The following is a 72089-nucleotide window of genomic DNA, read 5'->3' on the forward strand; positions in this document are numbered from 1 at the left end:
TTTTAAAAATAGTAAATTACTCTTTTAATCCGTTATTTTTTTTAATTAAAATTATTTAACTAAAAGATAGGGGTATTTTAGAAAGTTTAAGGATTTATGTGAAAATATTTTAGTACGTAGAATGTTGAAAACCAAACAGAGAATCCTCTTATTAATAGTATAGATATATATGAGAGAGAGAGAGAGAACACCGGTTTGTATGTTAAGTAATGCCATCAAGCTGCCTTCCTTAAGGACAAGAATCCTTGCCATGTTGGATTTTCAAATTTGCATCTATATTCTAACCGTAGAAGGATTCATTGGAAGACTTAACAATGCTCCAATATTCTAGCACTTAGTTCTTGCTCCTTTGCATTAAGAGGCAATAAGCTCATCAACAAACATGCTAGGGCGGACCTCTAACTACTAAACTTCCTTTAAACTAAAGCACTCAATACAGTACTAGAATTCGTTTCGGTATGGTCAAGGGAACAAAATATTTTATCATAACACAATACGATTCCAAATAATTACATTTCAGTGAAAGTCAACATAATACCAAACGCAATTTCTTTAAAACAAAAAATAAAAATGCATTCTATCATAACACATTATTAGAACGGGAATGCATTCTGTGAGCAGAGTTATCAAAAGCCGCCTAAAAATCAAGGTCCAAACTTTATTTTGTCACGCCTAAAGATGATATCACACATCATAAAAAGATGAACAATGGTCCAAACAAAAACTTCAAACTGCTCTTATAGCACTGGTCTACATGCCAAACAACTGATCCTTTTTACCAAATGAGATATGTTAGAGATCTTGGTGACTACCATATAGCTTCAGGAATCTCGCTCGTGTACATTTTAGTGTAGACTTCGCATAATTCCATGCAAGTAACCACCGGTCATAATAAGTGAAACTAAAGATACAACACCTGCTGGAAATATCTTCCCTGATTTCTTAAAACGAGCACCCATCACTCCCAGAAGAGCAGCAGAAATGCCTGCAAATTTGGAGAAAACCATAGAGATTAGCTTAAGCAAAAAGCAGATTGAAAATGAAACAAAGTTCCCTTTTAGAAAAGCACTTCTGGTTAGGCCTCACATCAAGAAATAAAAAAGGTACAATTATATCATGGTGCAACCACAAATTTACTTCCTCTGCAATTTATCACTCTGTAGTTAACAAATTGCAATTCACCTACTATAAGTGCTCCATTGCCATTCAATTTCTAAAAAGGATTACTAATCCTAAATTTTTTGATAAATATATTTGATACTAAAAAATAAAAATCAACTCATGAATGTGACGTAGGAAAATTTGGGGAATTCATCTACGTGTGTTTGTGGTAGGGCTTAGTGGTTAGGAGAATTTGTAGATTTAGGCTTTAAAAATTTAGAAAAAAGGGTTAGGATTAAAAGAATGAATAGAATTTTGGTCAAGAAAAGACAAGGTAAAGATTTGATTTATGGTTATAAAAGATGTGAGAAGAGACAGATTGAATTTGTTCACAGGTTATGAACTGTAGTGTGAACAATGCATCTGAACAGTGATGTAAACAATACAGTGAATAATGACAGAATGCTGAAGAAGAACAGGGGTTTTCTTTTTGGGGGGGGGGGGGTTTGGTTAGAAAGGGAGAAAAGAACACAGTAAAGACAATATACCTCAATACTCAAAATGCTAAGATTTTCTATTAATCAACTCTTCGAATTTTTTGAGTGTGTTGAATATAAATATAAATACAGAACAACTCTTTAAGATTTATAATATGACAAGTAAATTAAGCCTATGTTTGGCAACTCTACAAAAAAATGTACATTCTGTTTTTGAGGCGTGAGAATGCATAATGCATTTTTCCCCTTGTTTGTTAATTACACTTTGTACTAAATTCATCAAATAAGTTCGCTATAACCTCTACAAATAAGCCAGGATTAGATAATTTTCAAATCTTTCATTCTCAATTAAAAAAAAAAAGCTTCTCATCCATGTTAATTATTTTGTTTCAACCTCTAGACCCACAAATAAATTCCATGAGGTAAACCAATGACTCTTCTCCTCTTTCTTCTTTCCTTTTTCTTTCCCAAAGTTCCTCCCCCATCTTCCTCTCACGAATTTACCTATCTCAACCGTTATATCTCACCAAATGCAAGTCAATCAACACAATTGTATTTTAGTAGGAGTTGTGACATAATACCAAATGCTACTTCTCAAACTACCTCATTACACCAAAATAATCTCTCTGGTTAGTAAAGTTAATAATTGCTAACTAAAGCCAAAGAGCCTTGTAGCTCAACTGATTGGCACCTTTTGGTGTTTATAACAGAGACATTGAGGACTCAAATCTCCCATCTCCCGTTGTACTTGTAACTATTGAATTATCAAAAAAAAAAAAAAAAAAAAAAAGCTTCCTCAAAGCCTAATACTGGAATAAAAAAAAAAAAAAAAAAAACTTGGAGTCTTGGACACATAGGAAGTCTTCTAGAAAATTATAGACTAACTTAGTTCCCAAAATCCCATTAGACCTTGTTTGTTTTGATGTAAAAATTTCAAGCACATGGGCATCGAAGAGACCCCTCCCCCACCCAAACAAAGATCTATCACTTTTTTGTCTATGGAAGAACAGGGTACAAATTACATAGATTACACGTGCAAGGTGGGTGGTATTCTTACAATAGATAACCTTATTAAGAAGAACTTGCCTCTTGTTAATTGCTGTTGCTTATGTTGGTGTGATGAGGAAACTATGGATCATCTTTTTCTCCATTGTAAGATTGCCTCTTGTTAATTTTATTTATTTATTTTTTGTTTGGGGTTCAGTGGGTGATGCCGAGAATAGTCTCTCTTCTTTTCGCTTGGAGGAATTGGTTGGGGAATTATTTTCAAATGTTTCGATTATGGTACCGGTATGTCTAATGTAGTTAGAATGGAAGGAACGCAATGCCCGAACTTTTGAGGACATTGAGAGACCTATTGAATTGTTGAAGACTTTGCTAGCTAGGACTTTATTTGAGTGGTCTCGTATTTGGAGTCTCACACATTGTATTTCCTTGTCTGATTACATTATTTCTGTTAGATTTTCCTTTTGATCTGAATGTATTTTTTTCATTGCTGTGAGTTTACAATTGTAAACACATTGCAGTTTTGCTACCAATTAAACTTTTATTTCCTATTAAAAAAAAAAGGAGGATGAGAAATTGATTTATTATTTGTTCCTACATTGCCTAATAGCTAATTTGTAATGGAGTATGGTCTTCTGTTTGGTTGGAATAAATTGGGTGATGCCACAAATGGTGATTGAATTGCTGGCATTTAGGAAAGGATGTTGGGAATGCATCAAGATTTGTAAAGTCCAAAAGTTATTCATAAATGTTTAAAGTTGCATATTTTGAAAGAGAGAAATGGGTGTACCTTTGAGGAAAAGGAGACAACAATAGAGAATTTGAAGCATCTATTCCTAAGACTGTCTTTGAGTGGATGCAGGCCGTTACAGACTGACCTCAGACTCTTCATCGAGTTTTAATGAATTTATAAATTTGTTAAATTTTTGGAAGTTTACATTGAATTTGAATTTTCAGTTTTATTTTAGCATAAATCCCATGTACTAGGGTAAAACCCTATGCTTTCTTGTTTTAACGGATTTGTTAATAAGTATATAAAAAAATGGGGTACAATGCAATACAACACTCTGTAAATTGGTATTGCTTTTGCTAATGAGCATTGGTGATGGGTTTTACACAGCCCTTGCATTAGCACTGCATATCTTGATAACTTGATGCTTATTCCGTGTATGATGATGTGATGAAATTACACTCTGTTTGACTTTGGAGTCCTTCCTAAATGGGTTCTATAGCTATGTTGCTCAAGCTTGGATCATTAAATGAATGACCTATTGTTTGATGCATAAGGGGATTATAGGAATATGTGTGTACTGTGTAGTGGATTTATTAATTTTTTTTACATGTAACAAAATGTGTCTCTAGAAGATCATACCTTATTTGTTACATGGTAGTTTGCCCAAAAGTTCCATGCTTCACTTGGCATATTAAATATTTCAATTCAGAATGTGCCAATGGTCTTTGAATCAAATGGCATCTCTTCATTGTATTTGCCTATATATTCACTAACTTCTTGTCTTTTTAATATTTAAATTTTAGGTCCTTTTCTTTAATTTCTATTTTTTAAGAGATCAGTTATTAAGTATGCAGTTTCTTCAGGTCTAAATAAGAGGAATTAATGAATAATGATACTTTTTTTGCAAGAGAAAAGCGTTTTTTACTTATACTTAATAAGATGTTATAACAGATATTTATAGGGACTAACAGAACCATTAAAAAGTAAAATAACCAATAATAGCCATTACACCTCTCTCTCTCTCTCTTTTTTTTTTTTTTTTTTTGAAAGTGAATGCGTTGATATTTGCTCTCAAGAGTCTTACATCAAAATTCTAATCAAAGTGAAGTCACTAATTGTGCATTCTTTTTCCCCACAAGTAATAGTTAATTTATAGAACAAAGGAGGTAAAGCTCTGGTACACTGGGGACTAATTGTGCATTATTTATAAGAAGATTAAAAGGAAAATGCTGGTGAAAAACACCAATAAGCCAGTCTTATCCATTAATTCATAGCATCATCTGTTGAACTATCGAATATAGAAAATTTAAGATAACTAAGAAGGGTATAATTGTGTCTTACCAAGCCCCACGGATGATGCAAGAACGGGTCTCACAGGAAGCTGAGAATAAACATAATATAGCAGTGAGGCAGATATTCCGCCTGCCAACAGTGACTTCTGGCTGCCACTCTTCAAATAGCCCATAACACCACCCACTGTCGAAATGTAAACCAAAATTCAATTACATGCACATTTTTTTTTATAACTAATAAGAGTTTTGTTGAAAATGAAAAATACTTTATTGTTGCAACGGTGAACACAAAATATCTTAATAAATTACACGGATATCAAATAGAAGATCTTAAAGGGTTTTAGAACTCAAGAATGGAAGAACAATGTGTAAAACCCCAAGCCTGAGACCAATCAAACAAAGTAGGCATCAACAAGGACTTCAAGTGATCAAGAAATCTCTCAACATTCTTAAACATACGACTATTTTGCTCTCTCCACGCTATCCACCTCATGCATGCCAGCACCAAATTCCATACATCCAAAGAATGTTTCCCAAACCAATTTCTCCAACCAAATAATAGATTTGCAAAAGTCATCTGCATCAACCACTAAATCCGAAACATCCGAAACATTTCACTTCACAAAGCATTTGCCACATCACATTGAAGTAAAAGATGGTTCAACGTTTCCCCACTACACCAGCACATACAACACAAACTTACTAATGAGAAACGCTCTCCACAAGAAGAACAAGACTCTTTTGGGGCTTAACACACGAAATACTCTTACAGGGAAAAGAATGATTGCGGATGCCACAAATGATCTTGTAGCAAGACAGAACAGCAAAATTGCCACTCCCATTCAATATCCATGTCATTCTACCATCTCCTTCTTCCCTAGGCACCAGGGGAATTAATGTGATCAAGAAAGGAATACGCTGTCCTGATCATGAAAGTCACTATGGAACTGCAAATTCCAACTCCTGACCTCCTTGTTCAACAGAGAATCCAACATATCAGCAACTAAAGCTTCCTTGTCGACTGCACACTCAAACAGATAAGGGTATAAATCCTTTGGAAAAAGGTGTCCACTCCAAAGATCATACCAAAATATTATTTGATTTCCCTCGCCTGCCTTAAAAGCCATATGCCAGAAAAAAAACTATCCCACCATGCTCTGATACTCCACCATAAACTAAACCCATGCTCCCTCGACCAACTTTTGTACACCATCCACCCCTATCTTCCCCCATTCAATTACATGCACACACAATCTTTATTTTTACCTCAATAGCTTAACATATAATCAAGGCAAACAGACTATAACGAAAGAGATATACGACTACATAAATTATTCCATAAGTGAGATATGCCTCAAAAATAATCTACAAAGGCATGATGATCAAGATCAATCCTGCATGGTGAGTTCCCCTTAGCTTGAATAAGTGTCTCGGGTTCAAATCCCGCCCACACCAAAAACCAATTGATGTCTTGCCCGGATAATAAAAGGCAATCATCGTAGAGTAGACACCATAAGTTCAAATCCTATAGTACCTATCTAAAAGATTAATGATCAACCCAAGACCAAATTTGGCGGTCCGAAATGGTACAAAGCAGTAAACCTTTATGCAATCGAGTAATCTAACAACTTTAGGAAACTAATTCCATTTCCAACTCAATCCTAATATAAACAGATATCTCATGTATCAACTGCTAGGGAAATTTTGAAATACAAATGCATAAAATTTTATATGTACCTCCAACAAGTGCAGCATATCCAAGAGTTAATTTCTGAGACATGGACATGGACCCCATTTTCTTGCTGTTTTGTTCTTCGCCTTCGTCGTCGCCCTTGCTGTTGTTGTCACCGTCGCCTCCACCACCGCCACCGCCACCGCCTTTGTCACCAAAACCGCCTCCGTCTCCTCCACCACCGAAGTCAGGTTGTATGGAGTCGACAGTAAAGACAGTGGACGCTTGAAGAGGGTCAGAAGAGACAGCCCCAGAAGCCAAAACGCAGTGTCGTTGAAGATCCAATCTGACACCACCAAATCCACAGGAAGATGGCGATTTCGAGAGCTGGGTTGGGGTTGAACAACGAAGGGTACTTCTGCTAACACTGTTGTTGTGGGTTTTACGCAGTGATCGAAATCCAACCTTGGGTCGGACCACTATTAGAGAGGACTGACTCTGACAAACACCCACTCCCAATAACACTTCCCCCATTTTCGTTTATGTGTTTACGTGTGTGTGTCTCCTTCTGGTTTCTTCGATTCTGAGACACGAATCAGTTGTCTTGTTGGACATGGGCCTCGGCCCGATCTGCCATCTATTGTCCTGTCCCAGTTGAAACTTTACTGCAGCAGCCCACACAAATTCCCAGTAGCACAGCAAAACCCACGATTTCAGCACGTGATAAGTTGTAAAAGCATCAACTTGGTGGAACCAATTTTTTAGCTATTTGTATCATAAAAAACTATTTTATCTACTTACTTTATAAAATATTATTTTATCTATTTTATCTATTTATTTTACAAAAACATCTAGCATAAGTGGATTTATTTTAGGTTTTAATACAATAAAATAATATAAATATCACAATAAAATAATATATCTATTTCTTTATAGCAATGTGAACACACAAATAAAAAATATATATAAGAAAAGAAAAAAATATAAGAAAAAATAACAATAGTGTGAACGTACAAACAGTATATAACAGTGTGAACGCTATATAAAAAAATAAAAAAAAATAAAAAAAAAAAGAGTGAAAGAAGTGTGATTGCACAACCGATGTAATGTGAACGCTAAAAAAAGAGAAATAAGAATAAATGAAAAAATAAAATGAGTAAAATAGTCAAAAGTAGTGTGAACACAAATATAATTCTTTTTAATCTTTCAGTTACAACACACAGCTACTTTTAGCAATCAATGTGGATGCCAAAAAATATGGTTTTGGTTCCATCATTGTAGGGCACATTTTGGTATTTGGTGGTACTAAAAATAGCAATATAGTTATTTAGTACCACCAATATGAATGCTCTAAGTGATGAAGTAAAAATGGTGGATTTATAACTTCAACACTCATGACTCGTTATACGGACGAGTTTTGGGTTTTGTTATGATTCTAGCATTATTGGGCTAGATCATGCTTTGTCTCTTTATTCTGGGTTAAAAATACACGTTAGGCCCTATAGCTTTGATCAAATATCATTTTATTAGTCCATTGTGTTTAAAAATTATCATTTTAGTTTATTAACTTTGATAAATTGTCATTTTAGTCCTTTAACTTTTAACAACTATCATTTTAGTTTGCTAAGTTTAAAAAATTGTCATTTTAGTCCACAGAATAACCTAATAAAATAATCTTTGAAATGATTTTTTTATTGTTAACAATGTGAAACAACGTTGTTTTAAGGGTGTTAACTGAAAATCATTAGAGGTAGTAGATCAAAAAAATAAAGTGATTGTGTTATAAAAGTTTTATTTTTTTTTTGAGAGTGTGTGTTATCAAAGTTAATGGACTAAAATAACAATTTTTAAAATTGTAGATTAAAATGGCTTGATTAAAATAGGGTGTAAAATGCATTTTATCAGATACTTTTAATATTAATCTACAATATGAATCTACACAAGTGGACCCAGGAGAGGTAGCCTATAAACTCAACCAATTAATTTAGTGAAAACTTTATATATATATATATATATATATAGTATTTCCCCCCTCTTTCTTCCATGATACAATATGATATAAAACCCTTTTTTTTAATTAAAAAAAACAATATGATTAAAAAAATTACGAACTTAGCAAAAAGCAAAAGAAAATAAGGATTACCAATCTTAGTTATTAGCCTATCTGATGGTTGACTAAAAGTTAATAGAAAAAAAAAAAACCATAAGATAGACCTTCATTCTATAATAATTACTCTTTATCTTTAGAACAAGACACTAATACTTTTCCCCCCTAAACACGAAAGGGTGAAATCCAAAAACCTTGCACTAAATACAAAACCCTCAAATTCTACCTCAAATATTAAATACAAAAATTAAGCCACAATACCCAAAATTCTAAACACAAAAATGCAAAATTAAAAAATCCCTAACACAAAGACATTGAATCCAAAACTCAAAATCAAACCTTAACATGAAAACATAAAACCCTAAAACCCAAGTCTGAACCCAAAAATGCAAAACCCAAAACTTGTTGAACCATAAATGAAAATATAAGCACAAAACCCACAACCACCCTAAAAAAAAAAAAAAAAAAAAAAAAAAAAAAAACGTAAATCCCATACGTAAAATCAAAACCACAAACTTAAAAGCAAACAGGTAAAACCCAAATCCTAAACCTTAAAATGGTTAAACACAAGATCTTAAGCCTCAAACTCTAAACTCTAAACAGGAAACCCCAAACTCAAAAACCACAATTTTAATTAATTAGTCACATGGAAGTAGGATGCTGTTAATTAGGTGATAAAACTTTATTTAAATTATATTATTGTTAAATCTTATCCTTTAGTCAAGAGCTTTGTAGCATAATAAGACGCAACTTGAGGGGAAAAAAAATAGTGGGTTGTGTGAGATTTATTGTTTAGAAATTTTTTATAATAGACTTCTATTTCGAATAGAATTTTAATTTTTTTTAATTATTATTAAATCATGCAACTTGAGGGGAAAAAAACCAAAAACAAAAACATGGGTTGTGTAGGATTTAAGTTTAAAAAATTTTGATAATAGACTTTTAGTTTGAATAGAATTTAAATTTGTTTGAAATTATTGTTAAAGATTATTCCTTAGTCAAAATGTGGGTTATATATATATATATATATATATATTATAAAATTAATTTACTAATTAGTGAGAGTAGCCATTTGGCCTTTTAAACCCAACTTTTATTATACTTGAGGAAAAAACATAAACAAAAACAAAAACATGAGTTGTGTGGGATTTAAGTTTAGAAATTTTTAATAATAGACTTTTAGTTTAAATAGAATTTAAATTTGTTTTAAATTATTGTTAAATCTTATACCTTAGTTAAAAGGTGAGCTGTTTTTTTATTTATAAAATTAATTTACTAATTAATGAGAGTAGTCATTTGATGCAACCATAACTTTTAAATTCAATTTTTATTATATATTAAATACTGTATATGATATGATGTGAGGTATAGGAGAGAAAATAATAATAATTGAAACAAGAAACAATTGGTAAAGTCTCTAATGGTTGAATAAGAGATTTGGGGTTCAATCCCCACTTATATCAAAAATTGATTGATGTCTTGGCTTAATGATAAAGAGGTAGAGCAGATGTCATAGGTTGAAATTAGGAAAAAAAAAGAAAAAAAAAAAGCAACTCGTATGCCTGTCCACCGCTTAAAGAAATATCAAAGGTTTTTCTCAAAAAAAGAAAAGAAAGATCAAAGGTCCAACAAACGCTGGATGATCTCTGGCGATTACGAAACACGTAGTTGACATCTTAAGTTAAAGTGCTCCCTAATCCATTCTAATACTTTCCCATCCCAAAGACTATAAATATGAAGTAGTAATTTTCTTCGGGACTTGTGGTACTCTATAAAAAAAAGGAGGGCAACCGCACCGCCACACAAACCATTGAAAGACCAAGAAGAAGAAGAGAAGCAGAGAAAGAAACGGAAAGGCAGGCGCTAAGAGACTTTGAGAAAATAGCAAAGACTTGGTTGCTCGCAGCCGCAGGGAGAAAAGAACTCTAATAACTCACAGAAACCCAGAAAAAGAAACCCTTCCCATTAGGCACAAGAGACCCTTCTCTTGTTTTTAAGTAGTAGAAACTGTGAAACTTTTTTTTTTTTTTTTCCTCTTTGGGCTTCTTTCTTTTTAGTATCTACTCGTTTTGTTCACAAATATCCATATATACATGTACTTATTTTTTGTGTTATATTACAAATATATACACACAAGAAGAGGGAGAGTTGGAAGTCTTGGTTTTGGTGTGTGTAATTGAGAAGGGTTCAAGATGATGACGAGGGTGCTGACTATCAAGAGGGTTCCAACGGTGGTTTCGAATTACCAGGAGGACAGTAATAATGAAGATAATAATTCTGAGAGAGCCTTAGGGTGCAAAAGGAATTGCCTGGGAAAGTGCTGCTTACCTGGTATGTATGTATAAAATAATGCATGATTGCATGTGCTTTTCAATTTTATTGTATAAGTTATTTCTCTTTGATTGTTTTGGAGCAAAGTCACTTCTGGATTAAGTTATTTGTTTGCTGCCCTCAAAATAAGTTATTTGATTAATTGTTAGTAATTTTTTTTTTTAGTTTTTTAAATATGAGTCTTGCTCTTAAAGAAAAAAGTCTAAGAGGAAGAGAAAACTTAGGTGGAGAAAGATTTATCATTTAATTGGATTTTAAGGAAGCTTTTAATTTTATTGTTAATTTTATTTTTTTATTATTGCAAAATTTTTATTATTGTAAAATTTTTATTATTACTATTATAATATAAAGTCCATTTGAAGGTTTTTATTTTTTGGAAAAATTATTATTGATTTGTTGAAAATGTTAAAGTATATATAGTTATAGACTTATGGCTGATTAAGGAAAAAAATAACATTAACAAATAAACTAAAAATTTAAATGAAAATAAAGCTATTACTGATTAAGCATTTACTTATTTTTCAAATTTGACTAGTCAGCATGCCAAAGAGACTTTTAGCTTAACTTATGTTTAAACTTCTTTCAGGAAAACCATATATTTGTACATAAACTAAGCTAAGAGTCTGGTTGTTTGGTATCCGAGGAAAAAATTAGAAAAATAAAATTGAATTTAGTGATGTTATCCATTTAATTAAATTGGAAATATGGAAGGGTTATTTCCAATAAATTTTTATTTATGAATAATAAGTTAAATATGATAAGCAAGCAAAAGAACACACTGAAAATTATTGCAAAAGACATTTTTAAAATTACGTTTTTGGCGAAACAAGCATATACCATGTTCATTGTTATGTTAATTTTTTCTTAGCAAATTGTTTGTTTATTGGGTCTTAATTATTTCTGGTTTTCAGTCTCAAAGCTTCCTCTATATACGTTCAAGATAGACAGAGAGCATCCTATTGAAGATGGAAATGTGAATGTGAATGTGAATTCGTCTGAAGAACTACCTCAGGTATTTTTCCTTCACAATTTGTTGCTTGGACAGTGGGAGGATCGAATGAGACGTGGCCTTTTTCGCTACGACGTAACCAATTGTGAGACAAAGGTTATCCCTGGGAAATACGGATTTATTGCCCAGCTAAACGAAGGTCGCCACCTGAAGAAAAGGCTCACTGAATTTCGGGTCGATCAGGTTCTTCAGCCCTTTGATGACAGTAAATTCAACTTCACCAAAGTTGGCCAAGAAGAAGTGCTGTTCAGGTTTGAACCAAGCAATGACAACAAGAGCCACTTCTTCCCTAGCGCAGATATGGCTTCAGATTTGAACTCTCCTAGCGTTATTGCCATCAATGTAAGCACAATGATCTATAACAAAAGTAGCTACTTTGTTCTTTTGTTAGATTATATATGACCTTATTTATATGCTTTTTAATGTTCTACTTGGATCTTTACTTTGTGTTTGAACGAATTCTTTTAGTACTTGTCTTGACTAACTGGGGTATGAACTTAATTTGTTTTTCAGGTGAGCCCTATTGAGTATGGACATGTTCTAATGATACCTCGGCTTCTCGACTACTTGCCACAGAGGATCGACCATAAGAGCTTCTTTTCTGCAGTTCATATGGCTAGAGAAGCAGCAGATCCCTTGTTTAGAGTGGGTTACAACAGCTTGGGCGCTTTTGCCACTATTAACCACCTGCACTACCAAGTATATATCTATCTTTTCCTATCCAATTGGCCTATTTATTAATTTCTGATATAAGATTATATAGATTCAAATTTTGTTATTGTTCTACTTGATTACAGGCATATTACTTGGCAGTGCCCTTACCAGTTGAGAAAGCTACAAACCGAAGAGTAGGTGAGGAGAAGGGGCTGAGCGATAAAGGAGTGGTTGTTTCAGAGCTGTGGAATTATCCAACACGCGGTCTTGTTTTCGAGGGTGGAAATACGATAAGGGATTTGTCTGATGTAGTAGCTAGTTCTTGCATTTGCCTTCAGAACAAAAATATCCCTTTCAATGTGCTCATCTCAGATTGTGGGAAAAGGATCTTTTTGTTTCCTCAGGTATTGTTATTTCTTATAACCACATTTGCTGACTTCGTATGTTCTTAGTGGCTTTGTGGGTTTTAAATTAGACTTCAGTTCAGGCTTCTCCTTTTATTGAAACACTCATTTGTGACTCATTAAAATTAGACTAATGTTAAGGATATAACATTTTTTCACAAATTTTGAGATAATCTTTTGTGATTGGAACAACATTCCTTTTACTTGGTTTAATCACTGATACTGTTTTTATTATGCATCAACCACAATATTTCATTTTAATTATTTTCAAAAACGTTGTGTACCTAAATTTATTGTTAAAATTACTGGGTTTTTGTATGTTTTGTGCCACGACATGCCCAAAGGTGATACTTTGTTGAGTGTCTCTCAATAATATTTGTGCTTTTTTCAAGACTCTTATAACAACTGAATTACATAATACAGAGTAATATTTATACTTGTGTTTTTCTTTTGGCGAAAGAACTGATATAGTTGCTTCACGTGTATGTTCAGTGTTTTGCTGAGAAACAAGCACTTGGAGAAGTAAGCCAGGAGATATTGGACACTCAAGTAAACCCTGCAGTATGGGAGATCAGCGGACACATAGTGTTGAAAAGAAGGAAGGATTTTGATGATGCATCAGAGGCGTATGCATGGAGACTTCTTGCTGAGGTTTCTTTATCAGAAGTAAGGTTTCAAGAGGTGAAGGATTATGTATTTGAAGCAGCAGGGTTGCAGAAGGCAAATGTGGAAGAGAACAACATAAACGAAAAAGAATCTCTTCACAAGACACCTGCTCGTCCAGCTGCCCCACATTTACCTCGAGACTGTTCAGTTCATCAATGACAGGTTCTTCATTGGCTGGCTCGCTAAAGTAAAATGCTGCCTATTTTGCAAAGAAACTACAATAATTTGTTGTTGCTCGCAATTAGATGTCTAGTAGTTTTTTCATAGTTAGACACTGTTGCTATTGTACATATATATACTGGACACCATATATTCAGCTAGAAATAGTGTTGAAAACGTTGGGTTAATGGGGTTTCTGACAATTATTCAGAACTTTGTGTTGCCTTGTGATCTTATTAGCGGTATAATATATTTTCTTCAAATGAATTTCGATGCACATTGGACCTGTCAGTACACATTTATATATTTTCACGTTTTTGTGTATTGCCTTTTAATCCACTTGATTGCGGCTTGAATCAAGACATATCAACCATTCTTGATTCAAACCTTACTAAGGATTCCATCGGTCAATTCTTTAGTATATAAAAATAATCCTACACCATACAAACAATACATTGAAAATGCATAGGTTTTATTCAGTACACATTTTATATATTTTTACGTTTTTTGTAGCTTTTAGTAGTCTTTCTTCAGTTGTTGTTCCAAATTCCTACACTCAGAGAATGCTTTAGTGTTTTTCTCTGCTCTACTATAGCAACACACCAAACCTAGCTACTCAAGTCTCAAGGACCATTCCTGTACATTTTTCAATGAGATCGAACCTTTCCAGCACCTTACTCATCATAATTGATCAACTTCTATCCAAATGGTAGATTGATCAATCAGCTCAAACCAGAGTCAATTTTGAGGATCTACCATTCTCACAACCCTCAAGAAGATTTTGCTTGTAGTCCCGTGCCCCAACTTTAGTCACACACCACTCGTTAAGACACAACATTGCTCACTTGGGATCACTGGCTCAGCCACGTCAGCCATAATTGACACAAAAGTATCTACCAAATCAACTGCTACATCATTGCCATGCCAGCATCTGCACCTTCAATACTATCACATCAACACAAGCACGTTGTTGACATATAATTGCCATGCGCATGATCGGGCACCTCTGATTTTGAGCTTATATATGATCTACGTTTCTTTCCTCCCTCATCTAATTATTGCCCACAAAAATAGTGAAAAAAAATTTACCTTCACATGGCCCAATCCAATGATGTCACCTATTTCATAACTATAATGGTCAAGGTTCTTATTATTGATATATGGTCAAGGTTCTTAAAATTGATTCAGCCAAGTTATTTATTTATTGTTGAAAAGCTCATTTTTATTTATTTATTTTAGTTGGCATGTTTGACAAACAATTTTGAAAGCAAGACTTGGACTCAACTCATCAGTTCGATAAAAATAATGAATTGAGTTTTAAATTAGCCAAACCCAAGCAACTTGATTTTTTTATAGCTAAATAATATGAAAAAAAGGCATCTATGAGTTAAGAGTCATAATATTTCAATAGTATTTTCAGCTTCTCCCCATGAATGAGTAGGGCCACATGTACATGTCAATGTCATCGTATCAAGGTCCATATTTTCCTTATTTCTAAAAGGAAAATTCTAAATTTATTAATTTTACTTAGAATAGAAAAATAATTAAAAATTTATAATATAGAGAGATTATAAGACAATAAAAATAAAGTTACTTACAAGTCAAATCAGGGGCAAAGGTATATACAAGCCTGGGGGCTATGACTCCCCCAAACTTTTCAAGAAATGTTAGGCAAAATTTGCCAAACAATGCAAATTCTGAAAAATTTTAGCCGGACAGCACACGTTCAAACTTATTTAGTTAGTTAGACTGTTTTTGAAAGTCGATTATCTCAAACTCGACTTCCAGCCAATACCACCAGACCCTCCCGCAAATATTTAAGCTGACGTGGAATTAAAAAATGAAAAAAAAAAAGGCATAGGAAGTCGAGTTTACTGTACTCAACTTCCCTGTTGCAGTAAAAACATTATATGAAAGTCGAGTACCATAAACTCGTCTTCCAGGTTAGGTTTAAAATTATAATGAGGGGGTAAAAAGGGGAATCCAACTTTGATATAATCGACTTCACTCGCCTACGCCGTTCCACTCTTCGATAAACTTCTCTCTCTCTCTCTCTGGTGTCTCTCTCCGGTGTCCCTCTCCGTCCATCGTTTTCCAACTCAACCAGTAGGTTTGTTCTCTCTCTGCCTCTCTAAATGCGATTTCTTTCTCTTTATATTGGCTGAAATGAAATGGGTTTTGATTTGCTTTTTAGGTTTAGTGATTTGGAGATTTGGGTTTCATTTGTTTGTTTTTCTTTCTCTTCATTTGTTTGTTTTTCTTTCTCTTCATTTGTTCGTTCTCCATCATTTTTTTTTTTTTTTTTTTTTTTTTTTTGTTTCGGGCATTGCTCCTGTTGCTGAAGCTAGCAGGTAATTCCTCAATAATTTTATGACCTTCAGAGCTAACCTTTACAGAAAGGTGCATATGAAATTTGTCTAACTTTTGTTCATGATTTAGAAAATAATATTATTAATATACATATAGTTCTTGATCACAGCCAAATTATATAAAGTTAAATCACGGTATGCTTTTTTTTTTAATGTGCATTTTAAAGTTGCTTATGAACTTTTGGATGTTTGTTTGGTAGTGGGATTAGATTTGAAATATGTTTCCATTTTCTTCTGAATGTAAATAATATTTACTCAGTTTGGTATTGCTTATTTTTCAATGTCATACCCTCTGAGAATGTTAGCACTTTGCTTAGTTTATTAGTTGAATACTAGTGGAAATGGTCTTTAAACTTTGGCATTTGCTTGGTCTCAATGTAAACCAATGAATTTTTGAACTGTTTTTTGTTTCATTCACACTTGGGTACCATCTATAAAAGGCAAAAGAGTAGGGTGAGTGGAGAGAAACTTTTAAACAAATTCTAGTGTATATTATTGTCTGTTAGCATGGTTTCTTAGATTTGTCGTTAGTTACTTAGTTTTGGATGATGGCAATTCCTTTTTGAGATATTTGCCTGCCCTAACTATCAGTCATGTTTAGTATATGATATCATTTTGGCTTTTTCCTATTTTTTTCTTAACTTTTTCGTGCTTAGGCCAGAGCAGATTTGCTTGCGTTTTTGTATCTTGAAGTGGCCTTTGATTAGATTCCAGCCTTTGCATAATTATATTTGGGACCCTAAAACCCTTGAGCCATATGCCTTTACCAGTGTGATCTCATGCTTTTAGTTGTCTATTAGTTATCATTTGATAATATGCAAGTTTCTGTTACCACTCTCTCAATACTCCATAATGAAAAATAATTTCTTGAGAGTTTTATAGGGTTGTCTCTTTTTTGGTTTCTGCTTAAATTGTTTCCTTATGTCAAGGACTACATGAAAATGAAATTGAAAAATGAAGTTTGGCGACCATGTTACATTTGCAGCATGACGATAGATCCTAGACCCATTGATCACAGTGTATTGACGGAACAAGTTAAACATCGATTTGAGTTACTGTGGAACCCTAGGGGACAGGTAATTGCATGAGTTTTATTGTACTATGCATTCATGTCACAACTCTAATTAGCCATAAATACTAAATATTTGCATAAGATTTTTATCTATTGTTATAATATTTGCAGGATCCTCCTGGCATACTGGATTGTCGAAGTCGCCATGAAGAATTGGCACTTTGAGCTCCTATGGGAGATGATCGTGTCCTTGCCATTGTGAGGTTGCTTGGTCTAGAGGGTCTGCACTTGGTCCCATCCATACAGCTTGACCATGCATTGATCATTGCATTTGTAGAGCGATAACACCCAGAGACCCATACATTCCACCTACCACATGGTGAAATGACGATCACATTGCAAGATGTGGAAGTTATCATGGGGTTGCCCATCGAGGGTGAGGCAATGGTTGGGCTCAGTAAAAGAACTTGGACAGATGTGTGTACTGAAATGCTTGGAATTCAAATTCCAAATGGCCCTCAAACTGTGCTAAAAGGTCAAAGGATTTTGATACCCGCACTTGTCGAAAGAATCAGACAACCACTGCCTCCGGATGCCAATGAGATTCAAGTTCATCAGTACGCTCACTGCTATATCCTAGCCCTACTAGGGGATATGGTATTTATTGACAAGTCCGGAGATAGGGTCCATCTCATGTGGTTAGAGTTTATGCAGAACCTTCGTAATCCACGCAAGTATAGTTGGGGTAGTGCAACCTTATCCTGGTTGTATAAACAGTTGTGCAATGCAACCGACAAAATGACAAAGCAGATTGGAGGACCATTGATTTTGGTCCAATTATGGACATATATCAGGTTCTCACATATGTCCCCACAGATGGTGCCCCAACCTGAGGGTGTTTATGGTCCACCACTACCACCAATTCCTCTCGCTATAAAGTAAGTATATATTGCATAATTAGTGTGCTATCATGTATTATGCCACATTTTTATACATAAACGACTAATGACCATGCGATGTTACCTGCTTGTAGGTGGGCAGGGGCGATGACTACAAAGAATGCTCCCACGTATGTGCTTTTCGCATATCGCAATCAAATTGCTACGACACGACCCAACCAGGTATAATACTTGTATTTATACAAGTCCATAACATCTTATGTCCTTCAAAAAGTTTTTCATTGCCCACTATTGTGCTATTTTTATGCAAATTATGGGAAAATTTTTGAATGTGGTTGCTTTACTTGGTGGCTTTTGTAGGTTAAGTGGGAGCCATATGGACATGACTTAAGCCATCTTCCTCCTAGTTTTTGCATTGAGGGAAGTAGCGTATAGAGGTCGACCGTTCCACTTATATGTTTTTGGCTTGTAGAGTTCCACCTACCCGATCGTGTCCTACGACAGTTTGGGCTACAACAGGAACAACCCAGAGATGCTAATACCAATCGCGATTTGCACAAAATAGATGAGAGGGGCAAGGTAGAGAAAAATTGGTCGATGATACATGCAGTCCATATTCAGAAGTGGAATGATCGTGACGAGTACATTTGTATTGCACTCAGGATGGAAGGGGTGATGTCACGTTATCATCCATATATGGTGTGATATCGTAGGATCACTCGACTGTATATCGACCGCGCTAGCGCTAAGATGAAAATTTTGGTAATATGCATAAACTTATGTTGTTTAATAATTTTGGAAATTTTGATGTTATGTATGTGTCATACTTAATAATGCCGGTGATTTAATGACAGCTTGCAACCCAACTGGCTGTCCTCAACTGGTTCAGTGAAGAATCTTACGAATACAAGTTCATTAAGAAGGCCCTTGAGAAGGTGAATGAGGTTGATCGTATTGATGTGCCAGCCAATGACGAAGTAATAAACCAGACTGAAATACCAGATATAGGGCCCAGTACGAGCTCAGTTGCTCCAGTTACACGTCATCAACCTGGCACCACCCCTCCTTTGGCCACTGAGACCCCTGTTCCACCCGTGTCCACCCCTCAGGGCACAACCGGGCCTCCCATGCCACCCATCCCTCCCATTGACATTGGATCTCCCTTGCGTTTTACCCATGCTGAATTCGAGTCCTTCCCACATACCACCACCGTTGACCATAACTCACCCATAGCCCCGTCCTATAGCTCCCCCCAGACAGTTATACCCACCCCTAGTCTTCAAACACCCCATGTTGAGCTCATGTCTACCAGCCCAAGTCATACACAATCACCTCCTACTTCCTCTACCTTGATATATGTTCCACAAGCCACGCATCCACATGACAGTGACATTGAGCAGGGGCAATGTGACCAAGCTGAGCAGCCACAGGATGCAAATGCTCATGCTGCACCCAAACGAAAATCGACTCGCACCATCCAACCAAGGAGATGCGGCACAGGTTCTCACCTGGTATTCCAAGTGCTTTACTTTGATTTTAGTTTCATAAATTTTTTGGGTTTCTTTGTGCAAGAATTGTTTGTAAAAGCTTAAAAATATAACATTATGAGCAGGTAACTGAGCATGTTCCGGCCAAACAGTACACTAGACGCAACCAAAAAAAAAGTAAACGGGAGGAGGGTGCAACCTAATATGTTGAAATCCTATAAGGGCTGCTGCAGTCTTATTGTAAGTATGAACTAATTTCCTTTGAAGGGTTTGTACTTTAATTATTGTTGGTCACTTGATTGGTCTGTTTGGTCACTTGATTTGTTAACAGTTTTAATTCTTCTTGAGAGAGATAAGGAATTCAAATTGCTCTCTAGGAATTATTTAAACATATTTAACTATTGCAGAGTATAAGAAGATACTCTTGGAAATTCTGGCTTTACCTGATTGATTTTTTCATTCAACTTGTGCATTAGACTTTGGGGTACTGATCTGTTAAGTTTATGTGAACAGTAAGTTTATAAGCAATATAATGCATTGGGATTATGTGACAGTTAGAATGCCTAGAAGCCAATAATGTTTTCTTGTGGATTATGTGACAGTTAGAATGACAAATTCATAAATTTGTGGATTAAGTGACAGTCATCTTATACTCTTTTGGTTAAACTTTTTACAGGTTAATGCTAATGGACAATTTTGTGGGGTAGCTGAAATGCAAATTACTGGCAGCAAGATAGATGGGGTGGGCAGCAAGAATATGCATCTGGGCATTATAGGAGTTATTTGATTTGTATGGAAAATTTTCTTAGATTTTGTATTGGAGGATATATGGTGTTGGAATGCTCTATTAGATTTTGAGGCTTGTCTATCCAGTTGTTAGAGATTTCTTCAATCTCATACCCAAATGTCTAGAAGACTAGAGTAAAGAGCTTCTATACTTTGAAGAGCAAACTCATATCCTATTCACTGTGTTTGACATTTCACCACGTTGTTGGTTGATGTTAACTGTACATGAATATTTCTGTAATGGAATGTTAATATGAGAAGTCTTCTGTGGGATGGTAAAATATTATAGCTGTATTAAATGGAAGAATACATTATAAGCCTTGGCAAAAGCTTAAACCCTCCATAGAGATATTGTGCAGCAGAATTCTTTTAATGCAGCAGAATTTTTTTAACGCAGCAGAATTTTGATGCAGCAGAATTTTTTTAATGCGGCAGAATTTTGGTGCAGCAGAATTTTTTTAATGCAGCAGAATTTTGGTGCAGCAGAATATATATTGTTTTATGCAGCAAAATGTGACAAGTGATAGTCTTTCTCCTTATGCAGAATATATATTGTTTTATGCAGCAAAATGTGACAATTGTTTTATGCAGAATATATATTGTATTTACCATTTGAAAAAACCTGACAACATTGGCTATATATGAGTTTGAGTAATTAACCAAAAACATTGGTACTTATTGGAAAAATTTCCAGAGGTAGAATGAAGAATTCCTTGGCCAGCTTCTCTATGCTCTCAAGCAAACTAAGCTCAATGTCATGGTTGATTACCTTAACAAAATACCAAAGTATTAGCTTACACTGTAAAATGACCATTTTTAGCACTAACATTAAGATATGCAATTTGTGTACCCGAAAGAATCCCCACTCCTCACAAGCTATTCCAAGCTTCAAAATTTCACTATGGACTTCATCTTTGTCTCCTTTTATAAGCTTGGAGAAAGGGGTACGGGGGCCATAGGAATAGAACTTAGAGGTAAGTGAATGCAAAGACGTTTTACTTGGTAACTCTGAGAGTTTAAGTGGAAAATGAGAGTTGAGTGTATAAGTAATCTGAGATGGGGGTGGTTGTAAAATTTATTGGAACTCGAGTTTGCTAGACTCGAGTTCCATTTAAATAAATTTTTACCGTGCTCACATAATTGAGCTAGGTGGGTTGGTGGGGGGGATTTACTGGAAGTCGAGTTCAGTATGCTCGACTTTCAATGGAAGCCAAAGTTCCCTAAACTCGACTTTCAATACCCTACAATGGAGTGGTAACTTTCTTTAGTGCACCTAGAAGTCGAGTTTATTGTACTCGACTTCCATGGAAGTCGAGTACATTATACTCAATTTCCTGGTGCCATTTTTTTTTTTTTTTGGGCATACACTAGGAGTGGTAATTGTTCTTAGTGCACCTGGAAGTTGAGTACAGTAAACTCGACTTCCTAGTGCTTTTTTTTTGGCCTATAGTACTAAGAATCCTGGAGTGGTAATATTTTTTTACTGCACCTAGAAGTCGAGTTCACTATACTCGACTTCCTGGCGCCTTTTTTTCATTATTTAATTCCACGCCAGCTTAAATATTTGTGGGGGGAGGTGGTGATATTGCCTGGAAGTTGAGTTTGAGAAAATCGACTTTCAAAAAGAGTCTATCTAACTAAATAAGTTTGAACGCGTGCTGTCCAGCTAAAATTTTTCAGAATTTGCACTCTTTGGCAAATTTTTCCGAAATGTTCATAAGAAAACATTATATTTCTCTTTGTGGGTGCACAAAAAACTTTGCATGAGTAATTAAGAGATACAATACTCATGAGAATCTTTACCATGCATCATCGTCCTTCTAGAGTATTCGTTAATACATTATTTGATTCTGGTTGATCAGAAGAAGTCGCCTTGGATTGGTCTCTCCCTATGAAAAAGGCGGGTCGTTTGGGAGTTGGAAGGTTCACAGTTTCAATATCAAACATCTTGATAACATTCATCATAGTAGGGCGATCACCTGGATTCTCTTGTACACATAATAGGCCAATATTTACACACTTCACAAATTGATTTGCAATACAAGTATCTTGTAAGGTCTCGTCCATTATATCCAAAACCTTTTTGTCTGTCCACAGTCTCCATGCCTGTGACAATAAAATTGGTATGAATAAAAAAATGACCAAAGCGTAGAATGATCCTATAATTAAGAAAATTATGCACACTTACATAACCTAGAAGGCTCATTGCTTGTTCTGACTGATAAAAACTTGTGTTCTTTTTTCCACTTATAATCTCAAGTAGAACAACTCCAAAACTGAAAACATCAGATTTGATTGAAAAAATTCCTTCTACTGCATACTCAGGGGAGATATAACCACTGTATTGCAATGGTCATAATAAATTATAATATTAGCAAGGAAATTATGGGCATATTCTCTAAATAATGTTTTAGGATTTAAGATTTTCAAAATGTTTTTTTTTGATAGATAAGATATGCCATAATATGTAATAACATAAACAACTGACCACAATAATCATGTTGTTTGAAAGAAACATACTGTGTTCCAACTATTTTAGTTGTGTTTGCCTCAGTTTGTGTGCCACCAACAATCCTCGCCAATCCAAAATCAGATATTTTGGGGTTCATTTTTTGATCTAGAAGAATGTTACTGGTTTTCAAATCTCTATGAATGACCCTTAATCTAGAGTCGTGGTGAAGATAAAGAAGTCCTCGAGCGATTCCCCAAATGATGTTGAAACGCATCTCCCAATCCAAAAGTACGCTTTGCTTTTGATCTTGCAAGTTTTCATTTCCATTTCAAAGAACGGTTTTAGTAACTATAATAAGCAATCAATTACTAAAATAAGAAACAATGTGAACATAACATGGATAGTAAAATATTAGGGAGTAGGTTTAAAAACTAACCAAATATAAAGAAGTCTAAACTTTTATTCGGCATGTACTCATAAAGTAAAATTTTTTCAGTCCCTTTTATGCAATATCCATAGAGTTTGACAAGGTTTCGATGTTGAAGTCTTGCAATCAATACCACTTCGTTCTTAAATTCTTGTAAACCTTGACTCGAGACCCTTGAAAGCCTCTTTACTGCAATTTCTTGACCATTTGGAAGTTTACCCTGAAACCAAAATTCCAATAAACAATATTACCATTAACCAAAAACTATTTGCATGGTATGAACATTAATGACCAATAAATGTTGCTGAAATTACCTTGTAAACAGGCCCATAGCCTCCTTCTCCAAGCTTGTTTTCATTTGAGAAGTTATTTGTAGCAATTAATATGCTTTCCAAATCAAAAAAAGGAACATCTATGCCTTTTTCATCTTCTTCTTTGAACTCACTTAAGTCTATCAAAGCTTGGACATGAATTTCACCGTTTAACATCCTTTGTGCTCGATTTCTTTGATCAATTTTTCTATTTTCTAAATTCAAAAGATACTTCTATGTCTTAGTTCACATCTTAATCACATGGAAGAACTTATAAATATTTGTATTCATATTCAAATTGACAAAAACTATAAATCGTGCATAGCTTGCGTTTTGAAAGGTAGTTACCTTGTCTCTTGGCTATGTTTCTATGCCATATGTAAACAGAACTAATGGCACAGAGAATACTCACACTAGTTATTCCAATAATCAGAAGCAATGTCACCCACTTTTCTGATGGCAATGAATAGACAGGAAAGAAAAAATACTTGTCATACTTTAATAAAATGAATGTGAACAAAAGCATCTTAAATCATATTTTGTTATCATGAACATGCGCAAATGATTGGTTTAAACGATGATAATTAGCAGGATTCAATTGATGTTGTTTTCATCAATTGTGTAATTATAATGTTATTGTTGTGCAAAATACAAACTTTGCAGTGACGTAGTTAGAACTCTTTTTTAGGGGGTGACCTTTAGGACAAAAATGAAATTGTATATATGAAACTCAAATCAGACATAAATGTGTGCGCAAGCAAGTGTGCACACATGCACACAATATATACTATCTTTCATATAAAATTGAATGAGTCATATATTATTGAGTAATGGCAAAATCTGTGAGTTTTATTTTAAAAAATTGATTTTAAATTGAACATTTATATGATATTCGTAATGTTAAGATCAATGAGTTTAATTTAATAATGTGTTAAGAGAGATTTTTGCTTTATTGAAACTTTTAATTTTTTGAACATTTAAATTGTTATTTTTGAAAAATAACGAACATTTATCATTCATAATACTAACAAACTTATGGAATACACTAGTTGCCTTGCATATATAAAAGTATTTGACCCACAAATAAAAAAGAATACATCAATTAAAAATCATTTTAGAAAATACTATTATTCCAATCTATTTCTCGAAAAATTTAATTTTCTTTTAAATTGACATGTCATGTAAAATTGCACTCTAACTCTTTACTATCCCAAATCTCAACAAACTATATACTAGAAAATAAGAAGAAAAAATAACAATAAATAAATTGAACAAAAAAATTATTTCATTCAAGAAAATTATGATAACTAAGTACGTTAAACACACAAACCAAAAAGTGCATTGTTGGAATTTGGTTACAAAACCTAAAACTCAGACAATATTTTTATCACTCAAATCAAATAGGAACTTTATTTTAGAATTGGCATTGAAATTTCTTTAGCTAGTGCCTTAAGGAAAATTATATTAAAACCACTGAAGATTTGTTATGCATATTTTCATTAAAAAAAAAAAAAAATAAATTTAAGGACTTTTATAAAAATTTTATAATTTACTTGTAATCTTATTATTTTGTATGTGATATTACAATTTCTTAACTTTTTTCAATTTCCTTAAAAGACTTTTTTGTTTTTATTACGTGGGGTTCATATCTTTTTAGAGGCCAAACTCTGATAAATAGCACACTGTAAATTATTAAAAATAATTTATAAATAACATGATATATAATATATATATATATATATATATATTATTGGGACTATGGGGTCATTGCCCCCCTTAGTAACAATATAGCTCCATCCCTTACAAAACTATTATATATAACATATAACATTTATTGCTTGGTATAAGCAATTTTTTTGTGATTAGTATGGTTAGGTTTTGTTGGAATGATGTAGATTAAATGACTTTTGTATTGGGTCTCAAAGATTCCATGGTCAATTGAGTTCACAATATAATACTGTAGGATATAAAATAGGGACTTAGACCACATATTTTATAGAATTTAATATCTAAGTTAAATAGGCAAAGTCCTAACATTGTGGTAAAGAAGCAAAGCATCCATTAACACAATTTAGAAAGAAGAAATGCAAAGTAAAAAAATCACTGCTTCAGCAACAAGGCAAACGACATATTCTAACCTTTTCTACATTTTAACATTGCGCCATCCCATCGATAGCTAAAGGTGCAAAGACACCTCCTCTTTCCATCTCTTGCGGATTTGCAAGTCGAATGTGACCAACCATTGCAATATGCAGATGAATTACAAATAGGCTCCCGTGGTGGCTTCCAAACAATCTCAACCTCATCTGTTGAAATTTCAGAACTAAAGTTTCTTGGAATGGTTGAATCAAATGGCAACGAATGGTTGAGCCGCAGATTTCCTTTGTCATTAACTTGGATTAAAAAGGTTCGTGTATCTGGATCAATACTAGCGACTCGATATGTGCCACTTGGTGCAATGAAGCTAACCTGGCGTGAGGTAGTATTGCAATTGAAACTGAAGTAATTAGGATCACCACAACTTGCTCCAGTGCTCAATGGATAGGGGATCATATTTATGCCGCAAGGCTCACAACTTTGTCCAACTTTGTAGTACTGTTTTGAGCTTCCTGCATGTCAAATCCATAAATGTTTTTTTTTTTTTAATGTGATATGTCAAATCCATCTGTTGACACCTTGACAACTATCAGCAGATGGGTGAGAGATTATCTACTAACTATATATAAAAAGCGTGAAAAGGCCCAGAAGTAGTGTTTTGGTTTATTCAAGTGTGAGCCAAAAACGACACCGTTTCAATGATAAAACTGTTTAGTCAAACGTTTGTGTTGTCTTTTACGTTTTACGTGAATAAATGAAGAAAAACTCAAAAGCTTTCAAAATTATCTCCACCAACCACGTGGCCTATGCTATTTAAATTTTTGTTTTTCTCTAGACTTTCTTTTATTTCGTTACCTAGGCACCAGCCACATACACGTCACAGACACACGTCCCAGCATTAATAAGCAAAAAAGTATCAATTCTAACTCCCAAAATCACTCTAGACGAGTTACAAATGTGTAAATTTGTAAAATTGTTACTTTAACTATATAAATTTATATTAATACTATTCACTTTGCATATAATTTTTTATTATTTCTTTACGTATCCTGAAGCAGAAGAAAGATAGTTAATGATGGTTATTGTGTGTGAAGAAAGAAAAAAAATTATAAAAAATCAAGAAAAATTAATATTTTAATGTAATGAAGTATAAAAAAGATAATATGATGTATATTATTTTGAAAGTGAGTATGTAAAATAAAAAAATAAAAAATAAAAAAGTTGGTTCTTATACTAAAATAGACGAAATTTTTTTTGACGAGCTAATGTGAATGCTCCTACTATCTATTAACTATGTGTTGTTTATTTTTTAATCTTTTTGGGTGAACAAATTTATAGTTTTTGTAAATAAAGTACTTTCAGTAGTTGTATTAGAAGTATTTTATAAGGCCACTTATTTAGACAAAAGCAAAGTCTAGTCAAACTAAAATAATTAGATAAGTGATATATTTTTAGCTTTTGCAATTGTATTTTCATTATTATTTTTATTATTTTCACAATGATGTATATATAAACTTAATTATGAGATTTTGCTAATAATTGTTTATTTGACAAATGACAATGTTTTTGGGCGGACAACATAGCTTTTGCCAAGAAAATAATCTTAATAGATTATCAATAACAAATTGTTTTCCTAATTAGTCCAGTTAATCATTGTTGGACAACAATTGATATGTCATTTTGTTTGTTTGCAAAGTATCTTCATATGGGTATGTTTTAATTTTGTGTGTGTATGTATATATATATATATATATATATATCAAGAAAATTCGCTCATAAAATAAGTAGATGAAAATTTTAATATAAAAAGAAAGTAATATATACATACATACATATATATATATATATATTTATTTATAGAGAGAACACAAAGTATCATTAGTTTTTTTAAAAAAGCAATATGAAATTATTAATTTATTTATTTCGGTTAAAAAATATCCTTCCCTTGGTGTAGACAAGATTATCACCAATTGGTTATGATAGCAATTGGTTATAATGATTATAACCAAAATAGCAATTAGTTTTTGGTGTAGACAAAAAAATTTTAACCCTAAATCTCTTGCTCGATGATAAGAAACTTTACCACTCGAATTAAATAGAACTAACATATTTTTAGGATTTTACTTATTTAGTTAGGGTATTTTAAATATTACATAATAGAATATTCCACAAATTAAAAGATTCCGTTGGGGTTCAAGTAAGAGATTTGTAGGGGTAGTTATTGCTTACTTCCAAAACTTAAGGGGGAATAGCCTGGTTTTAATGTTTAGGGGAGGAATTGTGAACTACCCCAAACATAAAGGAGAAAATGTGATGTAGGAGCACAATCATAAATTATTTTAAAATTTTTATTTTGGATTTTCTTTGGATTATTCCACATTTTAAGTTTTTATTTATTTAGTTATGATAGGGATTAGTTTAGTATTTGGATTAGTAAAGATTAGTATTTAGTTCATTTAAGATTGGTTTCATAAACGCTATCTTTATCACTTGATTTATTGGAAACTCTACAAAACCTGGGATGATTGAACTCGGACTATTTTTTTAATTTATGAAATTCATTTTGAACAATTGTTTGTGTTTGGTGGTGATTTCTAACAATTTTGGCACTGTTCTAGTCCTCCATCCAAATGCTTTTTCCCCTTTTTATATTGAGGTCATCTTATATATTTCTAATGTCATTTCTACATCTACTTTAGTGAAAAATGGCTAATTATAATATCGCACTTCTAGATAATTATAAACTACTTCACAGATTATCAAGACTAGTAAATATTCATATTTTTCAAGAAAGCTAGATATTTTTTTACAATAATTCAATGCGAGAATATCGATATTTTAAAATGTCTACATTTTATTACATAAAAGTGTACGTGAAAAAAGAGATAATGTAAGAAAATCTAAACCTGTTAAATAATATCCATACTTTAACTATGATGTAAAAGAAGGTGGAAAGTATTGGACGTGAAACAATCAAAACCCTGCTGAAAAACAGCAGGTGGTTGCAATTTATAAACTCAGTAAAAGCATGCAAACCCATGTGAAAAGGATTAGTACCTATATCAGATATCGCCACACGGACGGAAATGCTCTGGACGGAAAAGCTGTTGGAACCTTCGGCATACTCTTGAAGATCAAGTAGATCTTGCGTCACAATATAGCAATTATTATTAGTGTCATTGTCATAGGAATAAGACCTGCAGTCGCAGCTTTTAAGACACTCCGTTTTGCAAGCCGATTCGTCTTTGACCGGAACTCTCTTTAAGTTACTATCTTTATCGTCCCAACTCATTGCGTGTACGGGAAAAAACATATCGTTTTCGCCACATGACATCGAGTTTCTGGCGCACCCATTTGAAAAATCTCCAGAATGCCACTTCTCTGGTGCATTGGGCTTGAACCCCGGCAAACATTTGCACACCAAGTTATTGTCTGGATTACAAACACCATAGTTTCCGCAATAGTTATACACAGCACATTTGTTACCCGGCTCTGCCATTATCAAGGACCAATTCATACCTTTCACATCCCATCTCCAATACTCCAACTTCCCACTAAAACCCATCACAACCCTTGCAGTAAAATCCCTTGAAAGATTTCCTAATTTAGCATCCATTTGGTCTGAACTAAACCGATCACAGTAAATATTACCTCCTTTGTAAATTTTATTTGAGCTCCTGTATTTACCAAGCGAAAAGCTCCCTTTTCCAGGGTCATCAGAGCCTTTCCAAGAAGTCAAATACAAATACATGTTTTGATCCATGCCTGGAAGAAGTGTATCAGTTGAAGTGTCAGAACCAGTTGAAGTGTTAAAGCTCTCCCACAGAATATTATTCAGCACTCCATAATCTTCGTAAACCAAGTTTCCCGAATTTGTGAGAGTCACGGTCCGGTTACACGGACATGAGCTTCCAATATTCGTAGACCAATATACCTTTCCAGTCGTATCCAATACCATGAGCTCGCCATCTTCTGTAAGGTTGAAAACTCCATTGGCATTGATAATTGGGCTATCTCGGTTGGCAACCCATACAACTGTTCGGTTATCCCACTCGTGGTACCATATTCCAACATATCTTTTGTTGCCAGAGCTTCCAGTAGGACTAAAGAATCCAAATTCAAATCTCCCTCCAGCCGAAACCAGAGTTTCTCCGTTGTCGCTAATCCACTCTCCTTGCTTCAGTGTGTCTCTAGCTTCGCAATATGCATAAAAGGAACACAACAGTGGCATGTACAAGATCAACATGGAAGACAGCCTGCAGTTAGAAGACCATCTCCTAATATTGGCGCTTGTTCTCATTTTTTCCCTTTGGCTTACCATAAATATTAATGATTAAGAATATACAATATAAATAGAATTGTTTCTCTGTTGTCTGAATGTAAACGTAACATGAATGATAGATGAAGGTGCACAGTGGATTTTAACGCCTCCTATGTTCGTTAGCATTTTAGAAGTTTGTGTGGACTTCGGCATATTCAGCCCATTTCATGTCGTTTGGGATGTAAACATTGTAATTTCCACGACTGCAATTTCCAGTTCCAAATCCTACCATATACAAAGAATCTGTTTGAGAATTGTTTATTTAGTTGAAATTGAAGATTTTTTGTTGAAAGTGTAAAAAAAAGAAGAAGTTAAAAGCTAGCTAAATAATACAATGAAACCTATGAATAATACTAAAACATGTAACAGGACCATAAATAGTACCCAAAAAAAAAGCAAAAAACTAAAATAAACTGAAACTTTCATTAGTTTCCAAATGGAGTCTAATACAAAACTATAATGTTGCCACTAAGCTATAGTACAAATGACCCTTTTCCGATTGAAAGAACACAATTTAAAGGTATGATTAAAATTCATTGAATACATATAACTTCTTTATCTTTACCTCTATTAAAAAGAGGGAAGTAGCTCTATTTTGTCGAGCACTTTGTTAAGTACCTTGTGCTCACCACTCGCCAGGAGTAAGCCAAACGCAAGTAAAAATGCCTTGATGACAAAAGGCCGAATAACGGGTCTTCAAACTGTTGTACATTTTTGTCGCCTTTTAATTTTGTTTTGAGAAAACTATTTTTTAAGTTTCACTAAATTTATTTCTGATAATAGCTTAATTTTACATATTTATATCATTATTAAAAAATATTATCACATTTATTTTGAGTTAATTCATGAATTTGATAGTTGGTTTTGGAATAATGCTAAATAATCAATTTTGTTCTTAATTAAATTCTAATGCGTGAATTTGTCTTCTGTAGAATAATGAAATTAAATAAGTAGATTTATGCAAAGAAAAAAGTTAATGGACTATACTTTTACAAGAGGCATGATGAAGTCAAAGAAAATCAACCCAAATAAATTCAAGTCCAATTGAAGCAAGAAATCAAAAGAAATTTGCACCAAATCCAAGTCCAATTCAGATTAAAATTCCAACTTACGCACCAGTTAGTATTTGGGCTTAACTTTTGGCTCAGATATCCAATTGAGATGACTCAAGTTGGACTGGAAAGCTAACTTAAATAGTTACAACTTTATAGTTTACCAAAAGTCTGAATTCTAAAGTTAAATGAGCCAAAAACGTCGGTTAAATGAAGTCTAAAAACTTGGGATTTTCTCTAAACAAGAATTCAACTTGTAATAGAATTTCTTGACCTATTTAAAGGCGCTTTAGGGCAAAATTCAGAGGGGAGCTACCATATAACATAATTTAGGTTTTCTAAAAGTTTCTTTACAATTTTTATAGTTTTATTTGTGTTATGGCTTGTTAGAAGCCTTGCTAAAGTAAGGAGTGAAACCTAACCGTTTATTGGTATATTCTTAACAATTATTTATTGGTTTTAATGCTTATGTTTTTTATTGTTTTACTCAACTAAAAAAGTGTTTAGTTTTGTATAATCCTTTGATTTATCGTAGACTCTGGACACGTTAAATGCTTAATATTCCTTACGAACCAATTCACTAGTTTTGTTTGGCCTAAAATCAATCAATTTTATAAAACTACCCTAAACAATTAATTCTAGAGTTTTTATTGTTAAATCATTTGACTAAGATCATCATTTGTATAAATTTTAGTTGAGTTATAAAATAAATATTGTTAAGACTACCAATAGATGTTTTGTGTGTAGATCTCTAAACCTTAACGCCTTAATATATTGTTATTTTCTCTCAACTTAAATTAACTTTACTAAACCATCAAAAATCTCTTCAATTAAACTTTATTATTTTAGTTTTATTCTCTTGTGGTTTGCTAATCAATTCCCTTTTCCCTGTGGATTCGACCTCGCACTTACCGAGTTATTACTTCGCCATAATCCTGCACTTGAGAGCATTATTTAAGTCAATTTCAATCCTCTAACTTTATTTTTATTCAATTGAATCATTTGAACTTCAAAATTAAGGCATTCAATTAGCATCTATTGCATTTAGGGCTATACGCGATTTGGTTTGGTCAGTTTTGAAGAGGTTTTTTGTACCACACCTATAAGGTGTGGTTTCACCCTATCCATGACCGCAGCTTAATTTTAGAGGGTAAAAACCAGTCTACACAAGGTACGGTTAATTCAAGGTAGTCAAAGCCAAAAGGCGACCTTAAGGTGCCAAGGCCTCATATCGCCTAAGGCGTCAAAAAGGTGCTAGCCCAAGTAAAGCAAGGCGCCAAATTCTTAATATATTTATTATACATGTAGAACTTAAATCATATGTACCTAGTGTATTATAATATTATAATGAAGTGTTTTTAAATGTGTATCATGAATAAACTAGGTCTATTAAATTACTTCAAAATAGGATTAAGATGGTTTAGGCTCTATTAGTTAGTTCTAACAATACGTTTTACAACAAGCTTCTATATAAGCAAGGTTGTCAAAATCGGGATCCTATGTAAGATCGTTGAAGGTAGGTGAGATCGTAGATCGTAAGATCGGATCGTGAATCGTAAGATCCTACATATTTTCAGATTTAAAACAAAAAACACATTGATAATGACTTTGTATGTTGAATAATTACGTAAATTATAAATTCATCCATAAAAAAACTTAGATTTGTATCATATGATGTAATTTGCATGTTATACATCGCTAAGTATATACTAACGAAACAAATATATTTAAGTGTTGACTTAATGTATCTAAAAAGTTCAATAAATATTTAATTAGCAACCAAATACCAAAATATTTATCAAAACATAAGGAAAATATTTTTAAGTTCTAAGTTCCAAATTTGAAATCCAAAATAAGTTAGCAAATGGAAACTAGCTAACTACAATATGAAATCCAAAAGTAAGATGAATATTAAGATAAAGTGAATATTTAATTATTCCCATTCTAAGGTTCTTATAACCACCGTCCTAAATTCCTAATCATCATCATTCATTTCATCATCTATGTAGACATTATATATTTGTATATTAGAGTTGTAAAAGATATCAAGATACAATTTCACACTCAACTATTCAAGTTATACCACTCAGCAACAATTAAAGAGTATACTCAAAAAAATAATCAATCTATATACAAATACAAGCATAACTGATAAAATTATATAAAAAAAAATATTTTAGTAATATTAGAACACAAATTAGTATATTGATCAAACAAATTTAACAATATTATATCTTAAAATGCAGCAAAGCCAAGTCAAATTCTTCATTTAGAAATGATGAAACATTCTTTCATTTTGATTACAAGTGAACTAGAAACTAGAAAATATTTGCTTAGGTTGACATAATTTTATAAAACAAAAAATAAAAAGTCATACCATCACAACATGAAAAAATAAAAATCCTTAAAGCTTCATCAAAACAAAAAATTTATCCAAAAAAACAAAAAAAACAAAAAAATTATGTTTTTGGTAGGATCGGTAGAATCCCATACGATCCTATGATCCTATACGATCCTACACGATCCTACATACGATCCTACCATTTTTACGATCCTAGTGCAATTCTAATCGTTTTGGTGAGGTGGGATTGTAAAATCGTGCGATCCTACGATCCAGATCGCGATTTTGACAACCATGTATATAAGAGTAAGTCTTACAAAACAAATTTGTAAATTAATTTAACAAACAATAGGTTTTATAACATGCCTTTTCAAATTAATAATCTAAAAATAGGATTCACTACAAACTTCTATAAAAAAAAAAAAAAAAAATTAAAAAAAAAAAAAAACCTTGAGGCTCTCGTCTTAGTGCCTTTTTCATGGCTTAAGGCGATTGCCTTGCTCACCTAGGCTTTAAAGGCAAGCACCTCATTAAAGGCGCCTCACCTTAGAGCTTTTAAGGCACTGTAGTGGCACCTTGCCTCACCCAGGCGCCTAGGCAAGCGTACGTTAGGCTCACCTTTGACTACATTGGGTTAATTTCAGCGGTTCGGTGCGGTAAGTTCATTTATTTGGGCTAGGCTTTTAAAAATTATTATTCCAAGTTTTGGGCTTTTAGGCCTCTATAAAGAATAGCATTTAAGCCCATTTTGACTTTATTACAACATATACACAGCCGTTCACCAAGTTCTATAACTATCTGCAGATAATAATCATTCAAGCAGCGCTAAAATGACACATTAGCTTGGATAATAAAATAATAATATTAGCTTTTTCATTGCTAAAATCACAACAGAATAATGGAACAATAGGATAATTAAGATAAAAAATTACAATCTTTGATCCCTAGAAACAAAATAAAATAGCAAATCTACTCATCAAAAAAAAAAAAAAATCATACAGCAATCCTACTTAAAAAAAAAAAAAAAAAACTCATAGAGACAAGATCAAACAGCGTGAGTGAAGAAAAAAAAAAAAAAACCCAAGATGCAAAATCAAACACAAGCATAATTAACTCAAAACAAAATCAAACATTAGTGAACTCAAAACAAATAAAAAATAGAATACCCTTGAAGTCTTTGATACTTTCAGATTTAGTCCTTTATGAGGCTAAATCTCTTAAAACACCCCTGAAATTGCAAGAAAATAACCCAAAAAACAAAGATTAGAATCACCAAATAAGTTGATCGGTGAACTAAAAAAACCAAAAAAAATTAGGGATTAGGATTTACCAAAGAAAGAGCTACATAACTCTGCGGTGGAGAACTGAGAGGAGAGAGAGAGAGAGAGAGACTGATTGGCTTAGGAAGTGTTAGACTGTGAGAAGAGTTTTTTTTCAGAGGGTGAGAGAGAGTGAGACCGTGACGGTGAGAGTGAGTTCTGAGATGAGAGAGCGGAGAGGCCAAGTATAAGTATTTTAGAATTTTAGTGAAGGGCTTAGTTGAGAATCAGAAAATAAGAGGGAAAAATGACTGTTTGTTTGGCGGGATTGGGCTGTGTGGTTGAGGGAGTTCAATGTGTGTGGCTGAGAGCAAAAGAGATTGAAAACCAAAATGTCACTGCAACATTTAAGAGGGTTGAAAACCAAAATGTCACTACAACATTTTATGTAACGGCTCCTCAGGAAACGTTATCTAGTTTGATTTCAATGTATACCATTTCTAGTAGCTGTAGGTGATAATATTTGTCCCTGCATTCCCATGAGCATTTCAAACTTGCCAGGAAACACACACGAAAGAGGGGGCTGGGGAAGACTTTACTCAACATCTTGAGGCACGGGTCTTCGTAGTCCAGTCATTTTTCTCTGCTAAAGCACTGCACCGAAATTTTTGAATCATAACGACCAAGACTATCTTCCTCTCAAGAAAATGAGCACCAAAGACTAGAAATGGCTTCATTCAATGTCAGGCCGACTAGGAAATCCTGATTGATTTTGCTTGCAATCGTGAATCACAGGGACCGAAACTTAAGCATTGATTAAGTTACACTTGTGTATTCTCTCAATTTCCTACTGCATATGTTAAAATCACTAATGTCAAGCAATTAAGTTTGACTATTCAAGTCATTTCTAGAAAAGAAAAAAAAAAAAAAATTTAAAACTAGACCGTACAAGATCGAGTACTATAAGATACTCGATTTCACTCACATTATTTTTTTTAGTGAAGTGTTACATCCCAATATTTTTATAATATTTTTACAACAAATTATAGGTGATTAGTTGTATTGATTCAAATTTGAATCTAACATCAAGATTACTTTTTTGTCTTAACAATAACAACCAGTAACAACTTGTCATTTAAGATTTATTATGAAAATATTGTGAACATACCTTTAGTTTTCTTCTCCAAGGATTTTTCCTACAAAGTGCTCTTTATTGAAGAGGGTCTCACATATTTACAATTATTTACTCAAAATGCCACAAAACTCATTTCTCATAAAGTGAAAACAGCTTTTGAAGAGTTTTATTTCTCATTCTCAAAACTCAAAATTTTGAGATATGAGATATGAAAACACAATCCAAAAACTGAACCAAACAACATTTCAGCTAGTGGTCCCACGGATTTTGAGTTTTAAATTAAGGGTGCGTTTGATTCGACTTCAAACTTTTTCCGGAAATCAATTTCCGGAAAATGGAGCGTTTGGCTGTGACGGAAAACGTTATTTTCCGGAAATCGAATTCCGGTTGACCGAAATTTGAAGCCTTGACCACGGAAAATGAATTCTGTCTTCATTTTCACTTCAAATGAAATCCGGAAAAAGAGAGAGAGAGAGAGAGAGAGAGAGAGAAAAGAGAGCCCAGATCAGAGAGAGAGAGGGACGATCGCGCCGCTCGTCCGACGATCGCACCGCGCCGACGAGCGGCGCGGTGGACGATCGCGATCGTCGATCGAGCGACGCGATCGACGATCGCGATCGACGAGCACAGCCAAATCCGGAAAAAGAGAGATCGCGATCGACGGCGCGATCTCGCGAAGCGTTGTTCGCGAGATCGCGCCGTCGATCGCGATCTCGCCTTCGCGAGATCGCGCCGGATCGAGATCGCGATCGACGGCGCGATCTCGCGAAGCGTCGACCGCGAGATCGCGAACGCGAGATCGTGCCGTCGCGAGATCGCGCCGTTGATCGCGATCTCGGGACGGTGAGACCGCGCCGTTGATCGCGATCTCGCGACGGCGAGACCGCGATTTTTCTGGGTTGTGGCTTTTGTGTTTTCTGGGTTTTGTGTTTTCCTCCTTCTTTTCCAAACACTAGAAAATATTTTCCGGAAAATTTTTTGAAATACAACCAAACACACAAAAATATTTTCATTTTCCGGAAATTAGCATTTCCGGAAAATATGTATTTTCCGAAAAACGTTTTACGGCAACTAAACACAGCCTAAGAATTTTGAATTATGTAACTGAAAACAGGTCAATCCAAACATCCTCTGAATCATCTAATACTTGAGTTTTAAAAAATCAAGTTTAATAAAAAACTGACATCTGCATTTATTGACCTGAATTATTTTAATTAAAAGATACAACGTGAAACTCGAGTTTTCTTGTAACGTGTAAAATGGAGGCTTTCCCGACAGACAAACGGGAAAGTTGAAACACCATAAAAAGATCTCAGAAAAAGTAGAGAAAGGTGAAGCTGAAAGGTGACTGCCACTCGTACTAATAATTAACCCCTCACCATTCTTCTTCATTTCCTAGCTGGTTCTTTCTCCCACCTATGGTCTTACTGACACAACTCATTCAGCTAAGAATTTCCCTACTGTCATTTAATTTTCTGACAACGCGCAAGGGTATCGACTTAAGGTGTGCACAGCTAATTTTGCTAAAAATTAAAAATAATAAAAAAATACTATTTACGTATGGGTTAATGTTTATATCTTATTAACAGCACATCAGGCGCTGGTGAAAAAAAGAAAAAAAAAAGAAAAGATGACTGAAACGCAAAATTCAGGGCTGTTAGATGCAATGTAAACGTTTATTTAAGCTCCGTTTAGATACAGTTTATTTTGTTGAGAATTGAAAATATTGTAGTAAAATAATTTTTAAATATGTAAATAATATCATGAGACCTATTTTTAATTTTTTTTATAAAGTAATTATGGGTCCTATAAACAGTACGTAAATAATATATAAATAATGTGTAAATAGTACATGAGGAAAAAAGTCAAAAATCACAGCATAATAAAAAAAAATAAAAAATAAAAATAAAAAAAAACAAAACAACGCAGATGCAAAACCTGAGGAGAAAACACAAATCCAAACGCTCATTTAAACTTAGGGTTTGTTTGGATAGAACTTATTTTGCTGAAACTGAAAACTGAAAACACTGTGTAAAATAATTTTTAAATGTGTGAATAGTGCCGTAGGACCCATTTTTAATAAAAAAGTTGTTAAAAAATGGAATTTATGGGTCCATAAATAGTACACAGATACACTGTTCACCGTGGAAAAATCAACATTTACGGTTATTGTTCATGAAATAGTACATGAACAGTAACCACATTCCCTGAAATGTGTGAAAACCCAAAAAATGGGTAATGTGTGTTCAAGTTTGCGTCTCTGAGAACTACCGTGATACCATCCCATATATAGATATATTTTTGTTTTCTATTATTTGAAATAAAAAGTGCTTTTAAATAAATTATGGCTTACTTTAAAAAAATAGTTTATTTTTAAAATTTTTAAATGGTGAGATAAATAGATTTAAGCACATAAGCAAGGGAATAAAAAGAATGCACTAGGGTCGTTATGAACTTAATTGGTTTATTGGTTGCTTCGAGGGAATTAAGACCCCCTAATTGATAAATTGACTGATTCAAAGCAACCCAACTAACAATTTATCCTATCATTATCTAATTAACTAACTCCTAATAACAATAATAAAATCTTAAATAATAAAATTAAATAAAAACTAAGCACATAACAGAACTACATTAGCTTTAAGAGGTTAAAAAAAATAATTACAGTTTTTGGTTCATCATTTTTTATACAAGATTACGATAATTGAAGGTTATAAAATATTTCACATTACTTTAATTTCATCACCTCATTAAATGATATTAATCTTACATTACTTATTGATGAAGATATTATAATTTATATTAACAAAATTGTACATACTAATAAATTTATTTTACTTATAAAAATTATTAAAATACCAAAAAAAAAAAACCTCTAAAATACTTCAAAACCACTAAAAAGAGAATGTTATTGTTTGAAGTAAACTGCAATGGTATGCAGCACTCTAAACTCGTGATTTCCATGAAGGTACTATACTGTACAGTAGTCTCCTCTAATAATTTTCTAACAAAGCGCAATGGATTTTTATCAGTCATTATCAATTACCCATATATTCATTCACAGTACATGCCTTCTTCTGTTGTTGACTGAGGATTAAGATTAAGAAAGACAGTGTGAACGCATTGAAAAATAAGAGTTGTGGGTTGTCTCATGTCTGTGTGAGTACTAATACCAAGATACCATCCCATATGTGTCAGTCGTCTCCTGACTTTCCTCTAATAATTTTCCGACAACGCCCAAGGGATCATAAACTTCTATGAATTATCAACAATACATGCCGTTTCTCAAAAAAAAAAAAAAAAAAAACCCAATACACGCCGGAAACTTTACCACTCTTTCCACAATACATGCCTTCTCTTTTTGACTGAAAATTAAAAACAGAGAGAGTGAACGCATTGAAAAAAATATATTGCAATCAATTGCATGCGATTTAAAAAAAAAAGGGTAGTCAAGTCAAGTAAATATTTTGATATTAGATTTTTATTTGTTGGAGCTATCTAAATATAAACAAATGAAAATAAAAAAATAAAATTGATGAAGAATTTTCTCCAAAAATTGAAAATAAAGTCCAAGAACCTTCAAGTCAATTGCCATGAAATTTCCCAAGAGTCCAATACGGTGCTTACAAGTCGTCATATGTTGAGAACACTTCAACATCCACAAAATACCAAATTGAAAAGAAAGTACCTTACTTTTACGAGTTGAAAATAAAAGTTTTGACTTTTGATAGCTATTACATAATAGAGTTTATAAGATAACCGTTTCACCTCATGCACAAAATACCAAATTTTGGGGTTCATATGCATGCTGCATTCTCCTTGCCATCCTCACTTAATTTTCAATTATTATATGCCTCCATGTCTATATGTTTTCATAAGTTCAAAGTGTCATTAACGATAGGTGAAAACATTCCATTTCATTATGACCTATGCTCAAGCCCCTCATACCAATGACAAGAAATCAATCCGCTATTAAAATTATCAGCCTTGTGTGAGGAGTGAAATGAGCAAATTAACCCAAAAAGTGGCCTAATACAATCTAAACCCAAGCCCAACTAAGACCCAAGAACTAAGCACAAAAACCTATTTGGACAAGGCTTATAGAAGGTGCATATGCCGTGTATATGATGTGTATTCACCCAATCTATGGCGTACACACCTTTTGTAATATTTATGGTCTAACAAAAAATATCTCTTTTATATATATATATATATATATATTAATAGGTAAAGTTGAGTAAAAATCTAATTAGATTTCAAATTGGAATTCAATTAGAGTTTAATTTTGCGCCACGTGTCCCATTTAGTCTAAGCTTTTAAATTTTTCTACCAAGTGAGTTAATTTGATGTAAAAATTGGATTTTAATTAGAGTTTAATTTTGTTCCATGTGTCCCATCTAATCTAAGTTTTTTTTTTAATTTTTGTGCCAATTGAATTAATTCAGTGTAGAAAGAGATAAGTCCAATATAAATAAATCTTAATAACCACTTGATCATAAATTTTACTCTATATATAAAATTAGAGTAAAAAAGAGTTTGGATGATTTTATATTTATGGGCCATTTTTTTGTGTAACTAAAAATAATTCAAATTTCTAAGTTATTTGTGTAATATAACATGACTATGTACGGTCCATTACTAACTACGTAATGTGTATATATATTCAATTAGAATCAAAATTGGATTTCCTTTTTGTTAGCTTTCCATAAAAAGTAAATTGCTTAGGTTTTTTTTGTTATTTTTTCTCTAAACTAATGAGCATATTTTTTATTCAGATATTTTGTATGCGAAGATCTTGAACCTAAAAAATTGTAATTAAACTGAATGATCTCATGTGCTTATCTCCATTCAATTTAGGAGATACTATTGAACTAATATATTCTTTTTTATTTTGTGTTGTATTTAGTAGAATTTCACGTACAATGATTGTGAATTGATATTGTATATGTAGTATCCAATAATGATTTTCAAAATTATATACGTAATAGTAATGTAATGAGAAACTTGGCATTACTAATATCACGCAAATTGTAAAGCAAAACCAATTTAATACCTCTAAATGTCTTAGTTGAACTAATATCTTATATGTTTAATAACTCAATCTAACATCAATAACCACTTCAATTTATCATTCCGCACGGGTTACGTACTAGTAAGTTATAAAAGATATACCAAATCAACCATGTTTTTCACTACCAACTCTTGTAGTCTCCCCTACAATACTAGTAACAATTCTTACAGGGAATACTTTTACTTTCTGTCTTTTCTTTCCATGGTTCATAGCATGGGACTTAAAAGTAAATTTTTTTCCCTTAAAAAAAAGTAGTTTCTTTCTTAAATGATTGAATTGTTATCAAAACTGGAAAATGGGAGTTTGAATTTCGGTTCTTTCATAAGGAAATCAGTAAATATAACTAAACTATAAAACTCTTAAAGTGGCAACTAAAAGTAAATTATTAATGTGACATAAATCAATATAATTTATGTCAATGATTACATTGTTACATAATAAATCAGTTGTGATCATGAGTGATGACTTTATTTTACGTCAATAGTTATCAACCAAGTGAATCTTTAAATTCTAATTGAATATATATATATATATATATATTTAAATAAAAAAAGTTCAAGCAGCTCTTGCGATCTACCCACCAACAAATAGTCAAATTTATACTTACCCTTTTGTTGATTTCATGTTGAAATTAACAAGCTCATATCTAAACTAAATAATTAAAACCTCAATGAGTTGTTATAATGGTTCTGAAAACATCACGAAATCCATGAGGTGTTGGGTTCAAAACCCCTAACCCTATCTCCTAAGGGATTCCTCCAATTAATCAACTCCTATTTAAATATTCAACTTTCTTTCAATTTTTATCAATCACACAAGATTTAATAAATGTCAAGTGTCTTGCATTTGACTAAAAATTGGAGGAAATTGAAGGATTTAACGGAAGAGAATCTTTTCCCAACATAATTTTTTAAAAAGAATTTCTAAACTTACTATCATTCATTCAAATACAAATTAAACTTACTATCATTCATTCAAATACAAATTTCATTGATAAGCTTATTAATAATACAATATTCCATTGAACCTTTTCAATGAATTTTTATAATGGAATCAATTTTAGTAACTTTTTTAAAAAAAAAAAAAAATTTATCAAAATCAATTGTATCATAATAACAAAATTTAATTTGTGAAGTAAAAACTAAGCATATTAATGGAGTAGTTCAATAAGCTACTTCTGCCTTCTTTTCCTTATCAAAAGGGAGTAATACATGATGAGCAATTTGCATACTCATTTAACTAGTATCCTTACAAGCAGTTTTTCATGAATTATAAAAAAATTAAAGCAAATTCTAATATAATGCCTAAAGTTCCCATAAATAATAATAATAATAATAATAATAGAAAAGATAATTCCCAAAGCCCTAAAGGTAAACATTCAATATTTTAAAAACAAAATGTTAATTTAAACATATTAAGAATGAGTTTCCTATAATAAATAAGATACAAAACATTTGGATTTAAATATTAATTCTAAACATCCCATCACATCAAAAAAGGGGATCTGAAATAAACCAAAGGGAAATGATTTGTTGAAATACAAACATGTCAAGTGGCCATTTGGTGAAAAATCCAATATTGATAAAGAAGTTTTCATTTAAATATAAGTCTGGACAGGTGTTTAATTGAAGCATTGACATGTGTGCCATTTTCGCAGGAATTACTGCACTTAATTTGTTGCAAATCCTTTCCTTAAATGAAAACAAAATTATTTTTTTAAAATAATATTACTTTAATAATTATCAGTAAAAAAATTCCATGCTACAAATTAATCAACTACATCAACGAATCATGTGCACTTACAAATTACTATTTTTAGATTTGAAGTGTTGCAAACTCTTTTGAGATTCCTTCTCCAAAAAAAAAAAAAAAATTCCGTGGGTTCAATCTATGCCTATACCAAAATTGAACGATGGTCAATTTATTGAGATTTAAGAATAGAAATCTCAATTTTAAATTGTGGGTTCCAGTTAGATGGTAATGTCTCTGATGGTTGAATAAAAGATTTGGAGTTTGATCCCTACCTACACCAAAAATTGATTGCTTCTCTGTATCATAGTATGGGACTTAAAAGTAAATTATATTTTTTCCCTTAAAAAAGAAATTTCTTTCTTAAATAATTGAATTGTTACAAGAACTGGAAAATGATAATTTGAACTTTGATTCTCTTCATAAGGAAATTAGTCAATATTACTAAACTATAAAGCTCTTCTCTTGAAGTGGCAACGAAAAAGTAAATTATTAATGTAACATAAATCGATATATTTTATGCCAATGACTATATTGTTACATAATAAATCAATTGTCATGAGTGATGGCTTTATTTTACATCAATAGTTATCGACCAAGTGAACCTTTAAAATTCTAATTGAGTATTTCTTAAAGTTCAAGCAGCTCTCATGATCTACCTACCAACAAATAGTCAAATTTATACTTGTCCATTTGTTGATTTCATATTGAAATTAACAAGCTCATATATATCTAAACTAAATAATTAAAACCTCAATGAGTTGGTATAATGGTTCTGACTTCTGAAAATATCATGAAATCCATGAGGTGTTGGGTTCAATCCCCTAACCCCATCTCTTATGGAATTCCAATTAATTAATCTAGTTTATTCTAATTTAGATTGAGATAAGAATAAGATCCCCACCTATTTAAATATTCAATTTTCATCAATCACAAAAAATGAAATAAATGTCAAGCTACTAAAAATTGGAGGAAATTGAAGGATCTAATGGGAGGGAATCTTATCCCAACATAATTTTTTAAAAGAATTTCTAAATTTCTTGTCATTAATTCAAATACAAATTTCATTGAAAAACTTAATAATAATATTATATTCCATTGTACCTTTTCAATGGATTTTTATTATGGAATAATTTTAGTAATTTTTTAAAATTTTTTATTTATCAAAATCAATTGTATCAGAATATATAAATTTGAATTATGAAGTAAAAACTAAGCATATTAATGGAGTAGTTCAATAAAATATTTCTACCTTCTTTTTCTTATCAAAAGGGAATAATACATGATGAGCAATTTGCATACTCAATTAATTGGTATCCTTACAAGGAGATTTTCATGAAGTGTAAAAAATTTAAAGATAATTCTAAGATAATGCCTAAAATTCCCATTAAAAAAAAAAGAAGAAGATAATTCCTAAAGCCTAGACATTCCATATTTTAAAAACAAAATGTTAATTTAAAAATATCTTGAAAATCTAATTTGTTTAATATATGAATGAATTTCATATAATAAATAAGGGCATGTTGGGTAGGAGGACTTTTGTTTTTGTTTTCAAAAAAGTAAGAAAATAATTTTCAAAAAATTGAATGTGAAACTAGTTTTTAGAGAATAATTTTTACATTATATGTGTTTTGGCTCTCACTTTTAAGAACAACATCAAAAATATATTTTTTATAAAGGAAAAAAAAATGATGTTTGGGAGACCATTTTACTTTGAGATTTAAAAAAAAAAAAAAAAATTATAGAAAGTAGTGTGAGATTACTTTTTTTTTTTTTTGGATAATTAATTATAAGCTTCGAAATTGAAGTGTGGGAGTAAAACTAATGTATCTTTTTTAATTTTCAATTTTTAATTTTTATATAAGGATAAACTTCAAATTTGTGATAAAGAGAAGTGTGGGTACTTGCCCCGCCATTAAGTAGTGTTTGTCCGCTTTTGGGAACTAAGCCCTCACGGATTTGTCACGAAGGGGTGGGAGTCTAGGATCTTCACCATTGAATGGTAAATAACATCTAATTGGCACAAAATTTGTCATGCATAAGTGTAATCAAGAAAATAAAGAGCATGCAATTCAATAATAAAGATTTTCAAAATATATAATCATGTTAATTATTTTAGTAAGAGTTGTAGTTATTGGTTTATGAGTACAACCAAGTTTGTAGTTAAACTTTGTCCATGTCTAAAATACACCAATTTATACTACATCTATATAAAATATAAAACTCAAAGTCTAGCATTAAATGTTGCAAAACTCTTCTTACGCCAATTCATTTGCCACATAATCATCTTTTTCTTATTTATTTTTTACTCCTAATTTTTTTTACAATAATATATATATATGAATAGATTGATTTTACACATTCATCTTGGTGTGATTTTAAATTTCTATATAATTTTGCTTTTATATATTCACATACTTTAATTTAGATGTTTATAACTTTCTTTAAAAAAAAAATGGTCATAACTAAACAATGAAATTAATAAAGAATCAAGATAAAAAACATTATCTAAACTATATAAAATAATGGAAGCCTTGCAATAAATTTTACAAAACACCTTTGTTGCACCATGTCATTAATATTTTTTCCCTTTTATTTTTTTTTTATTATTTTTTTTTTTTGCAATTTTCACTTTGTTCAACCTTTAATGTTTTCCAACCATTTTCTTCTTTGTTCAATCTCTAATCCCCTCGAATCAATGCCTTCTTAAATTTTTCATCCAATTATCTTTATGGATTTTTAAATTTTCTCCATTGTATCTTCTTAAATTCTAATGTTTCACTTTGTTTAAACTTTCATCTACTTCAACCTTTCCTCTTCTATCTTAATTTTCATATAAATTTCTTTTTACTTCTTTCGACTTCTCTTCCATATTCCTTCCAAGTTGTTCATGACAAAAAAGTCAATGCTCTTTCTTTCTTTCTTCAATTTGTTTCTTTTGGTGGAATCTTTATTGTTTCAATATATATATATATATATATATATATATATATATATTTTACCACTAATGGTTCTTTTTGTTATTCTTGATTAATTTTCAAATCACATTTAGGTGCATAGGCTTTTATGCATATTTAGATGTTTTGGTATTCCAATTTCTAATCACGGATTCTTTCTCTTCATCCCATTGGTTTGATTTGATTTAAATTAGTAATTACTTGTTTTGCAAGTTAGAATTTGAGTTTTAATAGTGATCCATTTAGTTATTAAACTATGAGACTTTACTATGTATTTATTTTTTAATCTTTTTGGGTGAACAAATTTATAGTTTTTGTAAATAAAATACTTTCAGTAGTTGTATTAGAAGTATTCTATTAGGCCACTTATTTAGACAAAAGTCTAGTCAAACTTCAATAATTAGATAAGTGATATATTTTAGCTTTTGCAATTGTATTTTCATTATTATTTTTATTATTTTCACAATGATGTATATATAAACTTAATTATGAGATTTTGCTAATAATTGTTTATTTGATAATATTTTTGGGTGGAGGATGTAGCTTTTGCCAAGAAAATAATTTTAATAGATTATCAATAAAAAATTGTTTTCCTAATTGGTCCAGTTAAGCATTGTTGGACAACAATTGATATGTTATTTTGTTTGTTTGAAAAGCATCTTCATATGGGCATATTTTGATTTTGTGTGTGTAGATATATATATATATATATATATATATATAGATCAAGAAAATTCGCTCATAAAATAAGTAGATGAAAATTTATATATAAAAAGAAAGTAATATATATATATATATATATATATATATTTACGGAGAACACAAAGTTTAATTAGTTTTTTTTAAAAAAGCAATATGAAATTATTAATTTATTTATTTTGGTTAAAAAAAAATCCTTTCCCTTGGTGTAGACAAGATTATCACCAATTGGTTATGATAGCAATTGGTTATAATGATTATCACCAAAATAGCAATTAGTTTTTGGTATAGACGAAAAATTTTTAACCCCAAATCTCTTGCTCGATGATAAGAAACTTTATCAATCGAATTAAATAGAACTAACGTATTTTTAGAGTTTTACTTATTTAGTAAGGGTATTTTAGATATTACATAATAGAATATTCCACAAATTAAAAGATTCCGTTGGGGTTCAAGTGAGAGAGTTGTAGGGGTAGTTATTGCTTACCTCCAAAACTTAAGGGGGAAATAGCCTAGTTTTAATGTTTAGGGGAGGAATTGTGAACTACCCCAAACATAAAGGGGAAAATGTGATGTAGGAGTACAATCATAAATTATTTAAAGTTTATTTAGGGATTAGTTTTTATTTATTTAGTTTGAGTTATGATAGGGATTAGTTTAGTATTTGGATTAGTAAAGATTAGTATTTAGTTCATTTAAGATTGGTTTCATAGATGCTATCTTTATCTCTTGATTTATTGGAAACTCTACAAAACCTGGGATGATTGAACTCGGACTATTTTTTTAATTAATAAAATTCATTTTGAACAATTGTTTGTGTTTGGTGGTGATTTCAAACAATTTTGGCACCGTTCTAGTCCTCCATCCAAATGCTTTTTCCCCTTTTTATATTGAGGTCATCTTATATATTTCTAATGTCATTTCTACATCTACTTTAGTGAAAAGTGGCTAACTATTATTTCGCACTTCTAGATAATTATAAACTACTTCGCAGATTATCAAGACTAGTAAATATTCATATTTTCCAAGAAAGTTAAATATTTTTTTACAATAATTCAATGCGGGAATATCGATATTTTAAAAATGTCTATATTTTATTACATAAAAGTGCACGTGAAAAAAGAGATAATGTAAGAAAATCTAAACCTGTTCAAGAATATCCATACTTTAACTATGATGTAAAAGAAGGTGGAAATTTTGGACCTGAAACAATCAAAACCCTGCTGAAAAACAGCAGGTGGTTGCAATTTTAAAAACTCAGTAAAAGCAAGCAAACCTATGTGAAAAGGATTAGTACCTATATCTGCAGACTAATATTCCTTTCCAGTCGTATCTAATACCATGAGCCCCAGCTCTTCTGTAGCGTTGAAAACTCCAATGGCATTGATAATTGGGAAGTTTCGGTTGGCAACCCATACAACTGTTCGGTTATCATCCCACTCGTGGTACCATATTCCAAGTTCCAACATATCTTTTGTTGCCAGAGCTTCCAGTAGGACTAAAGAATCCAAATTCAAACTTCCCTTCAGCCGAAACCAGAGTTTCTCCATTGTCGATAATCCACTCTCCTGGCCTCATTATTGTGTCTCTAGCTTCGCAATATGCATAAAAGGAACACAACAGTAGCACGTACAAGATCAACATGGAAGACAGCCTGCAGTTACCAGACCATCTCCTAATATTGGTGCTTGTTCTCATTTGTTCCATCTTGCTTACCATAATTAATGATTAAGAATATACAATATAAATAGAATTGTTTCTCTGTTGTCTGAATATAACGTAACAAGAATGAAAGATGAAGGTGCACATTGGATACTCAGCCAAAAAAAAAAAAAAAAAAAAGTGCACACTGGATTATAACGCCTCCTATGTTCATTAGCATTTTAGAACTTTGTGCGGACTTTGGTATATTCAGCCCATTTCATGTCGTTTGGGATGTAAACATTGTGCGAGACTGCAATTTTCAGTTCCTAATCCTACAATATACTAAGGGTCTGTTTGGTAACAACTTAGTTAGTTAAAATTAACGATTTATTGCTGAAAGTGTAGAAAAAAAAAAAAAAAGAAGTTAAAAGCTAGCTAAATAGTATAATAGAACCAATGAATAATACCAAAAAATGCAACAAATCCTATGAAAAATACAAAAAAGAAGCTAAAAACCAAAATAAATTAAAACTTTCATAAGCTTCCAAACAGATTCTAATACAAAAATATAATATCGCCACTAAGCTATAGTACGAATGACCCTTTTTCCGATTGAAAGATCACAATTTAAAGGTACGAATGGAACTTAAAGTTCATTGAATACCTATAAGTTCTTTATCTTTACCTCTATTAAAAAGAGAGAATTAGATCTATTTTGTTGAGCACTTTGTTGAGTACCTTGTGCTCACCACCCACCAGGAGTAAGCCAAATGCAAGTAAAAATGCCTTGATAACAAAATGCCGAACAACGGATCTTCAATGATTGTACATTTTTGTCCCCTTATAATTTTGTTTTGAGAAAACTATTTTTAAGTTTCATTAAATTTATTTCAGTCCTCTAATTTTGCTTTTATTCAATTGAATCATTTGAACTTCAAAATTGATCAATTAAGGCTTTAAATCAGTATCTGTTGCATTCCTCAGTTAAAAACAACCAAAACAGCAATGTTTTGGTTTTTCACTTATATTATTTAATAAAAGAAATAATTTTTTATTATTTTTTCAAAATAATAAAGCCGTTAGTAAAAGGGAAAAAAAAAACCAGAAAATAGAAATTAATGCCGTAGTATGCTTGAGTGCCTAACCCACCAAATCCCTAACCCAACGGCACCAACACCGATTTGGATTTTTTGAGAATGATTTCCGCTGTGTGGTGTTAGCAATGGGCTGAAGTGTCAGGTGGCTTTTCTTATATATAAAGGCTTTAGATTAGTTTGTCAATAGGAAGAAAAAGAAGAGAAGGAGAGAGAGAAGCATAGGAAAGAGCAGCCAATGGCGGCTGCATCTGTGCTTCCATGAAATCACAGTGACTATTATTTTTTTCTCTATTTTATTTCATTTTTTTAATATTTTATTTGAATGAAATTGAATAGCTAAATTTCTAATTAAGGTGAGGATGAAACCATGTTGAGAATTACCAATATTTATTTATGAGATTTAATTTTTCCCATAATAATTGTTCATTAGTAGTTTTAATTGTTCTTGCTTTATATCAGTTGATAAAGATAGTATTTTGAATATAAATTCAATAATGTTTTTCTTATTATTTCGGGTGATCATAATCAATTGAATGCTTGGTTTATTATTTCTTAATTTTAAAATTGGATACCTCTTTTGATTTGTTTGTCAACAAGGAAACAATTAATGATTTGATTTTAAAATTGGATATATATTTTGATTTATTTGTCAATTGATACAATTGATGGCTTGATTTTATAGTTACGAAGCGAAGAAGAGCATACTTTAGATTTTTAAACAGAGATTTTAATGAGAATATTGACGACAAGATTGATGTTTAGATAATCATGCAGTAGTTTGGGAAAGTTCAATGACCATAAACATATGCTAATGTGAATTACAAGGCGGACTTCAAAACCTTAATCATTTTCTCTTAGCTGTTTACATTTTTTTACTGCCTTTAATAATCTCTTTGCTTAATTTAATCGTCTGCTAGTTTTATTTAATTTTTAAAATAATTAATTTTTACTTAACTAGATTAGGATTTATTTGGTTAAGGTTTGATTAATTTTCTTACATTCATATAAGTCTCTCTAGGTTTGACCTTGTGCTTGCCAAACTATACTTTGGTACAGTCTGTGTGCTTACGAGTAGGGACGGACCTAGGATTTCAAGCTACAGGTTTGGATTAAGCCAAAAAAAAAAAAAAAAAACTCCAAATAAGAATCCATATCAAATTCTTGGATACTAGAACTGAATATTTTGCTACTAGTGTGTATTACTATACCGTTTTAGAATAATGCATCGGATTTATATTATTATTTTGTGGGACTTATTATTATTGTTAAATTAAATTTTAAAATTGATTATCAAATGAAATATTTAAAAGAACTAATGAATTGAAGTAATGGTATTTTTGTAAATAGAAAAACAATGTAATGGCAATTGTAAAAGGAAGCACCTTCCTAGAAGCTTCCTATCTACCCTCCCATATTTTATTATCACCACCTATTTAAGGTGAGTTAAAACGCTTTTGTAAGTGGGTGGAAAACAGTATTTTGAGTATAAAATGAGCATTTGTAAAAAAATTATGAGAAGTTATGGTTGCAAAACAAAGTTTTAAGTTTTGAAAACGCTTTTTTAAGCTCTCAAAACGCCTAACCAAATGGACCCTTAATCTCTCTTATTTTTTATTTCTCTCTCACCATTCCTATTCTCAAAGTCCTCCCATCCCTCATCTTCTTCTCCAAGTTTGTAACTCTCTCATTCTGACCTCTCATCCTTTTCTTTTATTTTTTATTTTTATTTTTCTTTTTTACTGTCATTCTTGATCCGTTCATCTTCTTTCTACATCTTTGATTTTTTTTTTTTCTTGTTCTTTTCTAATTCAGTTTGTCTCTTCCATGGCTTTCCCCACCATCACATCCAAAAGTTTCTCTTTCTTTTTTTAGTTTGGTTTTTATTTTTTGTTATAAAAAATAAAATTATGTAAATTGAAAATTACACCCCTAAAATTTTGGAGTATTAGTATTTTACACCCTGAAATTTGGCGGTGTTTGGATTTTACACCCTGACATTTTAGAATTTAGATTTTACCCCTAAAGTTTTAGGATATTTGGATTTTACATTCCTAAATTCTGAAACTTCAAGAGTAAAATTTGTGTGGTCTCTATCTATGTTTTTTGGCACGCAGGAAATACTGTTAACTTTTCATGTTGAAAATCTGGCAGGGTTTTACCTTCTTGATTTTCACAGTGAAAATTTGGCAAAATTTCGCAAGTGTTGTGCATTTGGCACACCAGCAGGGTCTTGCTCTCAAAGTCCAAGAGATAAAATAGTTTTGATATAGATAGAGACACACACACATACAAGCTAAATACAGCGGGCATGCACCTAGTGCGAACATATGGACCGCTAGGCTTTTTCCATGTCCCATGTACGTGCACAGATAACTCTACCCAATAGGACTTCTTCTGTCTTGGATGATCTCTCATACCAAAACATACTTCACATGACTCAGATATGATGCATCGGAAACTTAATATAGGCATAAGCCTGAATTTAAATAGGGAAACCAAACACTTAAATTTAACAGGGTTATTGAGGCTAACCTGGACCAGGGTTCTGAAGTGAAATCATTAGTGATAAATATCAATACAGTTTAAGGCCCGTTTAGTAATATTGTTCTAGGAATGTTGCTTGTATTTTTTGAAAATACGTGTGAGAGAAAAAATATGTGAAAATACGTATAATATTGTTTAAATACTAAAAACTATTATTTAAAATACAGTACCAAATACCCTCTTATTTCTTAGCAATCAAGCAAAATAAACACAGAGAGATGGGTTAAATCCAAGCATTTTAATTCAGCACATTCTTGGTCCGTGAGCGGTGAGCCCAACAGACATGGGTCATGGCCGAAGAAAATAAACTTGATGGATGAGGTACCCAAGGTAGGCTCTCATTTCCATGTAATAAAATGGGTCGAAACCCTCACAAAAACCCTAAAATAAGTCCAAAAAGAGTTTGTTTATTTTTTTGGGTTTAACACAAGTAAAATATTCAAGAAGCGCTACAATTGACAATATTTTTTAGAAAAATTATAGGTGATTAGTTGTTATAGATTTTAATTTGAACTTATAATTGAAATTACTTATTTTTCCCACCAATAATAGCTCATAACAACCTATCACTTAGAAATTATTATGAAAGTATTATGAAAATGTCATGTATATAGCATTTCTCAAAAAATATATATTACACTATGGATGTGTGTGTGTCACAACATGTTATTTAAATGCCTGAATGTAGAGAAAGATCATGTTGGATCCATGGAAAATGGCCTAAGCCTACATGGAAAAACTCTACTTAGGGTTGAAAAGAAAAATGACTTTATTTAAAATAACAAAATGTAAATAACAATCCCATCTTTTTTTTTTTGGGCTGAATAAATAACAATCCTATAGGGTCCACAGAAAAATGGCCTGAGCCCATATGGAAAATCCTTGCTCAAGATTAAAGGAAAAATAACACTATTTAAATGACAATGTAAACAAGAATCTTGTCGGGCCCATGGAAAAATGGCCTAAGCCCACATGAAAAAACCTTCATCAGCATTTAAAGAAAATTAACGTTATTAAATGACAGAATGTAAATAATCTTGTCGGGCCCATTAAAAACCATCATCAGGATTAAAAGAGAAACAAACGCACAAATAAAAGATGAGCAAACAAGCCCAACAATCACAAGAACAATCAAGCAAATATTCATAGATCCACAATTCCACATTAAAAAAAATATAGTGATATACTATTTAAAATATGCCAACGCACCCTTAAATGTAGTGGATAACAGCGCGGTTCGACAATTAATGTGTATTCAAATAATAGGAGCTAGTAATTGAAGGTATGCTCATATTGGTGACTTTATTGTTGTAATCAAGAAAGCAATACGTAATACATTGCAAGAAAAATCCGAAGTGATCATAACTGTAATTGTACATACTTGTAATGAACTCAAACATGATAATATAAATATATATATATATATATATATATTATTATCAAACATAGCTTGAGCATATGCTGCATATTTGTTGGTATTTCAAGTTCTGTCGGACATATTTCTAACATAAGTTGTCTCCATGCTTTAAGACTGGTTTCTGATACCACCCCTTTTCTTTTGTACACAGTGCTGCCACCTCCATGATCACTGAGATCAACTCACATATTGGCACTGCTGCATAACTGCATCTACTCAATTGCCATCACCATTGTCTGTATAAGTACTCATGTGAAGGCAACCGTTTTATTGAAGAACACCAACAAACTGGTAATTTGCAACGGTTTTGAAGAAGGGATAGAGAGGACAACAAATTCTACATGGCGCACAGCAGGAAGCAATCTCAATTAATATTTAAGCCCTCCATTTTTATGTATTTTTATATAGGGTCCTTTGGACGGTGCCATTAATTCGGGCATTTCTCAATGAGCTATTTTAGAAAAGTTTTTATACAATTTTTATGAAAAATAGAAAAAATTATCAAAAAGTTAGTTGTTTATTTTCTTTTTCTATAAAAATTTTCCTAAAATGATTTACTAACAAATGCACTTAAGGCATTTGTTAACAAAATCCATATATATATATATATATATATATATATATTTTGGTCTTCCTTACTCCAAGCCCCTTTAAGGTATTTTGGTTTACAAATAGAGTCCCGATAAATCATATAGCAGCTTTCTAACAGTAGATTTTGTCTCCTCCAAAATTGACACATAATAGAATCAATTTTTATTTTTTATTTTTTACAAGGGTTAATGTCTATTACACATTGGTACATAGCCTTGGAAATTGTGGGTTTAAAACACGATTTCAGTTATGATTTTGAAATGGTGATTGTCTCGAAAACACAATTTTATAATCTAATTAAAATCATGTTTTAGACCAACAAATTCAACCGATATGGCCCACAGGTACCTTACACACCAGTGTGTAAATAACAGCCCTTGCAAATGGCAGCTGGAGCCTGGAGGGGATAGGGCCACTTGCTCAAGTATAATCTATGCACGTTCCCATTAACAACCAATGTTTAGTTTAAGTAGTTCTTCTCAAAAAAAAGTATTAAGTAGTTGTTGGACCAGGAAGGTACCTGGAAGAAAAGGAGCGCTACTTGCACACCAACTCTAATAAAAAATGAATTGTTTATTTGTGAAGGTCGGAGCCTCTGTCTAATAGTGCCCATTAGCAATATACCTGCAATTTCAACAATTGAAACTAGAAGTCTCTTTTTGTTGTTCCTAATCCTATATTTCTACAAGTCTGCAACTGCAACACTCTCTGGTATATCGTTTTACAAGCTAGTATATTTCCGATTGCTTCCATGACCATGCCAGCAGCCTCTTCGTCTTCTTGGAAATTTGATGTCTTCCTTAGTTTTTGCGGTGTTGACACCCGCAAAAATTTCATAGACCATCTCTATACTGCTTTGAAACAAAAAGGCATCATCACCTTCAGGGATGATGAGAAACTTGAGAGAGGAAAATATATTTCTCAAGAGCTCTTGAAAGCAATAGAAAGGTCCAAGTATGCAATTATCGTTCTCTCAGAAAACTATGCTTCTTCAAGGTGGTGTTTGATTGAACTAGCAAAGATTGTTGAATGCATGAAGGAGACCAAGTTAACAGTTTTGCCTGTCTTTTACCATGTGGATCCCTCTCATGTACGGAATCAGACTGGGGCTCTTCTTGAAGCCTTTGCTAAACATCAAAAAGATCCCAAGGTTAGCCTAGAGGATGTGCAAGAGTGGAAAGCTGCTTTGAAAGAAGTGGGAAATATCTCTGGATGGCATGTTAGTGATAGGTATCATTTGTCTTTTGATAAGTAATTTTGTTCAAATTAATAATTTTATCCTTTTCTTCCAGTTGTTTGCTATTTTTTTCTTAGAGAGAGAGAGAGAGAGGGGCCGGGGGGGGGGGGGGGGGTTGTTAAATATATCTTCATTTCTTTTTTTTTTTTTGTTAAATATATCTTCATGATAAATCAATTATTGCATCCTCCTCCTCCTGAAAGATTAGATTATGTAGAAGAAAAACTACCTTAAAAAATGAAGATCTGAAGTGTTAAAATAAAATATAAAGACATATGGTAAAGCTAGAAATAACATAACTAGATTCAAATCTGATTGTATCTATTTTTCGTTTTTCTTTAAAAGAAACATAACAAGGTAGTGTTAGAAGTTAGAGCCCAGAATTTATTAAGTATTTATCAGAAATCAAGAATCATGTAAAAATTAAGCAGTGGTCAAATTTCATTATGAAAATAAATAATTGGCAAGCATTTTAAAGCTGTAAAATTGCTTTGATGAGCAAGTTTGTTTGTAATGTCTTGGACACGTGGTTAGGCTAGAAGCAGAAGTATATTGTAAGTGGTTCAAATTTTCTTTCGTTATTTTATTTTATTATGTAGATGACAGAAAATGAAAAGGAGTATAATAATTGAAATCCAAGAAACGTACAACAAAGGACTTAATTAATTAAATTAGGCACACTCCCAACTCATTGAACTGTTATAGTCATAACAGTGCTATTTTATATACTTTCGAATTCCCCTTTTGCTACTGAATGAAGCTAAGATTGTGTTTATTCTGAATGTTTTGTCTCCTTAACGTTGTTAGCTCTATCTCATCAAAATAATTTTTATGCTATCTTCTTTGCAGCCATGAATCATTAGATATCCAACAAATACTTAAGAAGATATTTAGCGAATTGAATTGTAAATTCTCAAATATTGTTTCCAAGGACCTCGTTGGAATAGACTCTTGTGTGAAAGAAGTGTTGGATTTATATTTGGATGAAGGATTGGGTGGTGTACGCTTTGTAGGGGTTTGTGGGATGGGTGGAATGGGCAAAACAACTCTTGCACAAGAAATTTTCAAAAGAATATCTAATAACTTTGAAGCTAGCAGCTTTATTGATAATGTAAGAGAAGAAACTAGAAATCAAGGTCTAGTTTCTTTACAGAAACAACTTCTTTCCAAGATCCTTATGGAAAGCGAAATAAAGATATGGAACTTTTCAGAGGGAATCAATGTTATAGGAAATAGACTACGTAATATAAAGGTTCTTATTGTTCTTGATGATGTGGATGGAGAAGAACAACTAGAAGCATTAGCAGGGAACCATGATTGGTTTGGTCCAGGGAGTAGAATCATTGTAACAAGTAGAGATAGCCATGTATTGAGAAGACGTGGCATGAATTTTATATATACAGTCAATGGGTTGAATGACAATGATGCTTTGGAGCTTTTTAGTTGGAGTGCTTTCAAGAAACTCCATCCTGAAGAAGATTATGTGGATTTGTCTAAGGACTTTGTAAATTATGCTAATGGTCTTCCTTTGGCTCTTAAAGTTTTAGGTTCTTTGTTGTTTGATAAAGAAATAGATGAATGGAAAAGTGCTCGTGCTAAACTAAAAGCAGAGCCAGATAGAAAAATTTTAGATATACTTAAAATAAGTTATGATGGGCTAATGAATACGCAGAGAGACTTATTTTTGGATATTGCATGTTTTTTCAAAGGAAAGAACAAAGATTGCATAAGAGATATAATAAAAAGTTTTGGTTACTATCCAGAATACAATATCGGTGTTCTTATAGATAAATCTCTCATAACCATTAATGAAGAGGGAACCATATTGATGCATGATTTGCTACAAGAAATGGGTCAAGAAATTGTTCGTCAAGAATCCCCCAAAGAGCCTGGTGGACGTAGTAGGTTGTGGCTTTATAAAGACGTGCTATATGTATTGAAGAATAATACTGTAAGTTGACTAGTCTATACCTAAACTTACATAACTATATATATTCTTACAAGTTCTTCTAAAGATTTTCCAATTACTCTAATTTTGTTATTCTTCATTATTAGGGAACAGAGGTGGTTGAAGGCATAATGCTGAACATGCCTATTGAAATAGAAGAACACTTGAGTGTTGAAGCCTTCTTAAAGATGAAGAAATTGAGATTGCTTAAAATAGGCATTGTGCAACCTCCACAAGACCTCATTAGAGGTCCAATCCAACTTCCACAAGGCCTTAGTTATCTTTCTAATGAGTTATGCACAATAGATTGGCATGGATATCCTTTAAAATCCATGCCGACATGTTTCCAACCAAACAAACTTGTTGAACTGAGAATGCATTGCAGTGGCATCAAACAACTATGGAAAGGAATTATGGTAAGATTTTCACTTATACAAATGTGTATTTTCTTCATTTTCATTAAGGCTTGAGTTTATCTAATTATTTATTGGTTTATCACAGATTTTAAATGAGTTAAAACTCATTGACTTGAGTGGCTCTCAAAACTTAATTGAGATCCCAGATCTTAGTGGAGCCTTAAATCTTACGCAATTAATTCTTAAATCTTGTACAAGACTATATAAGATTCATGCATCTCTTGGGGATCTCAAACGACTTATTCGATTGGATCTAAATGGTTGCAAATATCTTGAAAGCCTTCCTTACAAGATCAGCTTTGAAGCTCTTGAAACTTTCGATCTTGGGGGTTGTTCAAGATTAAAGAAGTTTCCAAAGATTGTGGAAAATATGTCACATTTGTCAATACTTTGTTTGAGTGAGACTGCTATAAAAGATTTATCATTATTAGTGGAACATTCAACTAGCCTTATAAATTTGGATCTAAGACATTGCAAAAATCTTTCAAGTCTTCCTAAAGCCATTTGTAGTTTGTTGTCTCTAAAAACTCTCATTTTATCTGGTTGCTCAAGACTTGACAGATTACCAGAGAACTTAGGAAATATTGAAGGTCTAGAGGTGCTAGATCTAAGTGAAACAGCTATTAGAGGACTACCTTCATCCATGGTTCTCTTAAAAAATCTCAAAGTACTCTCTCTCCGTGGATGTGATTTTCTATCATCTAAGCCATTGAATAAACTCCTCAATTTTCCTTTATTGCAAAGAAGAAATCCGGATCCTTTGGGCATGTTAGAGTGGTCTTTATCAGGCTTATGTTCCTTGACAAATCTAGATCTAAGTTATTGCAATATTCGGGCAATCCCTGATGCTATTGGCTGTTTATCCTCTTTAAAAAATTTAAATCTAAGGGGAAATAATGTTGTATGCCTCCCTAAAAATATCATTAGACTATCTAAATTGGGCTATCTTTATTTGAGTGGTTGCACTGATCTTCGACTGTTGCCTGAGCTCCCATTAAATATTACATGGATTGATGCACAAGGTTGTACCTCATTGGAAACATTACCAATAAGACAAGAAGATAATTTTCTCCCTAGTCTCCATCTTCTTAACTGTGTCAAATTGATCAACAATCAAGGTTACGGTGACATGTTCTTAACAATGCTAAGTCATCACATTCGATTTCAGGTCTCTCTCTTTCTCTCTCTCACATTCAGTTTCAGGTCTCTCTCTCTCTCTCAGTTCTAAACATCTTGATTTGTATGTTTCAGGGATCATATTCATGGCAATTTCATTTTCTTATTCCTGGAAGTGAAATTCCGAAATGGTTTAGCCATCAAAGTGAGGGGACATCACTGAATCTGCAAGGGCCTTCAGACTTTATGGGAATGGCTATGTGTGCTGTTTTTGTACTCCGCCAGCATCGTTCACCTCAGTACCATCGCATTTATTTTTACTGTGATGTCATCGGAACTAAAATTTCAGAAAACTTAAACATTGGTTTTTCCGAAGAATTTGGTAAGATTGATTCATATCACCTTTGGATAAAATATTTTCCTTTCAAAGGGAAATGGGAGAAGGAATTGAGTGAAATCGATGCTAATGGATCGAGTCAGATTGTTGTTAAATTTGAAACCTTCGGTCCAGGCTTGGAGGTGATGAAATGCGGGGCCCGTTTAGTATACAAGCAAGACATTGAAGATCTCAAACAAACTATGGCTTGGAGCAGCAAGTGCAGCATCACTCCTTATGAGGATGATTTAGACAATTCAGCAAAAGATACCAAAATTAGGCGAAGTCATGATGACTCAAATGGGGACGGGGCAGGACCTAGTGGAGAAGGTAACTTTGATGAAGTAGACGAACCACACCAAAGTGGATACAACACCCTAATCTAATTGAAAATTGGATTGGGAATTTATGCACACAAGGACAAGGTAACACTAATTGTGAGGAAGAGGAATCCCGTTGACAATGGTAGCATTGATAACTCTTCAAGGCTGATAAACCTTCTGTCTTTGATTTTTTGTAAGTCACCATCTTTCTCTCTTGTACGGATCTTGTTTGTTTGTAGTTGTATATTTATTCATTTATTTATTAATTTTTAGATTCATTGGCAAATGCTTACATTTCCTTTTCTTTTTAATCTGTTACAACACCATATGATTTTAAGTAATTTGTGATTCCTATATCTACTAGTTGCCTCATACTGGCTACGAAGAAGTTATTGGACTTTGTTGGAAAGGAAAAACTGTCACATTGCTAGCTGATGAGAAAACCTGCGCAACTGATTGTATGGTAGTCATTTTTGTTCAATTGTGGTATTAAATTCGGCATTCTTGCTGCTCTCTTTTTTATAGTATTTACTAACAACTTTCCATATGAGAATGCAATAGATGCATGCCACTCCAGTGTTGTAAAATCAAATGGAAAGAAAAAAATTTGGGCCCTGTTTCGAAATTAGTCTCAAGAGAGTATTCCTTTTGCTTCTTTTAAATAATTTTATACCACTAGGTGGGGGCTTTGGGGGTTTACAAGTGAATTTAAATTTCAACGAAGGTGATCACATCATTTGCCAACTTTTCTTGTTGAGTAAAATAGAACTAATGCAACTTGGTCGCTTATGTTTAGAGATCTAAACTTTTTATATCATTTCAAAGTAGGACTACTATTTTAAAACATAAAGGACCCTTCTTTTTCTCCTTTATTTTATTTTATTTTTATAAAATTTTGACCACACACCACCCATTATTTGGTTGATTAGAAACCTGTGGAAATTTTGCCTTCTTGGTATTTGGATTTTGTGCTGAGTTTGCCATGGAATTAGACCTGAAACAGTTGAATTAGGTTCCATCTGAGTCCTGACTTGTTTTTCTGGGTCCCGATATCTATAAGAAACTTACAAAAAATGTCATTATTCTGTGTTTTTATTGGAACAATTTATTTAAGGACGAAATTTTTTCTAGAACTCCTGATGTGTGTGTATGTCTGACAAGTTAGCTTGGTTGGTTTAAAGAGTAAAGCTATAATATTGATTCCTTTCTTTAGAACTACAATATTGTTTTTTTTTTGCAAGCACCATCTTTTTCCCTTTAAAGGATTCTGTTTGGTTGTAGCTGCATATTTATTTATTTTTTCTTTTTAAATTCATTGGCATATGCTTGAATTTGTTTCTCTTTTTAATCTGTGACAAGGGCTATTTCAGTTCAGTAATTTGTGTTTCGTATTTCTCCTAGTTGCCCCATGCTGAATGTGTAGACGTTTTGGACGTTGTTGGCAAAGACAATTTTTCGCACTGTTAGCAGACAAGAAGAGAGGCGCAACTGATTGTGTGCTCATCATTTTTGTTCAATTATGTTGGAGGGTAAAATCCGCACTCTCGTTGCTCTCTCTCTCTCTCTAAATATATATATATATAGTATTTAGTACAATTTTCCATTGGAAAATGCAATAGGAGCATGCAATCTTAGCGTTGTAAAATCAAATGAAAAGAAGGAATTTGCAATAATCTGCACTTTTATTGCTCTTGTTGTGCATTATTAATTTCTTTCTGTAAAATATTTGTAGTTGATGGATTATCTGCTATCAATTGAAGATCAGTAACCGTGTTATTGCTGATCAGAATCATCTTTATTGAGGGTTCATTCAACTGCTAGAGATTTGCCAAGCTCGACAGTGCAGAAGTGTGGATTAGTCTTATAATTTCTAACATGCTGATATGTAAAGACGGTAGAGTAACGTAAACAATTAAGAATCATGTGGCCTCTTTTATTTTATAATTGGGATCCATTTATCAATTGATGATTGATAATAGCCAAAGAAATTTGCAAAACTGAAATTATGAGGCAATAACTAGTAGAACTAGAAGCTCTGAGGAGTAAAACAAGTTTTAGAATAACCTATCTATTACTTGTACAGCTGCCTTCTTTAGTCTTCTCTTCTGTCGTATAATAATATAAAAGACCTCATTTATTTCTTCTTTTCTTTGTGATCTGGTGAGATAAATATTTCCATGGATAACTTTGAATCGCATTGTTTTTAATATTTAAGAAATTTATGCATTTGCTCTTTTTAATTGTCCTGTCAATCAATTTTTCCAAAGTTGAATACTGTCCTACATAATATTTCAACTTATTGTTTGATATCCTATGGCTATCAATTTATTTAACATTTCTGTCTGAATCCATATGTACTTGAATTCTAGATCAATCTATAAACATGAGGTTTATTTAGATGAAATCCATTCCTAGAAACTGTTTTGTTTGTTAAATTATGTTATCTTTCTCCGCTCGAACTCTGCATCTCTAGTGAAGAATATCCCGAATCCACTATTGCGCAACCGACCCACCACCTCTGCGGCTTCTCTCCATAACGATCCTATGTGCTCTTTCTCAACCTCGATTTAGCTGTTGCTGACTGCACTTCCCAGTAAGTTCTTTCTCATTTTTTTTTAATGATCTCTGTTTGGTAGCTGGGAAAACGAAGGAAAATAAACTCTGTTTTGTGGGATTAAAAGGTTGTTTTGATCTGGGCCTTGTAATGTGTGTGGTTTTTTTTTCATGATTGTGATTTGTTACCTTATACTATAAATATTTGTTGCCATAAAACCACATGCAGTGCTGGAAAGAATGACAATTGTAACTTGGTAGACATTATATGTGAAAGTTTGATAAACGGTATGTGTGTCATGACAAAAAGTCATTTGTTGTCAAGAATTTGAACACTTGTCAAGAAAATGACAAATTAAAAGACACTTAACCACCTCCATCCTTGCTTTGTGGGATAGTTATGGGCTAGGAATAACAACCAAGCACATCTAAGAGAACTTCTTCAAGGCAACAAGCATTAGACATAGGGTAGTTCTTTTACTAGGATTGGTTTAAGAGAAATCTTCTTGTATGCAATTTAGTGATCTTCAACATTTATATTCAAAGCGGTTTTCAATTTGCTTTAACAAAGATTTTACAAGAATTGTGTTCTTCGATTTAGTTCAAGTAAATTTAATCAAGCCTTAGTTGTTAGCAACATAACTTAGGCCATAGTCTAGGGCCCCTACTAAAGAAATGCCCTTAAATGTTGGGGTAATAAGGGGCAATGCTACGTACAAAAAGTAGTACACAAAGCATTTCATAACAATTGAGTTGATAAGTTTTTACGGGGTCTTATCTAATCCCAATACTGATATCACTTTTTAAAATTTGTTGTCAATTTTTTTGTGTCTATAAACTTTATCAGTTAATAAGTGATTTTTTGTATTTTTTTTTTTTAAATTAATTTGTATATCTTTTCTTTTACTCTTAAGAAGGCCCAAAAAAGAAATTGAGTAATACTAGAAATATTACAAATTTTACCACATAAATCCTACAAATTGATGTATCACCAATCACAAGATATAATCCAGATATCCATTTATTATCTTGTTGAAATGTCATCAATCACATTCATTTTCAAGAGCCAACAATCATATTTATTATCACATCAATTTGTAAATATTTTGTAATAAAATTTGTAGTAACTTTAGCAAACTTTGTTGGTTATGCTTTCTCACTCTGTCTCTTGCTTTTCAAATTGGTAAAATATGCACGCTTCATCAACTTCTTTATTTGTCTCCAGCACCATTGCCTTCGGGTATATATTTTTGGTCATTATTGACTCTGTCCCTAAAACTGTGTCAACAACAGCATATAGGGAACCTTGTGGAAGCACGTGCTCCAATTAAACCAATGTACCGTGTGATAATACAAAGAAAAAATTTCGAAGATTTTGAGACTAAAAAGTAAAAACTCGAGTGAATTACTTTGGCAAATGGCAAGTCAGTACAAACTCAAGGAGAGATTGATGCAGAGGAAATCATGAAAAGAGCATTTAACTAATGTTCATATTCGGTTCAGATCTCATCTATATGTTGGTTTGGGCCAGAGCAACTTTATTTGGTCAGACGGATCATTGGATTTTTTAGTATGTGATGCGTATCAAAATTTTACAATATACCTAATGATCATTATGATGAATTAGAGTAACTTAATATAGCTCTTAAAATCCTATTGATTGATTTTGAAAAGGATACTGTCACATCATCAACCATTTAATTTTTTTTTTTTTTTTTTGAGAAACCGGAAAGAAACTTGTCATTAAACATGCATGGAAATCCTGTCCGCAGATACAAGCTCTGTTACATTACAATGAATTTCCTCTAACCATACTTGTGGTTCATACAAATTTTTCGCTAGCTTAGCGAGTTTGTCTGCAACTTTGTTACCCTGGCGCTTGGTGTGAGTGAAGGTAGCCGACCTGAATATTGCTGCTAGGGATCGTGATTCTTCAATAATGTGTCCAAATGCTGCCATGCAAGGTTGCTCTGCTGTGAGGAGTTTAAAGATAACCTCTGAATCGCCTTCGAAAACCACATCCTGCAGCCCAAGTTCCCTTGCAAAAACGATTGATCTTCTGCAAGCCAACGCTTCCAAAGCTGCTACAGTTGGAGGCAAGTGGATTCGTTCTGATAGTGCTGCAATGACTAAACCCTCTGAATCATGTACAACCACACCCAGACCAGCAGCAGCGATGTCCGGAAAAGTGGCGCCATCGAAATTTACCTTATAAACTGAGGGCGACGGTGGCAGCCAGTGAGTTGGGTGATGCACCGGTAACTGAGTTCTCGGTTCTTCTTGGACTGAATGAAACTCCCTTAAGCGCTCCACGGTGACTCTGTAAATTTTCTCAGTTGGCAGAGAAGGTGAGCCCAACCTCCTTGCGTTTCGATCATGCCAAATACTCCACCCGATAAAGGCAAATAGCTCAGCGAAGTTTGGAATTTTCTGGGCAAGGATTCCTTGCAGCAAGTCATGGAAACTAGCAAAATTTTCGTTCAAGAATTCTCTGCATTTTTCCAGCTCCCACCAAACTTGTTTGATCATTTGGTAGCCCCATATTGGATGGATTCCATCTTCAATTTCACCTTCACAACGTTCACAAGTTGTGTCTTGAATGATATTCCTCTTCAACAGGTTCTTTTTTGTTGGAAGGGAGTCGTTTGCCGCACGCCACAAGAAGTGACGAATTTTGTTTGGCACATTCAGTGACCAAAGCTCCTGCCAGAAAGGCTTCTGATCCGCTGAATTTGAAGTGCCAGGAGCCGCTGCCTCTGCTGCCTGTAATAGTAGTCGGTATGCTGACTTCGTGGTGTAATAACCATTCGCCGTTTCAGCCCATATCAACCTATCCTCTTTGCCGTTAAAACTCAAAGGTAGACTAAGGATTGCTTCAGCTTCATGTGGCAGAAATTCCTCACGTATCCGATCCTCCATCCAGCATCTATTTTCCTCATCAATAAGAGCACAGACTCGAGTGTTGTTTGGGAAATTTTTCTGTGGAGACACCACTCGGCTAGAAAACAAATCAGGTAGCCACTTGTCCCCACGGATCCTGACAGAATGTCCATCTCCAATTCTCCATTTTGATCTCATCCTCACCACCCCTCGTGCTTTTAGAATGCTTTGCCAAGCATATGAACCATTCTCCTTTACCCCCTCATCCAGAATTGAACAATTGGGGAAAAATTTGGCCTTAAACACCTTGTAGAATAGAGAGTCTTTGTTATGGATCAATCTCCAAACTTGCTTGCCTAGCATAGCAATATTGAAGAGTTCAATATCCTTGAATCCCAACCCTCCATGGCTCTTTGACTTGCATAATTTTTTCCATCCCACCCAATGAATTTTTAGTGCTTCCCCCTTATAACCCCACCAAAATTTCCGTATTAGGGATTCAATATCCTTGCAAAGACTTTTTGGGATTTTGAAGCATCCCATGGTGAAAGTGGGCATAGCTTGAAGGACCGCTTTTATTAACACTTCTCTCCCGCCTTGTGATAGTAATCTTTCTTTCCACCCTTGCATCTTATGCCAAATCCTCTCCCTAATGTAGCCAAATATTTGTTTTTTTCCTCTCCCCACAAAAGAGGGTAAACCGAGATATTTTTCATAATTAGTAGTGGCTGCCACTCCTAGCAAAGTCTTGATTTCCTCTTTCACATGTGGATTCGTATTGGGGCTAAAGAAGAGTTGAGTTTTTTCTCGGTTTATTTGTTGCCCTGATGCTTCTTCATACTGTTTCAAAATCTCCATGATAGAACTAGCCTCTTGTGAATTTGCCCTACAAAAGGGCAAGCTATCATCGGCAAAGAACAAGTGAGAAACTTTAGGACCTGTACTACAAAGGGAGACTCCTTTGATTGTGCCTGAAATTTCAGCTTGTTGAATAAGTGAATGTAACCCTTCTGCACACAAGAGAAACAAATAAGGTGACAGTGGATCTCCTTGACAGAGTCCCCTATTAGGAGTGAAATTACCATGGGGTTCACCATTAACCAACACAGAGAAGGAGACAGATCGAATGCAGGAACTAACAAGTGTAATCCACCTATTATCAAAGCCCAATTTTTCCATTACTTTTTCTAGGAATGCCCATTCCACTCTGTCATATGCTTTGCTCATATCGAGCTTAATGGCCATGAATCCGGTTTTCCCTTTTGTTTTTGTCTTAAGGTGGTGAAGGGTTTCAAAGGCTACAAGGATGTTGTCTGATATAAGTCTATCTGACATGAATGCACTTTGGGATTCTGACACCAATTTGGGGAGAAGTTTCTTTAAGCGATTGGCTATGGTTTTAGAGACAATTTTATATAATACATTGCAAAGACTTATTGGCCTAAAATCAGTGGCTTTTTCTGGAGATTTTATTTTTGGAATGAGTGATATGTAAGTATGATTGAGACTAGCAGGCATATTACCCGAATTTAGAATTGCTAGGGAAGCATCAATGACATCATGACCAATCAAATTCCAACAAGACTTGTAGAAAATGGGGGACATACCATCCGGTCCTGGGGCGGTTAGGGGCTTCATTTGCTTCAAAGCAAATTCAACTTCATCTGCGGTAAATTCTCTTGTGAGGTCTGCATTCATGGCTAGAGTGACCTTTGTATCAATGCCTTGGAGAATCTGATCAAAGTTCGAGGGCATGTTGGAAGCAAAAATCTGTTTGAAATAGTCTACCATAGCCTCACCAATTTGTTTTTCATCTGTCACCACCGATCCGTCATTCATGTTCAATTTAGAAATAAAATTCCTCTTGTTCCTTTGTGTTGCTCGGCTATGGAAATAACTTGTGTTCATGTCACCACTCTTCAACCAATCAACCCTTGATCTCTGGTGCCACAGGCATTCTTCTTTCACCATGAGTTCATACACTTCACTTCCAAGAACACGAATCTGATCATGATGATCCCCGGCCATAGACATAGCTTCAGCTTGTGCTAGTTGTTTCTTTTTTTGGTTTAGCAATCGACGGATATTGCCAAAAGAAGTTCTACTCCATGTTTGTAGACATGATCTGCAGGCATCTACCTTTCGGATTAGTTTGTCAACTGGTTCCCCCATAGTTCTGTCACTCCAAGCTTTTTTGATAATACCTTCACATCTTTCATCTTTTAGCCACACCGCCTCAAAACGAAAAGGCCTGGATTTCTTGTAAAATCTAACATTTTCATCATCAGAGCATAACCATAAGGGACAATGGTCAGATAATGTACCTGGAATGTGATGAACACGAACTGTGGGGAACAAATGTGACCATGACGGTGTTGCCACCCCTCTATCCAAACGAATCCATGTTACTTCTCCATCAAATTGGTTATTGCACCAAGTGAATGGTAAACCAACGAACCCCAAATCACGGAATCCACAAAAATCCAAGGCATCTCTAAATGCTTTCATCTGAGTTTCTGGTTTGTGAGCACCCACCTTCTTTTCTTCTGCTTTGGTGATCTCGTTGAAATCCCCTACACATATCCATGGTAAATCCATTTTTAGGCAAAGGTGTTTAAGTAGTGCCCAAGAATGTTCCCGGTTGGCTGTTATTGGATTCCCATAGAAACCCGTGAACCGCCAGGCGTCATCCATTCCTGGGTTAACTACTGCATCAATGTAAGTTGGTGTTAAGTCCAGAACTTTAAGATCAATCCCCTCTTTCCAATAAAGTGCCAATCCTCCTTCTGTATTAATCCGAGACTCAATAAAAACATTCTCCAAGTGAAGCATTGAACAGAGATTTTTAAGATAGTGGTCTTTAGATCTTGTTTCCATCAGAAAGAGAATGGATGGAGCGTATTTTTTCACCAAATCGGTGAGTTCAAGAACTGCCCGTGATTGCCCCAAACCACGGCAGTTCCAACTGAGGCAATTCATTGTGCTTGGCGGGGCTGTTCAACAGCCTCCACCACTTCAAGATAATCATCCTTGGCATTGTGAATACTCTGATGACGTTTGCTAGGGAAATCTGAGGATAACTCCTTCTCTGAGAGTTCACGTTTTCTACTGGGGAGGTGCTCATTAACCACGCCTTGGCTGCCTGTTGCTGCCCGTTTTTTCCTTGTCCAGGTTGGTAGAACACGATGCGTGGTGGTGGAGAGAGCAGCCCTGCTTGTGTCATGTGCTTCACTAGATTTTGGTTGCACTGGGACAGAATTAGTGGCACGTGCAGTTTCCTTATTAGACTTTAATTCAGATACATTCCCGTTATCAAACTGAGCTATAGCCGTGTCAATCTCCTTTAATTTAGCATTGAAATCCTGGAATTTAGTGTGGCCAACGGACTGAGAGGTAATTGAGGCATTTAATGTGTTTGAATGAAATTCAAACTCTTTTGGCTCAATTTCAGAAACGGCGTGAGACTTAATTCCTCTTAGGTCTGATCCCATGATATTAGCCGCTCCAAATAAATGTGCCAAATGATTTCTGTCATTATTAGCTTCCATATTTGGTTCGGTTTGACTAATTTTCTCAGTGCTTTTCCCGGTAGGAAACCCTTTCTCAACCGTATCTGCCATATTGATTTCCTCATCTTCATTTGGACTTAATGAGGAATAATGGGCTACATTAATAACCCCTTCATTGCAAACCGTTACATTATTTGACAGCTCCGGTGATGTTCCTCTGCCAGAAACCGGATTCCAGCCTGAAACTCCGCCCTCCGATACACCTGAGCTCCCTTTCTTCTTTGCGACATAGAACCCAGGAACTACAATTGAGCTTTTCCTTGCAGCGACAAACGGCGGAGCTCTCAAATGTGGTCCAAACTCACGTTGCTCAGGTGTAAGTGTGCCCTCGCTATCAATCCATAAGTCACAATCTCTGTCATCATGTGTAAGTCGCCCGCACCAGTAGCATAGGTTTGGCAACCTCTCGTACTTAAAGGCGACCCACACCCAGTGGCGACTCCAGGAATTTTGTCCAGGGTGTTCCTAGAAAAACCGGAACAATAACCTACCCTATTTTACTTCGAAAAAATTTCGGGTCATTTCAGTCTATTTCAAGTGTTTCGGGACATTTCGGTAAATACCGGCCGAAATTCAAGATTTGGTCGGCATGAAGTTTGTGCTTTTAAAAAAAAAAAAAAAATTGTTCTTAAAGCCAAAACAAATTTGCATTATGTACACCAAAAAACCTCAAAAGGAAAAAAAAAATGAAAAGAAAAGAAAGAAATGAATAGAGGCGTCGTCGCCTATGTGCTTGATGATAAGGTTTCAAACGGAGGCGTAAGGTGTTGTCGTTGATGATGTTTTTTTCTTTAGGTGGTTTCTGATTTTAGGTTAGGTAAGTTTCTGATTTTAACCGGTGGACGCGTATTCTTATAATCAATGTTATGAATACCGTTTCGGATCCTATTTCGGTTTGTCAATTGGAACGGAATATTTCGATACCGACTTATTTCGGCATATCGTTTTAGGGTATTTCAAAGTTACGTTATTTTATAATGAAAATATATATATATATATATATATTATTAATAAAAAAAATCTATATAAATTATTAAAGGTTTTAAAGAAATTATAAGTACATATTTCAACTAATATGTAATCTTTAAGCCTAAATAATAATAATAATAATAATAATAATAATAATAATAAGTTCAATCATTTATAAAATATAATAAGAGTAATAATATGAAAAAAAAAAAAAAAAATTGATGTTAATATTAGTTTTCTTTGTTTTTTTGACTGAAAAAGTAAAATACTTTTATTAAAAGAATAACCAAATACATGTAATGTAGGGTCCGGAGCTCTCATAGGCTTAATAGCTAACCTAGCCCTTGGATAAAATATTTACCATTAAAAAATTCCACCAAAACCACTAGTGGGCTGGCAAAAGTAGAACAAATAAAAAATGTAAAACAAAAGACATAGAATTTAAGGCAGAGAAGAAGAGAAGAAGGACCGAAACCCACAGATAAAATTTAAGACAAATAGTCACATCCTGTACAACACACGAATAAAAGGGGAAAGGCAGACTGGCAGCAGGACCGAAACCCACCAGAAGAAAAAATAAAGAAGAGAAAAAGAGAAGAAGAAGGATTCGAAACCCCCCAGAAGAAGAAGATGGGTCTGAAACCCAGAAGCAAAAGAAAGAAAAAAAAAAAAAAAAAAAAAAAAAAAAAAAAAAAGAAGGGTCCATAACCAAGAAGATGAAGAAGAAGGAGGATTTTTTTTTTTTTTTTTTTTTTGAGAATACATTTGGGTTGGGCCTGTTGGGTATTTAGTTAATAATGTATTTTGATTTAAAAATCTGGTTGGGGTTGGTTTTGTTTAGGATTGATGTTGGGCTTTTATTTTTGGGCTTACTCTGTAACAAATTTTTTGTTTTTTTTCCAAAATCTCTGTTACCATTTTTTTTTCTTTTTTAAGATTTTAGTTCAAAATTTGTTTGGCATAAAACTTTTGAGAGTGTTCCTGATTGGCTTGAGGGTGTTCCTATTTTTTTTTTCCTGGGTAAACAACTAAAAAAATTTAAATTATTATATAAATTTTTTTTTTTTTTTTTTGGGTCAGGGTGTTCCTGGGAACATCCTGAACCCAACGTGGCGTCGCCACTGCCCACACCTGCTTTCCTACTCCTCCAATAGATATCAACCTTCCTCGGCACAGAGGCATGGACAGATCAATAAGAGCTTGAATACGAATGAAGTGACCACCATCAAAAAACTTTGGTTCCGTCGGGGCAAAAACCTCTCCCAACACACTACCAATTTTTTTCGCTACTTCAATTGTCATATATTTAATTGGGAGCCCGTGAATCTGAACCCATAGTTTTGTCTTCTCAAACTTTATATCATGCATTGGGACCTCATTCTCATATCGACTCATTATCACCAAGTGCTTATCAAAACTCCATGGTTCTCCTTCCAAAATCCTATCAACATCTTCCTTTTTCTCAAAAGTGAAAAGAATCTTGTGATCTCCGAAACTCTGCATCTTAAAACCATCTCTGGTTCTCCACAGCGGAGTAAAAGTCTTCGCAATTACCTCCATACTAATTGCTCGCTTAGTGAGAAACTTTGCAGCAATGGAGAAGGTCTCACAACTGTCTCCGTCAAGTAAGCAGCAACCCGGTCCCTCTTTATCTGAAAGAGTGAGCCTATTCCATGATTGAGTCAAGTCATCCATGCTCACAACTACTAAGAGTGTTTCCCAAAATCCCCGGAAAAAATACCCCACAAACCTAGAAATAACAGTGTTATTCCAGGAACCTAACTCACCTTCGTTGAAGGGACACACTAATTCTACTGTGTAAGGAAGTTAGATATGAAACCCACTTCCAAGCACAGAGAAACACCTGGTTGCTCTTTCCCTTCTACTTTTTTTTATATATCATTTAGGCCCACCATTAATATCACTTTTTTTTTTACTAATAATCACTCACCATATCAACAGTTTGTAATTTTTTTTATAAAATAGTTTATATCTCTTACATTATTCTTCCATCAACCATTTAATTAAAATACCATAAAATGATCCTAGGTAAATATTTAAATTTTGACGAGTCATAAATCCAATGATTTGTCCTACAAAATAAAGTTGCTTAGGCCTGCTCTAATATATTCTTTCTATTTTCGTTTCTATAATTATTATTCTAAACTGTTAGAGACATGAAATCTTTAGAAAAAGACTGAGTTATTGAAAAAGGGAAAAGTAAATTCCTTTTGCCAAAAATATTGTTCTTCTTTATTTTGGCTATTAATTTAATTAAATTCTTTCCAAAAAGTAAAAACTTAATTTTAAGAGTAAGGATTTGCTGCAAACTAAGCTACAACAACTCTTATAAAATGCACACATGTCCAGTGGCCATTTGGTGAAAAATTAATCTTGACATGGAAGATTTCATTTAAATATAAGCTCGGACAGGTGTCTATTTGAGGTATTGACACATATGCATTTTTACAGGAGTTGTTGCAACTTAGTTTGCAGCAAATCCTTGCCCAACTTTTAAAGGGCACTAGGATTACTTAAGCATTTCCATCATTCCATGACTTTTTATTTCCAAATTGGATGGAAAGCATATAGCATATACAGTTTTAGTCCCAAAATTTTTGGGATAAGCTATTAACTTTTAGTAAAATTAGTTAGGGTCAGTTACATGTATTATAGGAAATGCCCAACAAATATTTGTATTGGATCCCTTCATAATAAAGTGACTAAATTTTCCAACCACAATGCTCCTCCTTTTCTTGGGCTTAGGACCAACAGTGAACAAAATATATGACACTAATTACTAGAAAAATGCATAATTAAATTGGGCAAAAAGCATAAAGTGGAAAATTGATGAGCACCGTAAAAAAAATTTCTCCAATTTTTCTTCTCTCCTCTTATTCATTCTAAAAAAGGAAAATACATCACTCTAAATAGCTATGCCACATTAGATATTAAAATAATAATAATAATAATAATTAATTGACATATATGTGAGGTTTTTGAGTTTTTATTTATTTATTTCAGTTTTCAAACAAGAATTGAAATCAAGGCTCCAAGCTGATCTCTAGAGCATCTTTTAATTGTTTCTTGATGAAAGATATCTATTAAACAAAGATGAAATCATTTCATCAAAATAATAATAATAATGATAATAATAAGCTGAAATCTGGACTACAACAAACAAGGAGACAAGCCAGCAAACAAGCAAAGAAAGAAACAAAGGAGATAGGGAGAGCATGCAAAGAACATACTAACAAAGGGAGCCAAACGGGGGAAAACAAGGCATGCTAAGCATATGAAAGGGCATGCAAGCATGTTATCAAACAAAAGAGGATGTTGTAGGAGGACAAATTTA

The 72089-nt window shown here is 33.2% G+C and overlaps 4 protein-coding genes across 5 annotated transcripts; 2 read left to right on the forward strand and 2 right to left on the reverse strand.

The window, feature by feature from the left end:
- Positions 1-459: 459 nt before the first annotated feature.
- On the reverse strand, positions 460-6897 carry LOC115969519 (protein FATTY ACID EXPORT 2, chloroplastic-like). The gene is made up of 3 exons (XM_031089185.1): positions 6366-6897; positions 4678-4812; positions 460-985 (listed from the first exon to the last, which is right to left on the reverse strand). The coding sequence occupies exons 1-3, from the start codon at positions 6832-6834 to the stop codon at positions 846-848; spliced, it is 744 nt and encodes a 247-aa protein (XP_030945045.1). The 5' UTR covers positions 6835-6897; the 3' UTR covers positions 460-845.
- A 3543-nt stretch (positions 6898-10440) lies between these two features.
- LOC115969592 (GDP-L-galactose phosphorylase 2-like) lies at positions 10441-13630 on the forward strand. Its single transcript, XM_031089280.1, has 5 exons — positions 10441-10738; positions 11650-12089; positions 12261-12446; positions 12545-12805; positions 13298-13630. Exons 1-5 carry the CDS (start codon positions 10600-10602, stop codon positions 13628-13630), a joined length of 1359 nt encoding a protein of 452 aa, XP_030945140.1. The 5' UTR covers positions 10441-10599.
- Positions 13631-21905: 8275 nt separating this feature from the next.
- Positions 21906-34877, reverse strand: LOC115969613 (G-type lectin S-receptor-like serine/threonine-protein kinase At4g03230). Of its 2 annotated transcripts, XM_031089302.1 has the most exons (10): positions 34515-34877; positions 34351-34412; positions 28528-30016; positions 25512-25982; positions 23722-23826; positions 23377-23588; positions 23072-23282; positions 22704-22941; positions 22372-22522; positions 21906-22289 (listed from the first exon to the last, which is right to left on the reverse strand). In XM_031089302.1, the coding sequence occupies exons 3-10, from the start codon at positions 29789-29791 to the stop codon at positions 21993-21995; spliced, it is 2949 nt and encodes a 982-aa protein (XP_030945162.1). In that variant the 5' UTR covers positions 29792-30016; positions 34351-34412; positions 34515-34877; the 3' UTR covers positions 21906-21992. The 2 variants fall into 2 exon arrangements, with proteins under 2 accessions (XP_030945162.1, XP_030945163.1); XM_031089303.1 differs by lacking the exon at positions 34515-34877 and having other exon boundaries at positions 34351-34493.
- Positions 34878-54104: 19227 nt separating this feature from the next.
- Positions 54105-56544, forward strand: LOC115968518 (TMV resistance protein N-like). The gene is made up of 2 exons (XM_031087927.1): positions 54105-54577; positions 55434-56544. The coding sequence occupies exons 1-2, from the start codon at positions 54105-54107 to the stop codon at positions 56542-56544; spliced, it is 1584 nt and encodes a 527-aa protein (XP_030943787.1).
- The last annotated feature ends 15545 nt before the right edge of the window (positions 56545-72089 follow it).

The sequence above is a fragment of the Quercus lobata genome, chromosome 11 (genome assembly GCF_001633185.2).
Source record: "Quercus lobata isolate SW786 chromosome 11, ValleyOak3.0 Primary Assembly, whole genome shotgun sequence".
Taxonomy (NCBI): domain Eukaryota; kingdom Viridiplantae; phylum Streptophyta; class Magnoliopsida; order Fagales; family Fagaceae; genus Quercus; species Quercus lobata.

Excerpts from the sequence above, each read along its gene's own strand:
- LOC115968518 (XM_031087927.1), top strand. The coding sequence starts at position 54,105 with ATGCCAGCAGCCTCTTCGTCTTCTTGGAAATTTGATGTCTTCCTTAGT. Across the intron at positions 54,578-55,433 it reads GGATGGCATGTTAGTGATAG|CCATGAATCATTAGATATCC; the intron begins GTATCATTTGTC and ends TCTTCTTTGCAG.
- LOC115969592 (XM_031089280.1), top strand. The coding sequence starts at position 10,600 with ATGATGACGAGGGTGCTGACTATCAAGAGGGTTCCAACGGTGGTTTCG. Across the intron at positions 10,739-11,649 it reads GGGAAAGTGCTGCTTACCTG|TCTCAAAGCTTCCTCTATAT; the intron begins GTATGTATGTAT and ends TCTGGTTTTCAG. Across the intron at positions 12,806-13,297 it reads GGATCTTTTTGTTTCCTCAG|TGTTTTGCTGAGAAACAAGC; the intron begins GTATTGTTATTT and ends GTGTATGTTCAG.
- LOC115969613 (XM_031089302.1), bottom strand. The coding sequence starts at position 29,791 with ATGGTAAGCCAAAGGGAAAAAATGAGAACAAGCGCCAATATTAGGAGA. Across the intron at positions 23,827-25,511 it reads AATGTTAAAATGTAGAAAAG|AAAAGTGGGTGACATTGCTT; the intron begins GTTAGAATATGT and ends CATTGCCATCAG. Across the intron at positions 23,283-23,376 it reads GCTATGGGCCTGTTTACAAG|GGTAAACTTCCAAATGGTCA; the intron begins GTAATTTCAGCA and ends TTTTGGTTTCAG.
- LOC115969519 (XM_031089185.1), bottom strand. The coding sequence starts at position 6,834 with ATGGGGGAAGTGTTATTGGGAGTGGGTGTTTGTCAGAGTCAGTCCTCT. Across the intron at positions 4,813-6,365 it reads ATATGCTGCACTTGTTGGAG|TGGGTGGTGTTATGGGCTAT; the intron begins GTACATATAAAA and ends ACATTTCGACAG. Across the intron at positions 986-4,677 it reads TGCATCATCCGTGGGGCTTG|GCATTTCTGCTGCTCTTCTG; the intron begins GTAAGACACAAT and ends CCAAATTTGCAG.